At 35.2% G+C, this 72,089-nt stretch overlaps 4 protein-coding genes across 4 annotated transcripts; 3 read left to right on the top strand and 1 right to left on the bottom strand.

Annotated features, from left to right (window-relative positions):
- Positions 1-21,435: 21,435 nt before the first annotated feature.
- LOC131656210 (uncharacterized) lies at positions 21,436-22,422 on the top strand. Its single transcript, XM_058925970.1, has 2 exons — positions 21,436-21,724; positions 21,814-22,422. Exons 1-2 carry the CDS (start codon positions 21,527-21,529, stop codon positions 22,291-22,293), a joined length of 678 nt encoding a protein of 225 aa, XP_058781953.1. The 5' UTR covers positions 21,436-21,526; the 3' UTR covers positions 22,294-22,422.
- Positions 22,423-51,170: 28,748 nt separating this feature from the next.
- On the top strand, positions 51,171-58,468 carry LOC131662053 (probable mitochondrial adenine nucleotide transporter BTL3). The gene is made up of 4 exons (XM_058931730.1): positions 51,171-51,840; positions 52,080-52,383; positions 52,714-53,181; positions 57,844-58,468. Exons 1-4 carry the CDS (start codon positions 51,407-51,409, stop codon positions 57,910-57,912), a joined length of 1,275 nt encoding a protein of 424 aa, XP_058787713.1. The 5' UTR covers positions 51,171-51,406; the 3' UTR covers positions 57,913-58,468.
- A 685-nt stretch (positions 58,469-59,153) lies between these two features.
- On the bottom strand, positions 59,154-60,003 carry LOC131662054 (signal peptidase complex-like protein DTM1). Its single transcript, XM_058931731.1, has 2 exons — positions 59,585-60,003; positions 59,154-59,452 (listed from the first exon to the last, which is right to left on the bottom strand). Exons 1-2 carry the CDS (start codon positions 59,827-59,829, stop codon positions 59,365-59,367), a joined length of 333 nt encoding a protein of 110 aa, XP_058787714.1. The 5' UTR covers positions 59,830-60,003; the 3' UTR covers positions 59,154-59,364.
- A 6,312-nt stretch (positions 60,004-66,315) lies between these two features.
- LOC131658412 (uncharacterized) lies at positions 66,316-68,218 on the top strand. The gene is made up of 3 exons (XM_058927707.1): positions 66,316-66,732; positions 66,811-67,295; positions 67,390-68,218. Exons 1-3 carry the CDS (start codon positions 66,316-66,318, stop codon positions 68,216-68,218), a joined length of 1,731 nt encoding a protein of 576 aa, XP_058783690.1.
- The last annotated feature ends 3,871 nt before the right edge of the window (positions 68,219-72,089 follow it).

A 72,089-nucleotide genomic window follows, 5' to 3' on the forward strand; every position in this document is an offset into this window, starting at 1 on the left:
TTTTAAAATATTAATAAAGGAAAAAGTCTAAAAAAGATGTATTCTTAATATTTGAACTATGGTTACTATCCTTTGCTATAGAGATTTGGACTTCCATCTGAGACCTAAGATTCATCTGGACCATCCATCTGAGCCTGAGACCTTTAGATGAGACCTTAGGATTTCATCTGATAACTTGGGTTATGTCTGTTTTTTTTTAACATATGCGGGGGTTGTTAGTTGAACTTGGAGCTTTCATCTGATACAATGAGCACTTCACTTAATTCTTAAGCTTTATCTGATACTATAATTCATCTGAGACACTTGGGATTTCATTTGATACATATAGCTCAACTTGATACTTTGAACTTATCAGATGCTCAAAAGATTCATCAAATGCTTTTATTGATGCCTAATCCAAAGGAAATAGAATGTTCATTTTGACTTATTGTCAAATGATTGATTCTTGTTTGGTTAGATCTTTCTGGTCCTTAGAGTTTATTTTATGCTTTAAGATAGTCCCTTCATCTCTTGCCCATGTTCTTAAATTTCATAATCTTATTCCTCTTTTTAAAAACCTTCTTGTTTTCAAACTTGAAATCTTTCATAATAAACCTTGACTTTGTCAGGTGACCGTCAAATCTTTTCTTAAATAAATGTTAAGACATCTTAAGCATATCAAACCATTTCAAAAATATCAAAAAGAATCAAACTCATTCTAACTTTTTATGTCTTTTGTCCACTTTTTTCTTTTGAAAACCTTTTCTTGAAATATTAGATATTAGTTTTGTTTTAGAAGGGATTAAAAACCATCCTACTTCTACAAACATGGCAAAGTGAATAACATTTTCCACTTTTATGCAAAGATATGCTTGTTGATGTTATGCAAGCTATAAATTCTCCATACTTAAGATGATGCGAATTCTCATTTTCTCATAGTTGTAGAGAGTATGTTGTGCTTTCCACTTAAATAAGATAACATGTCTCTTCATTATAAATCAATCAAAACAAACCATCGCGTTTCCTTTGTGAGCAAAACTACAAAAGCTCTGACTTCCCTATTTTGATTTTCAAGTTGTTGGATCTTCTTCATCTCAACTTTTTGTTTCTGCTACTGCAATTTTGGTGCTCCTTTGTTGTATGTGTTCTTGTATTCTTGTTTTATGGTACTTGTTCCATTTTTTGAGGTCCTTTGGCTGGAGATATGTGTTGGCCTGATTGGTTTTTGTTCTTGTCAAGCTTGTTGTTTTTCTTTAAGTTGTTACCTTGGTTTGTGGTTCTTTCCATAACTTTTCCAAATTGTGGCAAAAATGAGGAGTAATGATCATGTGGGGAAAATTTTTCAAGCATGAATAACAACCACCTTTGATCTATGATAAATATTTCACTTTTATTGTAAGTTCTGATGTGTGTTATATGGTGTCTGCACATCTTGTAGAAATTATAAAAGTTGTTTAAGCCAAAATTTTCCAAAGGGGAACATTGTGTAGCATCCTGCCTAAAAATTTATGTTTTAGAGTCGCCACCTATTCTACCAAGGCGAATAGGAAACCTTACGTAGTTGAGAGATCAGGGTAAGATACTATATTCAGGTCGAGGGAAGGTGTTAGGCACCCTCAACCCTTTCCTATTGGCTTTGAATCTAAGGTAAAGGTTTATGGCTAAAATATTGAGGTTTTATAGCTAAGGAAATGAATAGGGGAAAAATTGAGATTTTAGGGTGGGGGACTCGCCTTGTTGCCAAGTGCCTACGTATCTCCTTATGGAGAATCAGAGTCAACGTAGTTCGGGGGACGGGTTGTACGCCCTTAAGGTTTGAAATTTGATTTGAAGGTTTGAAGGCTTTGAATAGCCTATCGTAGATAAACATCTGTATTTTTGAATTTGAAGCTTGAATGGATTTTAGAATTATTTTAGGGTTTGGGCGTACAACCCTGATTTGGCACAATTAACCGCAATGATCAATGGGTTTGATCACCATAGTCAAAAGATTAGGGGTTTTGTACCATTACCAATTCAAATCGATTGATTCGATTATCACTAATAACGGATTATTGTATTTTATTATTTTTATGAATTTTTATTTTGTATTGTTACCCCTCATAATCGACTAACACGATTACAAATAATAACAAATTAAATTTAAAACAAGGCAAGATTAATCATCACAATCAATAAGATGATTGCAACCATTTAATCGAATATAATTTATTTGTAATTTATTTAAATAATATTTTAATTAAAATTATCATTGCCCATAGCGATTAATCGATTTAATCGGCGCGAACAACAAATTAGATCTTTTAATATAAATATCATATAATAATTTATTTATGAAAAATAATTATTATACAATTAATACATATTAAAAGATATTTTAATTAAAACAAAATAAATAATAAAAATTATTTAAGTATATTAGGATTTAGATCCTGTATGGCAGCTTTGAGGGTGTATGGCATGGGTGTTCATCCTAAGGCGTATGATCTAGCTGAGTGGAGAACCAAGGGTGAGATATTGAGGGTACATAGTTACCTTAGGAGTTATGGGCGCACAGGATCACAATTGATAATTCAGAAAAAATATATGTGTGGGCGTGGGGATCGAACCCACGACCCCAGACTCGTACGAACGATTCCGTCACCATCCCAACTAGACAACACACGCGTTTGAAAACGTTCTTTAATAAAATATATAAAAAAGTCAGTGACGCAATGGAAAGCGCGCGCGCAGATTTAAATAAACCAATACGATGGCGCCACGCCATCATCTTCCCCACAGGCCTGCAAAAAACCTGCAATTTTACCTACGATTTTGCTACGGATTTGCTAGAGTCCCTTTTCGTAGCAAACTTGATTGAAAATAGCGAATAGCTCCCCTGTACAAATAAATATTTCGCGAACCCCTCATTGTTTTCGTCCCATCCCCACGAACTCGACCAAGCCACTAATTGACCTCAATTTTGCCCTTACAGAAAACCCCTAATTGGCAAACCCTAGACCTTAACTCGGCAACAATGGTGAGTCACCCCAAACGCGCCCAGAAATCAAATTAGCTTTTAGGAAACGTTCACAGCATTCATTCAAATCATAACACGCAATCAAAACATCATAAGGATGAGTATATCATGCCAATCGGATTAAGTTTTACAACGACTTACCTCGGCTTGTGGGAGGGTATTCTGGGGTTGTTGGAGTCGTGCGATGGTCCAGGAAGCTTCAACAAACACCAGGGAACATATATCAATGCTTAGAATCCTTTGAAATGCCTCCAATCTCCAAAACCGACCTTGAGTTTTTTTTGAGTTTTTCTTTGTGAAGTTGTTAGAATGTTCTTGGCTGCAAACCCTTGTCCGAATCCTCTAGTCCTATGCCCTCTATTCACTACTTATAGAAGAGTGAATTAGGTTAAGAATTATAGCCCAAAAGCTTCTTGAATCCAATCTTGATATTTTTGAGAAAATTGATTTTAAATCTTTTATCCAAACCTTCTATTTTGGTCCAAAATTGTATCAATTTCTTCCTCCACCAATAATCCACGAAAATATATGATTTTCAGCCATAAATGTTGATTGAAAGTAATTTATGTGAATATTTTTGACACAATATTTGATTTTCTTTTAATTAAATTACTTTAAATCATTAAAAAATGAAATAAAATTATATTAATTAAAAATAGAAGGCAAAATTTGTGGCATGTGGTTTGGGTAGCTTGTGGACCAAGTTTGAGTCATAGAATATAGACCCATTTGCAAGAAATCCAACTTAGACCTCCTTTATTTCACATTTGGTCCTCACAAATCGCCCAACTTTGATCAATCATATCTCACTCAATTTTTAAGCTATGAGGGAGTTCTAAGACTTTTTGGAAACCTCAAGAGGTCCTCTATAAGCCACTTTGGAATATATTTTTCATTTGGAGCTTTTATCTTGGCCATATCCTCTTTGGGAAAAAACTGCTTTTGGAGGATGCCTGAAAATGACCTGTAATCTTTTGCATTGTATCTCTCAAATGATTCATTTCTAGCCCTGGCTTCTGAGAGACAAAGTTGTAGGGAATCCAATTTCCTTCAAAATAGGCTTTGAGTGGGGAATTTTTGATGTTCCATGTGAAAGTTATGCCCAGTCAAAGTTGGGTTGACTTTCTCCTAAGAAACCCTAATTTGAACCTTTTTGCATTTGTTCATCTCTGAGTTTCTATTAATGGAATCATGATCAATCTTTGATCAAATGATGGTTATGCACCTCCATGCTTGATGTTTGACCAATGATCAATGTTTGAATCATGCTTTGATTGCAGTTGACCTTCAAGTTTGACTCAGTTGACTGTGGATCTTGGGGATTGTTTGAGCAAAGCTTTGGCACTGAATCTTGAACCTTGAATCATCGTGAATGGAACATGGAGGGCAAATTTTGGGGTATGACAGCTGCCCCTGTTCAATCTTCTTGAACCTGAAGAGGTAGAAGATGATTGGACACTGAAATGCCCTGAAATTTGCTTGCATCGGAAAGGAGATCTGTGGGAGATGGGCTTATAGATGCCAATCACTCGCCTGGTAAGGTACTTGTCTAAAGCATATGCTTTTCAGCCCTGGATTATTTGATTGTATCTTGAGGAGAGAGAGTAATGTCTTACATAAGATTACCTGAAGAGATTCCTGAATAGGGTGTATTGAAGGTTGACACGGAGAAGCTTAGGCTTTGAACAATGCTTAGGAAGAATGCCTTGGAGAAGACTAACTGAGGAGTTCTATAAAAGAACTAGGTGTATCTTAGAAAAGATTGGATAAATATTTTAAGAAAGCTACCTAGAAAGGCATGGTGTGTCTTTAACAAGACTGTCCTAGATAGGCTGAGATGTGTCTTAAACAAGATTCACTTGGAGAGGTTTTTAGACGGAGATGGGATGTCTTAAACAAGATTATCCTAAAGAGGTTCCTGGAAAGGGAATGAAAATGTCTTAAACAGTATTACCTAGAAAGGTATGATATGTCCTACACAAGACTAACCTAGAAAAGTTTTTTTTTTGAAAGGATGTAATACGTCTTACACAAGACTCACTTGGGACGGCTCCTAGACAGGATACGAGATATCTTAAACAAGATTACCTAGAGAGGTTCCTATAAAGAGAACGATACGTTTTAAACAAAACTACCTAGATAGGTTCCTATAAAGGGAACGACATGTTTTAAACAAAACTATCTAGAAAGATTCCTATAAAGGGAACGATATGTTTTAAACCAAAACTATCTAGAAAGATTCCTATAAAGGGCATGATACGTTTTAAACAAAACTATCTAGAAAGATTCCTATAAAGGGCATGATACGTTTTAAACAAAACTATCTAGAAAGATTCCTATAAAGGGCATGATACGTTTTAAACAAAACTACCTATAAAGGTTCCTATAAAAGGTATGGCATGTTTTAAACAAAACTACCTATAAAGGTTCCTATAAAAGACACGATATGTTTTAAACAAAACTAACTCGAAAGGTTCCTATAAAGGTCGTGAGACGTTTTAAACAAAACTACCTAGAAAGGTTCATATAAAGGCTATGAAATATTTTAAACAAAACTACCTAGAAAGGTTCCTATAAAGGTCGTGGAACGTTTTAAACAAAACTGCCTAGAAAGGTTCCTATAAAGGCTATGAAATATTTTAAACAAAACTACCTAGAAAGGTTCCTATAAAGGTCGTGGAACGTTTTAAACAAAACTGCCTAGAAAGGTTCCTATAAAGGCTATGAAATATTTTAAACAAAACTACCTAGAAAGGTTAGGATATGTCTTAAACAAGACTGCTTGGAAAGATTAGGATAATTGTCTTGGACAAGACTACCTAGAGAGGTAAGAAATTCTTTGATTGTTTCTGGATTGTCTTTGAAGAAAGACTTGGAATGAGGTATTGGAATTGTATCTGTTAAGATTGAATTGTTGATACGATCGTATTTGCACTGTAATTGGATGATAACATCCTTTTGAATATGAAGTGACCTGAAAAGGCAGCGTTAGTTTTATGCAATGTCATGATGCATGTGTCATGTAATGAGATTCTCAAAATAAATGAGAATTGTGCATGTATGCCGATCCCACACTGCGGGATGTAAATAGTGTGCGCGTGGGAAGATCAATTACGCAACAATGCTCCTTGGGTGATACTAGTGTGACTTCCCGAATATCAGAAATCGTGAGACATGCCCCTTTATCTGAAGGAGGGACCTTTAGAGAGAACTCGAGTTTCACCATGTCTCGCCTGATATGCATTGCCCCAGTGTTTGAATTCTTGAAAGATATGCCCCTAGTTAATAGGATCCTTGATTGTAAGCCCCTGTTCTAGGAAAACCCTCTGAACGTGGTTTCCCCATCTAAGGGTTTTTATCAGGAATGATCGTCTTTTATTAGACCCATTTAGAGGTCTCCTTGATGCTAAGTGTTGGTTTGAATATGAAGCAGATGCTGAGTCATGCGTTTCGGTCGCGCCTGACGGATAGTGATTTGCTGGGTACTCAGAATGAGATGATGTCTTTTATAAGATTACCTGAAGAGGTCCTTGGAAAGAAACGTGAACTTGTCTTAAATAAGACTGAGCTTTAAACAAGGCTCGAAGGGATGTGTTGTGTAAAGGGTCAGAAATATTCCTATAGAGGATAAAGACTGTTTTTAGGAACGCGAGGTTTTGAACAAAACTCAGGGAAAACATCTTGAAGAAGACTACTCTAGAAAGAATGGTGAACTGTCTTAGAAAAGACTCCGTACGTTAAATAAAGTTTGACAAGGTTTTTGGAAGCGTAAGAGAAGTTTGAATATGTCTTAAAAGACTAACTGAAAAAGTTAAGAGATGTCTTACAGAAGACTACCTAGAAAAGGTTCTTAGTGAGGAATATGTCTTAGAGAAGACTGTTTGAAAGGGTTTGAAAAATAGAAAGGATAAGAAGGTGAGTCTTTAAAAGACTGTCTGAAAAAGGCTCCTAGAAAGGGTAAAGAGTGTTTGAACATGCCTTAAAGAAGACTATATGGAGAGATTGAAAAGTACCCTATAAATGCTCCTGAAAAGGATGTGAGAGTGGCATTGACATCATCTGATACTGAGCGACCTTTGCAACGTGCCCCCAGGTAATGGACTTGCCCCATGGGCTACTCAGCGTCCTTGAGAGATTCCAATGGATCTTGATGAGATTGCCCCATGTAAATGGGAAAATGACGGGTTATGCCCTGTGTGCACCTCAGCTATCTCAGTCATGTGTGAGAGATGCTTCTTCTTTCGACAAGCTTTTAAAAGCTACTTCGTCAGTCGGTAGGATTTTTGGACATTAACCATGCCCCATGCAACTTCTCCCTGATGTTAACATTTAAATCTATATAGACAAGTGTACTTTATAATGAAATGCAAATGCATACGTCTGTCTTGAAAGTTTGAAAACATTTTTTTTGAGTAAAACAAAGTTTTTTTATTTTAAGAAAGTGATATCAACTCAAGAGTTATAGTAGACCTTAAGGAGTCAGGATACCTTTAGTAACGCTATGCTTTCGAACTAACCATGCTTCAGTTAGGACTTTTAAAGGTTGTAACGTGGCCTGGTTCACGGTTTAAAGAAACAAAAGATAAAGGCTCAAAGTTTATTTGTACCCATCCCAATCTTCGTGATGTTCTCCAGTCCTATGCTCAGTTAGCTATGCATTTAGTCTCCAAAAGAATTTGGGAATTGTGACATTGACATTTATGATGGTTCAAAAACCAAAGGTTTATCTGCAAAGGCAGTCATTCTCCTTTTTTGTAGTATTTTCCTTTTGTCGAAGGTACATAGTAACCTTTTTTCGACTTTGTTATCCCTAACTTTTTTCTGGACTGTTTGTTTTAAAATTACAGTCAGCGGGATGCCCCAATTTTGCCTAAGTCTCCTTAATAGGTTTTGACTTAGCAGGCTCTTGTATTGCTTTCTTTTTCTTTGAGGACATTGACTGCCAGACTTAATGATGATGGGGAACCATCGGTGATTATGTTCAAAGGAACAACTTGGAATAATTAAGTTAACTGAGCAGCTACCCTACCCCAGGTTATATATTAAGGGTTTTATTTTGTATGAAGGAAAACTCCTACTTCTTTGGGCTCAAAGGGGTTGACGAGGGATTAACATCCTTATATCTCCATTTTTAGGGATTTGAACAAATGCCTGTACATCGTCAACACGGTCTGTTCGAAAGCATAGTGTATGAAATTGTGGTATCGTTTTCGTCATTCTCCCTCAAAAGGTGTACGACTTTAATCGAGAGTTGAATATCACAAAGAAGAAAACCGAGTAAAAACACAGTTTTAAATATAGTGAGAACACTAGGGATGAATCAAGACAAACGCAAGCAATGCATTAATGATTTTTGAAAAGTACATAGCATATGTCATAAGACTAATGTTTAAACAAACGGAAAGAAATTGCGAATGGAAACAAAACTAATGATCTAAGAAATCCTCCTTCTAGCCACCTATGGTGTTAGACTTGTGAGGATCTTCGAACTCAACGAGCCCTTCTTCAATCAAATCTTGGATCTTGTGCTTCAATGGACCACAATCCTCTGTATCATGACCAGGACTATCTGAATGATAAGCGCACCTGGCATGATGCTTGTACCCGGGAGCGGGGTTAGCCGGAGCTGAGTATGGAGGTAGCAGAGTTATCAGGTTCTAACTGAGCAGACGTTGCAAAGCTTGAGCCAATGGCATGTACAACGGAGTGAATGATCGTTTCGGCTTGGACCTCCAAGTGCGCTGGCCAACCTGTTGCTTTTGCTGATCCCTTTGTTGTGATACTGGAGTCTGATAACCCATGACTGCCCCCACAATGTTGGATTCCTTCTTTGCGTCATATTACTTCTTTGGAGGGTAGGAACCTGAGGGTGCCCCTTGTATCTTCCCATTCTTGATTCCGTTTTCAATTCTCTCACCAATGACTACCAGGTCCGAGAACCCTGAAGATATGCTTCCGACCATCTTGTCGTAGTATGGTCCTTGCAAGGTGCTCATAAATATGTCCACCAGTTCTTTTTCCATTAGGGGAGGTTGGACTCGAGAAGCCATTTCCCTCCACCTTTGGGCATACTCCTTGAATGATTCGTCCTTCTTCTGTGACATGTTTTGTAATTGCATCCGATTGGGTGCCATGTCCAGGTTGTACTTGTAATGTTTTAAGAAGGTGTTGGCCAGATCATTCCAGCTTCGGACAGAAGACTTCTCTAATTACATGTACCAATCAATAGACGCTCCGCTTAAGCTTTCTTGAGAGAAATGTATCATTAGCTTTTGGTCATGGGCGTAGGCAGCCATTTTCCGCACATACATGCGCAAGTGATTCCTCGGACATGTGAGTCCTTTGTATTTCTCGAAATCGGGAATCTTGAACTTGCGAGGGATAGTCAAGTCTGAGACCAAACTCATTTCGAAGGCATCCACATCGAAGGCATCATATCCTTCTACCACTTTTAGTCTCTCCTCCAGCGCCTTGATTTGTTCACTGTCCTTGGAGTCTTCCCCAGAGTTAGGGATAGACTGTTGTGTTTGAGGTGCTTGTTCTGTGTTGTCCACCTCTTGTACTCCGTATTGTAGATCCAGGTAATCATCGTCCTTAGGGACATTGCTAGCAGGAATGCGAACTGTGCGGGTTGTCCCTTTCGTTTGTGGAGTGGGGACAAATCCTTCTTGGGAGGTCTCTCCTTTCTCTTGGAATTGGATAGCCCTTCTGACAGATCGGGCCTGAGATTTGTCCTTATCCGGGCCAAAGCCTGAAACAAATCCTAGCAGCGGGTTTTTATCGTTAGGGATCTCATCCTGAACCAGGGTATCCCCAGACTGAACCTCTTTTGCCTTGTCTTGTTTGTCTAAGAGGGCCTTCATGAATTCTAGCATCTGAGCCATACCTCCTTTAACCTCTTCCACGCTGACCTTCAGTTGATCTACTTCCTCATGAAGGGCGGCTTGATTCTGTTCCAACTGATCCATTGATTTCCTCTGCTGAAATCTTGTTTGATAGTATGGTCGGGATGTTAGGTTATCCTTCCCAATGGTCCCTTACTCTGGAGATAGAAGAGGAATCTTCTCTTAATGTCATGAAAATGATGTGTATGCCATGCATGATATGTATGATATCCTTTTTTCTTTTTTTTTTGAATAAAATATGATGCAAGAATGCACATGATGTATGATGAATGAAAAAAGAAATAATAAAAATAATGATCAACACAATATATACATATAGCACAAATCACATAAGTTCATAGGTTCGACGTAGCGGCTCTTGGGAGCCAACCTTTTAATAGGGGGTGTTCTAGAAGGTCTCATGGGGTCGTTCGTAGCCTCCGAGACTTTTTGTCTCTTCGAATTTTAGAACAACTCATTTTATCCATGAGGTTCGAATTTTTGGGGTAGGTTCCCGGAGAGATCAGCTAAGTATCCGGTCCAACCCTCCACAAAGTCAAGCTTCGTTTCGGACCTTTCCAAATACCTAACCCACTCCGAGTGGAGTTATCAGTGAGACTCGTAAGGCGATTCATGTCCCCTTTTGGTCTCAAAGTTAACTCCCACACTTAGGGTTTTAACACTACGTAATATATCCAGCAGTATATAAAAATGTAATAGTTAATAAGAATATAAATATATTCACATAGACAGTTAAATATAAACATATTATAAATAATTAAATATTTTTAGACAAAAATAAATAAATAAACAATTTTTAAAAAATAAGAAATAATAAAAAAAATAATTATAAACCCTGAAAAAGGCGCGTTAGCCAAACCCTAAAAAGTTGCCAAACCTAAACCCTGCCAAAACCTAAAACCTATAGGAGCATAGTATTCACCATATTAGATATCCCCAGCAGAGTCGCCAGCTGTAGCAACCTGCCTAAAAATTTATGTTTTAGAGTCGCCACCTATTCTACCAAGGCGAATAGGAAACCTTACGTAGTTGAGAGATCAGGGTAAGATACTATATTCAGGTCGAGGGAAGGTGTTAGGCACCCTCAACCCTTTCCTATTGGCTTTGAATCTAAGGTAAAGGTTTATGGCTAAAATATTGAGGTTTTATAGCTAAGGAAATGAATAGGGGAAAAATTGAGATTTTAGGGTGGGGGACTCGCCTTGTTGCCAAGTGCCTACGTATCTCCTTATGGAGAATCAGAGTCAACGTAGTTCGGGGGACGGGTTGTACGCCCTTAAGGTTTGAAATTTGATTTGAAGGTTTGAAGGCTTTGAATAGCCTATCGTAGATAAACATCTGTATTTTTGAATTTGAAGCTTGAATGGATTTTAGAATTATTTTAGGGTTTGGGCGTACAACCCTGATTTGGCACAATTAACCGCAATGATCAATGGGTTTGATCATCATAGTCAAAAGATTAGGGGTTTTGTACCATTACCAATTCAAATCGATTGATTCGATTATCACTAATAACGGATTATTGTATTTTATTATTTTTATGAATTTTTATTTTGTATTGTTACCCCTCATAATCGACTAACACGATTACAAATAATAACAAATTAAATTTAAAACAAGGCAAGATTAATCATCACAATCAATAAGATGATTGCAACCATTTAATCGAATATAATTTATTTGTAATTTATTTAAATAATATTTTAATTAAAATTATCATTGCCCATAGCGATTAATCGATTTAATCGGCGCGAACAACAAATTAGATCTTTTAATATAAATATCATATAATAATTTATTTATGAAAAATAATTATTATACAATTAATACATATTAAAAGATATTTTAATTAAAACAAAATAAATAATAAAAATTATTTAAGTATATTAGGATTTAGATCCTGTATGGCAGCTTTGAGGGTGTATGGCATGGGTGTTCATCCTAAGGCGTATGATCTAGCTGAGTGGAGAACCAAGGGTGAGATATTGAGGGTACATAGTTACCTTAGGAGTTATGGGCGCACAGGATCACAATTGATAATTCAGAAAAAATATATGTGTGGGCGTGGGGATCGAACCCACGACCCCAGACTCGTACGAACGATTCCGTCACCATCCCAACTAGACAACACACGCGTTTGAAAACGTTCTTTAATAAAATATATAAAAAATTCAGTGACACAATGGAAAGCGCGCGCGCAGATTTAAATAAACCAATACGATGGCGCCACGCCATCATCTTCCCCACAGGCCTGCAAAAAACCTACAATTTTACCTACGATTTTGCTACGGATTTGCTAGAGTCCCTTTTCGTAGCAAACTTGATTGAAAATAGCGAATAGCTCCCCTGTACAAATAAATATTTCGCGAACCCCTCATTGTTTTCGTCCCATCCCCACGAACTCGACCAAGCCACTAATTGACCTCAATTTTGCCCTTACAGAAAACCCCTAATTGGCAAACCCTAGACCTTAACTCGGCAACAATGGTGAGTCACCCCAAACGCGCCCAGAAATCAAATTAGCTTTTAGGAAACGTTCACAGCATTCATTCAAATCATAACACGCAATCAAAACATCATAAGGATGAGTATATCATGCCAATCGGATTAAGTTTTACAACGACTTACCTCGGCTTGTGGGAGGGTATTCTGGGGTTGTTGGAGTCGTGCGATGGTCCAAGAAGCTTCAACAAACACCAGTGAACATATATCAATGCTTAGAATCCTTTGAAATGCCTCCAATCTCCAAAACCGACCTTGAGTTTTTTTTGAGTTTTTCTTTGTGAAGTTGTTAGAATGTTCTTGGCTGCAAACCCTTGTCCGAATCCTCTAGTCCTATGCCCTCTATTCACTACTTATAGAAGAGTGAATTAGGTTAAGAATTATAGCCCAAAAGCTTCTTGAATCCAATCTTGATATTTTTGAGAAAATTGATTTTAAATCTTTTATCCAAACCTTCTATTTTGGTCCAAAATTGTATCAATTTCTTCCTCCACCAATAATCCACGAAAATATATGATTTTCAGCCATAAATGTTGATTGAAAGTAATTTATGTGAATATTTTTGACACAATATTTGATTTTCTTTTAATTAAATTACTTTAAATCATTAAAAAATGAAATAAAATTATATTAATTAAAATAGAAGGCAAAATTTGTGGCATGTGGTTTGGGTAGCTTGTGGACCAAGTTTGAGTCATAGAATATAGACCCATTTGCAAGAAATCCAACTTAGACCTCCTTTATTTCACATTTGGTCCTCACAAATCGCCCAACTTTGATCAATCATATCTCACTCAATTTTTAAGCTATGAGGGAGTTCTAAGACTTTTTGGAAACCTCAAGAGGTCCTCTATAAGCCACTTTGGAATATATTTTTCATTTGGAGCTTTTATCTTGGCCATATCCTCTTTGGGAAAAAACTGCTTTTGGAGGATGCCTGAAAATGACCTGTAATCTTTTGCATTGTATCTCTCAAATGATTCATTTCTAGCCCTGGCTTCTGAGAGACAAAGTTGTAGGGAATCCAATTTCCTTCAAAATAGGCTTTGAGTGGGGAATTTTTGATGTTCCATGTGAAAGTTATGCCCAGTCAAAGTTGGGTTGACTTTCTCCTAAGAAACCCTAATTTGAACCTTTTTGCATTTGTTCATCTCTGAGTTTCTATTAATGGAATCATGATCAATCTTTGATCAAATGATGGTTATGCACCTCCATGCTTGATGTTTGACCAATGATCAATGTTTGAATCATGCTTTGATTGCAGTTGACCTTCAAGTTTGACTCAGTTGACTGTGGATCTTGGGGATTGTTTGAGCAAAGCTTTGGCACTGAATCTTGAACCTTGAATCATCGTGAATGGAACATGGAGGGCAAATTTTGGGGTATGACACATTGTTGTTACTTTGATTGGCTACATTTGGTAAAACAAAATGACCAACACAAGGTGTGAAATATGAAGAGGCATCATGTGGGACAAGATGTTCCAGCATGAAGTGTAACATCTGGCCTCAGTCAGTTAGCTAAATTTCGTGAGTAAATTAAAGCGTGATTATGGTTGTTTACATGAAGTTTGTTTATCCAAATCAGTTTGGAAAAATGTTTTATTAAATCATAATCCATAGAGGTTGAAGAACATTATTTGGATATGGTTTAATTAAAAGGATTTGCATTGAAAAAAAGATGAAGACTTGATTTGATTGGATTTGCTGTGAAGAAAAGATTTATTTGAACTTTCCATAAAGGAAGATTTGTTACAAATTTAGTTTATTGACTATGCAAAGATATTGATTGAAGATTCATTCTATGAAGATATTTAATTGTATATGTTTTTAATTAAAAATATTTGGATTTGCATTAAATGAAAAAAATCTCTAATCTTTATTAAAGATGTTTTAAAGTGTGGTTCAGTTTTGACAAGAGGTTTACTCTGAATCCCTTACTAGAGAAGTTGGAACTATGTTTAATATCAAGTAAATATTTTATTTAAATTGTTCAAAGATTCATAATTTTGTTAGATGGATAGATGTCATGCCAATTGTTCCAACGATTTGTACGACAACTGTCTCGGACTGTTATTTGATGAGCAAGACAAATTGAAGTATATCTTATCCTTTTAAGATTTGGTTCCTTTTATGTTATTTAGGAGATATATGTGTGCTAGCTTGAGTTTGATTTTGAAAATATCTTATTTCAGCAAGATTTCATGTGGAGTGCTTAATTTGTATAAATCAAGGATCTCAATCTTTCTAATAAAGATTTGATTGATTATGTGAGTTTTTGGAGGATGTAATCTGAATCTAATAAAACAAAAATAAATCAAGGTGATCAATCAAGATTGGAAAGCTGTTGGAAAAAAATTGGTTTGTGCCATATCTCTAAGGTTTTTATGATAACAAAGTATTTTTAGAACAATTGAGTATACTAATATATGTTCAAGTGTGCAGGATCATAGACTAAAATTTGTGATATAAACCTAATAATGGTACTAAAAAAGAATATTTAAAGAGATGCTAAAAGATCCAGAATCTGAAGGATCAGAACCTGAGAGTCAGACTCTAAAGACTCAAACTCTAAACTAGACCAACTTCTGAAGACCAGAGTCTGAAGAAAGTCAACCTATGAAGATCCAAATTCTGAAGGATCAAAAGCTAGGATCCAGACTCTGAAGACTCCGACTTTGAAGCAGATCAACATAAGATTGAAGAAGACTCTGATACTCAAAGGTCATTTTGTCTTCTTCTGATCATGTGAAGAATCAAATAAAAATCTAAAAAGACAATAGTGATGTAACAACTAATTCCTTTTGAAGAAAAGGAAATTCAAATGTCTTTTTCAACGGAATTATCAATATCAAGAAGCATTCGAAAGTCTATGATTAAGCTTCTCCAATACTCTCATGTGCAAGCTCTTTTCTTCAACAACTCTTTTTTGTCTCACTATATAAGGAGCAGAAGACTTGAAGAAAAACAACCAGTCCTTGATAATTAAAAGAGATGTTACTATATCAAATAAAAAGTACGAGTTTAACTTATAATTTCTTATCATTTGTATATCCTAGAAATTCTTAAGTCGCAAGGGTCTTATTGAGTTGTATCTTGTTTGTACCTCTAATTGTATATCAAGTGTAATATTCAAACAATCTTGTATATGATTAGGATAGATTGTTAGAAGACTCTTGATTGTATGCTTGAGCATCTGAAGTCTCTTGCTTGTGTGCTTGAGCATTAGATGTCTTTTACTTGTGTGTTTGAGCATTGGAAGCCTTTTGCTTGTGTGCTTGAGCAATTGTGATCCAAAGTGATTATAGTGACATCTCTTGAAGGTACAAGGGGACTGAAATACTCTTGTTTTGTGGGATGGATTGGGATAAAATTGATTGCGTCTCTCTTCTGTTTACTCTCTACCTCATAACTTATTTTATCCACTGCAAATAATCAGATTCTAGACCTTGTGTTCAGAATCTGATAAAAGTGTCTTAAAAAAAAAGCTAACACAATCCACCTTCAAAATCCTCATTATTGAATATTGATCTCATATACTTTTTAGAAGTCCAATCGAATTCATGATGGGCTTTTGGAGCTAGATCTTTTTTGCTATATAAGGGGTTCATCTCCTTTGTGAAGACTTAGAGCTTGAGAGAAATATCTTATCTATAGGAGAGTTTTAGTTGAGTCTTTTCTTTGAATTGTTTGGTTGCAATACTTTGTTCCTATATACTAATTCTTTAAGCTTTAGAATAAAGTATTTGTGAGTGTTTCATTTTTCCATCTTTTAAATCATATTACACTTGGGAGAGTGCTTGAGAGAGTGAAAGGGGTCTCTTATTAAGGGAAGCCTGAACAAAGCTTCACGGGTAATATTAGAAAAATGGCGTTGAACTGAGAGAGTTCAAAGTAAGATCATATGTCCTTCTCACTATTGAAAGTGGAAAAGTTATATAGGGAGTCCTAAATAGCAATGCACGAGTAGTATTAGGAAGAAGGGAATCGAACAAGGGTTATTCATCTAAGACATTTTATAGTAATACTATTGTGAATTGATTTCTTTTCTTGGGTTGCAAGCCCCTCGGACGTAGGTGATGTTGCAACGAACTGGGTTAACAATACTTTACAGTTCTTTATTGTCATATGATTTATTTTCAATTAATTGTCAAATCTGGTATAAAATGTTGAACACATTGTCTTAGACATCGTGTCCAACATCTGTCCTACGAAGATCAGAATTTCAAAGCATAAAGTGGCTCCAATCAGATACGTTAGAAATCATCTCAAGGAGCATAAAAGCTTGAAATTCTTAAGGGTGAAGAAGTCCCCAAAACTTGGATTATTATAAAAATGAGACATTACCATAGTTAAAACGAAGTATGGCCAGTAAAATATGTAACGTCGAAGTATGGCCAATTTAATATTAGCACATCGAGATAACACTCTCTTCCCCTGAATGGGAGTGGAGTTTTAATGAGACACCTTAAGTATTTTAAATAAATTGTATGTCTCTGGTCAAGTACCAAGCTCGGCTAGGAAAAACGGACTTCTACGGGAACTCAAGCAGGAACCCACTAGACTCTCCTTGCGCTTATCTAACACTCCTTTTGGAGCAATTTAAAGGAACCCATCGGGATCTCCTTGTGCTTATCTAAGACTCCTCTTGGAGCACCAAACAGGAATTCTTCTCGCTCTCCTTGAGCTTATATAAGACTCATATTAAAGTAGCAAGCAGAAACCCACTAGGATCTCCTTGCGCTTATCTAAGATTCCTATAGAAGAACCAAGTAAGACCTCATAAAGATCTCCTTGCGCTTATTTAAGACTCCTATCAGAGCACAAAGCAAGAATCCTATGGGCTTTCTTTGCGCTTTTATAAGACTCCTATTAGAGCACCGACCCGGAACCCACTAGGCTCCCCTTGCACTTATCTAAGATTCATATGGGTGCACCAAGTAGGAACCCACTAGGCTTTCCTTGCCCTTATAAGACTATGATTGGAGTACTGAGTATGAACCCATCGGGATCTATTTGCTCGGATTTAAGACTCTTATTGAAGCATCGAGCAAGAGCCCATTTGGCTCTCCTCGCACCAATACAATGGTTAAACACTCACACAACAATTAAAATATAACATAGAGAAATCATAATGAAAAACATACCAAAGAGAAACATAATACATATCGATGAAAAAAGGAGAATTACAATGAAAAAATTATCCCTTACTAGGGACATGAAATTATTCAGGTAGTTACAATAAAACACAAACAACAAACAGACTAGATGTTAGGGTTAGCCTCAGATAGATTCTCCACAAAGGGACTTCCTTCCTTTTTTAATGGTCGCTCTGGTAGACTTTCTTGTCTTCAAAGAATTGTTGCCTCAAGGACACCTTCCATATTTTTTCGGCCTCACGATCAGTTTCCTACACAAGACAACCATTCACCACTATCTTGAAGTAATCCAGCTCACTGAGATCAAGCTTAGGTTACAAAAAAAGTGTCCAAGTTTTTGCTTTCTTAAACCCTTGATCCTCCGAGAGGAGGCCATCCATTTGAGCCTATTCAAGATCCATTTTGAGACTATCCACCTCAGCCTCAACTTCAGCAAGCTTGTTATGTTTTTTCTAGAAAGACATCTTTAAAGATTTTTTTCCTTCATAAAGGGATCTCTTTCTTGTTCCACCTTCAAGAGAGCGTCTTGGGAGTCTTTCGAATATTTCTCGAGATTGGTCATCCTTTCTTTGGCAAAGGTCAGTAGGTTTTGGCTAACCTCTTTAATTTTCTTCGTCTTCTTCAGCTTGATTCTTAGGCCATTTTCTTTCTAGGCTGATAAGTCTAAATCTTTGAACAATGTCCGCCTTAGCATGACACTCATCATCAAGTAAGTTCCAAGAAACTGAAGCAATTTTTAGCTCTCAACTAACTCACCCTCTTTATCTCACTAAGTTTGGCGGGGGTCATAACATGTGATGGCAAGGGGCTCGCTCACCTAATATAGAGGAAACCTATACGACTCATTTTCCTTGTGGATAACCTCGTGGAACTGGGTGTTGCCTTTAACTCTAACGAGCTTATTCTTCTTATTATTGTAGTTAGAAGTGTCGGGAGAAAGGATAGTCCTCCCTAAGATAGCGCACACAGAATTGTCCTAGTCACGGATCTCAAATCCTCTAATAATTGTCCAACTATTCAGATGTAGTTGAGAGGGAGCAACGTTGAGTATCTGAAGAATGTCAGATTCAAAGAGGGTTAAGAGTGTTGAGAATCAAGTGTGAGAAAGAAGTCCCATAATAATTATAAAAGGGAAGATTGAACACTTTATAAGTGAGAGAACCCACACATATATCACCTTAATGTTTTGGGTGAATAAGTGATGTGTCTCTCACAAAGGTGTGTTGCTCAAAGGAAAGTCTCACAAGGTAGAAATTCTCCTCACTAGACCCCCCCCCCCCCGAATTGTGCTAACAGTGGTATCACGAGCCTTTGGTTTCGAGTGAAGGGACTGACTTACTTGTATCGAAAGTACTCCCCACAGGTGGTTGATAGGAGGTGTCTCGTTAAAAGAGTGTTAACGGCGGTAAAAGTGTATGTGTGGAAGAAAGAGCTTCCATTTGAGAGGAATGATTGTGTACAGACTCACACTTGAGGGAGGGTGTTGAGAATCAAGTGTTGAGGAAGAAGTCCCACATTGATTAGAAAAGGGAAGATTGAACACTTTATAAGTGAGAGGACCCACACACCTATCACCTTAAGGTTTTTGGTGAATATGTGGTGTGTCTCTCACAAAGCTGTGTTGCTCAAAGGAAAGTCCCACAAAGTAGAATGCTTCTCGCTCGACTCCCAATTGTTGCGCCAACAAAAGGATACCAACCAGAATGTCTTCAAAACCTCTGACGTAAAAGTAGAAGTACACATTCTCTACCCCCGGGAGGTCGTCGTATATAAACCTTCTCACATCGAACACAAGGCTCCAAGATTATGTCGGCCTCATTATCAGTGTTAGACAACTTCAAGTCCACTCGGAAAGCCTCCACCCAATCATCATCAAGACAAAGGGAATTACTTCAAGTCCACTCGGAAAGCCTCCACCCAATCATCATCAAGACAAAGGGAATTCAGACTTGAGATTTCTTCACATAAGAAAATTGAGTGAGAAGTGGAGAGCTCCATGATAAATTCGACCGAACCTAAGGAATAAGACACCAAATCATTGTCACTATCGCTAAACGAACTATAATAAAATCAAAACTGTGAGTTGGTGACACATGATTTAAGGGTGAAAATTTTGTTAATTATGAGCCCGAGGTAGAGCAATTTCCCATGGATGGATGCTCTTGGTCAAATTCAAAAATATTTCTAATATGAGTTCTTAATACTATTAGAGAATTATGATGGTAAATTGTATTAGGTATGTGTACTCACCAATATAACCTCCAATTCAATTTAGATTGGTTTGCATCCATTGAGGCTTGGATTGATGTCTTAGGTCATTAAGTTCGGGCCATGCTTTGCATTCCACCAAAAAGCACATTGACATACTTGTAACTTGGTTCAGTTGCATAAAAGCACATTTTATGATGTTACAATTAGAAAATTCGTATTAAAGGTAAGTTGTCTTAGTTCTTGAGAAACGGTCGGCATATAACTATGGGCATGATGGAGCTGATGTCGAGGGGATAGAAAGAAGTGTAGTACTAGTAAATTGGGAGAGAGAAGAGAAGGGACAATAAATTTGTGTTCAATATTTTAGGTAACTCTCATAGGACATGGTTGGTTTAATGTGGGAGGGTGTTGAAAGCATTAAAAGTTTTATGGGGTGTTTAATAGCATAGGTCATCCAAGGTCGTGGTTTGTTTTAATGGCTGAAGAGGGTGTTGAGAGCTTTAAAGATATGAATATTATGAGCGATCCAATTGTGGAAGTTGGAGTTATTGTAAGCATTAAAGAAGAACCATTGGCATTTAAAATTTCTTCTTCATCTGTTTACACACCCACAACATTAATGACTATGTCATCCCTACTTCATTTCTCACCGCCTTTCATAACTCCTAAATTCAGCACATACTCTCTCCTAACTAGTATCTTAACCATGTAACACTTACATTGAACTTTAAGAAATTAGATACATAAGTCATTTCATTTTCGTATTGAACTTTAAGATACACAAAAGTTTTTACTATACTCTGATATCGAAGATTTTGTCTCCATCCAAATAGGAATGATGAAGTGGGATTGTGGTGATCAGGATTCGAATTTGAGATTTAACTCTAAATTGCCTTAGAGTTAAATCATAATGTTGTAACAATAAAGACGTTTAAAATATACTATAAACTAATTTTAACTAATAAAAATATTTAATCTATTCTTAAAATACCATCCAATTGATTCAAATTGTACTAACTTAAAAACAATTTAATTCGTCTTTTTATTACACAACAAAATTAAATGTGATTATATTTCTTTTACCTTATGGTTGAGTCTTGAGAGAGTACATCTTCTTGACATAAATATAAACCAAAATATGACTGTTTATTTGACTCAAATACAATCAAATTTAAAGTGCCTCTACCATACTTATTGTTATCATTCCAAAAATATCAATCAATTAATGTTCTCATCAAACAAATTTTCCTAGAAATATACACAAAGAAAACTTTTGTTTGAGACATACAATTATATACTTTTATCACATAAAAAAGTTAAATAAAATTGTATTATTAATTAGTCTGCATTTGGTTATCAGCTATGTTATTATTTCTTCACAAAATTAAATACTATGATGTAATGGATAAATAAATTTTAGTACTATAATGTAATGTCATATTCATATCATTTCAGAAATATGGATGAATTTATCACCTTTTGATTTTTACTCATAATTTTTTTCTTTATTAAAAAAAATGTACTGGCTCATAGGTCAGTAATTAATTTAATCCAGAACCAACATGGAAAAGCAGTTATACGTAAGCAAAAGCCTTCTATTAAGACTTTCAACTTTTGCTCACATTAAATTCTCCTTTGCAGTTAGTTACACAAGTCTAAGAGATAGATAGACACATTAAATCCTATATAAACACCCAAGTCTTGTGCTACATTTGATCACAACAGATAGATACAAATCACCATTTGAAAACTATGGTATCTTTATTCAAAGCACTGTCCATGACTCCGAGAACCGATGTTAACGACGAGTTCGAAGCGTCGACGAAGAAAAGAAAGTGGGAGGAACCATTTACTGAAGAGTTTTTTGATAAGAAATCGACTTTCGATATAAAGCCTCGCCTTAAGACGATGTTTCCGTCTGATAAATGGCGTCAATACTTAAGTATTCAGGTATATATGTGTTGTATATGTTACATATATTGTAGAAGAAATAGAAATTTCATGTGATAGCATATCTTATACTTTTTTTTTATGTGCAGTCAGGGCAGATACAGTTGTGTAACACGAAACTGGACGAGACTGCGACTGAAGACTCGAATTTACGAAGCGTTCGAGTGCTTCCTTCTGATCAGATGAGCTTAGACCTTGAGCTAAACCTGACATGTGAATCACAGAGGAGAAAAGAAAGCAAGACTAGTTGTGATGAGATTACTGAGAAGCGTAATTCTGGTAATTCGCCGAAGAATTTGACAAAACATGATGATGACCTTTGTGGTGATCAATCGAACAAGTGTAAGAAAGATGCGTCGGGCGGTTTAAACGGTTCGCCGTCGTGGCTGTCGACGAGCGAGGGAGATTACAAAGAGATGGTTGCAACAGTTTGTATGCAGTGCCATATGTTGGTAATGCTATGCAAGTCATCACCTGCTTGTCCTAACTGCAAATTCATGCACTCGCCAGATCAGAACCCTTCGAAATTCTTGAAGAGTAGGTGCAGCAGCTTCTTCTGTTCTAGTTAGGAACTTGCAGATACTACTCTTCTAGAAATTTTCAGCTTTATATACAGCATGGCATGGACCAATCCTATGTTATCTATGTTGTTCATTTCACTTTTCTATATATATCTAGCCTAGTATATATTCATATCATCATATTATATTATGTACATATCTTGGACTCCACTCCACTCGATCATCTATATTTATCCGCGTCAACAAAGAAAAACCAAGCCTTGTCCCATTAAGCAGGTCGACTACATGGATCGAATTCCGCTATAATGTTCGATCTCATTATGTCCTTCAAAAGCAAAATAATTCAAGACGTAATAGTAACTGATTACACGATCGAAAGGCCCTACAGAGTCTAAAGGACACGAAGTTTTTACAATAAAATAAGGCAAATGGTAGGTTTGTTCGGTTGGAAGTTAGTACTATTATTAACTTCTAGAGATATTAGTGGTTACTAGTGCTTTGATTCATGAAACATTCACATTAATATTTTGAAAAATTCTATATAAAAAAAAAAAAATTGTCAAAATTTTTGAATGGTGTGACATTGTTAGTTACTTCCAACTACCCAACCCTTGACAACTTTCCTAACTCTAATAATGGCTTTGCTTAAATCTATAAATCTCTAGTACATTTAAGTACATTTACATCCAACATTAAATGCATATTGGATTTGGATGTGTAGCCTCACTGTCATTTAATTTCTTTGCACCATAAATGCTAAGGAAAGAGAGATACACAAATACACAATCCATAATCCTTACTTTATCCACTTGAAAAAACCATATTTATAAGACATATATTGCTGGAACTACCATGTCAGCTGCATTTATGAAATGTTTCGTCTCGCAAGTCTATTGTTGAAGAGAAGAGTTGAGATTTTGCTATAACTAGACTTTCCTTCGCCTTCGGCCTAAGGTAAAATTGACGCAAATTTGGCTGGGAAGCTTGCAGATAAAGTAATCATTACATGTACTTGGAAACTCTAGTGTAAATTATGTCACATCTCATGTTTGGTGATGCTGTTTATGTTAATGTGTTTAGTTTGTTTGATTTGGTTTCTGATTTCAAAGAATCGTGTCGGTGGTAACAGAAAGCAACTATCATCTGGTTTGCAGGGTTCATTCTTGGTGAGATTTGCATAGTCTTGTATAATTGAATCTATCAAGATAGAGTAAACATTGGACCCGCGATTATTAAATATCATAACTCTATGTACCTATAAATCATTGAAGATACTCAAGATAGTAGGTAAACACAGTTAAGAGATGATGATTTCATTGATTTAGAAAATCATCAAGTTTTTAAGTAGTGTACTATCAAGGATTGCACAAAAGGGACGAAACGATGATCGATCAGTGTACTGTAAGAAACTTCTTGTGTTAATTGATAGGTCCCAAAATTAACTCCGTTTTCTGATAGTTGAAATGAAAATGTGATACACACGTATAGATAGATGTATGCAATCAAGGACAATGAGGAAATACATATGCAAATTTGATGAATAAGGCTCTAAGTTTCTTTTGAAATAAAGAAAGTTTTAATTGGTCTATGCATTAGCATTACTAAATTCATCAAAAATGTAAAAGGGGATAATCAAGAGCATGGAGATGAATTATGATACTGAAAATGAAAGTTTGGCATAAGAAGCCTTAGATTGAGTTCAAATTAAGATTTCAACTATGGCAAATAATAAATTGATGTATCTATGTTATTTTCAGGAATTACAAAATCATTGTTGGTGATTTTAGTATCATCAATGCATTTTGGTAGTAATGTGATTTACTATAGGCCAATGCAATTATGCGTTAAGTTTGAAACGAGTTAGGGTAGTGCGGAGTGCACGCTCGTCAAGCCAAACGCGTAATTGAATATGAATAATAGAAACGGGCATAACGTTTCGTTTGAATAGTTGCACCCGTTCCCAACGGACATAACGATTCGTTTGAATAGTTGCACCCGTTCCAACAGACATAACTGTTTTCCGAAAAGGTGTGTCTATTCGTTTCTATTATTGGTCTCCTATATAAGGAGTCTTTTGGTCTCGATTTAAAATACGAAATTACATACTTCCTCTCTACATTCTGATCTGTTCTCCATTGTCAGAAACAGATTGTTCTTCAAGAATTATCCCCGCAAAGATTTCGTGAACCCAGACAAGAATAGGGTCGAAATACTTTGTTCGGAAAGTGAACGAACACGATTCTTGAAGATATCCAGGATTATCATACCAAATTCTCTAACAAACGAACAAAGTATTCTTTCTGATAATCATGGCTAGAGGAGGAAGCACCGTCAAGGAGATGACTAAAAGTTTCGGAAAATTGGACAAGTTTCAAGGACAATTTACATATGGTGAACACAGGAAAAATTTACATCAAGAATCCGGGTACGTGTTTATTTAAAAAAAAAAAAAAAAATTAAATCATTATGAAATTTATAATATTAAGTTTCAAATATGAAATTTTACTAATCATAGGTATCAAAGTTTTGTTGTGGATATTATAATTTTTTAGTAATTATTAATCCATGCGTATAATTCTGTAATGCATGTTCTCCAATACATCATTTTTATTTGATTAAGTTATACTGCCGTAATTGTTCAATGTTATATAAATATTTCATGGGTGAATAATATATATAATTAAATAATGAAATTTTTTCAAAAGTAATGCATAAATCCTGGTTGAAGTGGATTCCTGTAACTATGTTTAAACCGGTTTAAATTGTTGTAATTGAAAGTTCGCATATCAAAGTTTTCAATTCAGAGCTGGATGCATTACTAATATAATTTGAATTGTGTATGCATAACAGTTTTTGGTATATAATTTTATGTTTCTGGAAATTATATAAAAGTCTTTTGTATCAATTCAAAGTGTTTTATATCAATTCAATATACGATGCCGTAATTAAATTTGTATGACATGTATATATAATTGAAAACAAAATACAACCATGTTACTGTAACATGGCCTATTGGTAAGGCGTGCTCCTTTTACCAAAGAATATCACGTTTGACTTCAAGGGGTGTCAATTTTGAATTAAAATAACTTTTTACAAATAGTAATAAAAAGAGTTCAAAATTGATAAAATACAATGGTTTAAACAAGCAACCCTTGAGACAAAGGGTAGATACTTTACCATCTGAACCAGCGAAATTATTGATGTTATATTTGAATATGAAGAGATATAAACTTTCATTATCTAGTGCAGAATTTAATATAAAAGAGTAAAAAATTAAATTCATATAATTTCAAATTATGATTGTTTGTGATTAATTGGTGGCTACAATTTTGATAGAGAAATATATTAATGTTTCCTTATGAGGTTTATTATTATAAGACATATAAAGAGCATCTAAGGATGAATCGTGACTTATATAGACCTCTGAATTTGGAATCTAATTTAATTATTAAATTCAGAGATGTGAAATTTTGAGAACCTTATCTTGGAGGATAAGGAATTCAAGTTTTTGGCAAATGAAGAACCTTGTGAGGAAAGTTCTTCGCGGATTGTTGAAACACAAACCGAAAGTAAGTCAATGATTGTTGAAAAACAAATCGAACATAGAATAAAAGAAAGCCTAAAAGGCTAAGGATCTAGGACCGAACAAAATCAATTTCCGACATATTTCTTGTATTTAGTAGAAGAAAATAGTGAAAAATTTGTTCTTAAGATTCTAATTATTCTTCAAGTCGAAGATGGTCCTAAGATTTAAAATGAAGAGGTAACTTCAAGGGACTTCTTTTAGAAGGATGTTATCCAAGAAAAAATGGATTCAACAATCTCAAACCATACTTGGTTGGAAACAAGTGAGTGTTTAGAAGGAAGTATCATAAAGATGGTATACTAAACACCTACAAGTCTAGATTAATAGCCAAGTGTTTAGACAAGGAATGTGTTAATTATTTAAACACATATGCACTAGTAGCAAGGACGACAACAATTAGAATATTGTTTGCATTAGTTTTTGCATGAACTTATAGTTCATCAAAAGGATGTCAAAATGACATTCCTAAAATGGAGATCTCGATGAGGAGATTTACATGGAGAAATCAGAAGGTTATATACTTTCTACTGATGAACAAAAAGGTGTACAAGCTTGTTAAAACCTTGTATGGATTAAAACAAGCACCAAAATAATGGCATTAAAAGTTTGACTTTGTCATTGTAAGATTCTCCGATTAAGGAGGAAACTTACAAATTAAAAAGGAGACATACAAGTTAGGGGGAGAATTCTCAATCTTATCAAAACAAGAATTCAAAGAGTATGTCATCATCAAAAAAGGGGAGATTGTGAAGAATATATCTTATATCTAATTTTGATGAAGACAAAGGTTATCAAAGAGGAAAAAGGATCAAAAGTTTCATGCACATCAATGATGAAGTTGATCAAGAAGGTTGAACATAGAAATTCAAGTGAAGATTTGAGAGAAGTGAACATAACCAAGGTATTCATTGCAATTTATATTATACTATTTTAAATTGCTCTTAATTTCATCTCTCACTTCATCTGAAAACCTTCTTGCATCATCATGCATGATTATCTAAATATATTTCTTCATATAATTCTTGTGACAAGTGTTTGTGCATAAAGTTGATGACATGTTGATCTTTGGCACCGACCAAAATCAAGTTGATAAAACAAAGAATTTCTTGTCGTCAAAGTTCTCCATGAAAGATATGGGAGAAGCGGACGTTATTCTTGGTATTAAGATTAAACGGAAGAATAAGGGGATTGTAATTATGCAATCTCATTACATTGAGAAAATACTTAAGAAGTTCAATTATGGAAATTGTTCTCCAGTAAGTACTCCCATGGATCCAGGAGAAAAGCTTATGCCAAATACAGGTAAACCTATGGATCAACTCGAATACTCAAGAGCTATAGGCTCTTTGATGTATGCTATAATTAGCACTAGACCGGATATTGCTTATGCGGTTGGAAAGTTGAGCAGATTTACTAGTAATCCTAGTAGACATCATTGGCATGCGATAACTAGGGTATTCAAGTACTTGAAGGGTACTATGAATTATGGATTGTCATATATGGGATTTCCTTCGGTGTTAGAGGGTTATTTGGATGCTAGTTGGATAAATAATGTTGAAGATTCATCCTCTACAAGTGGATGGATGATCTTGCTTGGGGGAGGTGCCATCTCATAGGCTTCCAAGAAGCAAACATGTATAACTAGTTCCACAATGGAATCTGAGTTTGTAGCATTAGGTGCTGCTGGTAAAGAAGCAGAATGGCTATGGAACTTGGTATATGAGATTCCGATATGACCTAAACCGATATCATCAATTTCTATCCGTTGTGATAGTAGTGCCACACTGGCTAAATCATATAGTCAAATATACAATGGAAAGTCTAGACATTTGGGTATTAGACATAGTATGATTAGGGAATTGATCATGAATGGGGTGATATCTATTGAGTTTGTTCGGTCGCAACAAAACTTAGCTGACCACTTGACGAAGAGGTTAGCTAGAGACTTAGTGGAAAAGTCGGTAATTGGGATGGGATTAAAGTCCATTTAAATCTATTAGTTATGGTATACCCAATTCCCTTCTAATACAACGTTAGAAGTAGAATTCAATGTGGAAAGATCATAGTTAAAGATTGGAGCAATTGTGTTTATTTTCCCAAGGTATGTGCTCAGACCTGCAAGTGATGGCTAGGTTGAAGTATATCTTCTTAATGGTTCTTTTGAAAAATTGCTAATGCAGGTGCAAGATTAAAAGGATCACCTATGTGAGCATGAAGTTTTGCCGCTTCAAGAAGCTTGGACTTGGCTTCCTATATGCTTATTAATGGATAAGGACACATGGCTTGTAAAGTGTCAAGTATGAATAGTAGAGTATTGTAAGAAACATATGTGTACTATATCTTTAGATATTCAAATGGATTGACGGGTTCAATCATTATGACACCCCGATTTTCGAATATTTGGAATGTGTATTTGTACTAAGATGAAAATTCAATCGTAAGACATTTTCTTCTATGCATTTGTTTGATCATTATACATGTAAAGTAAATCAAGGATTATACTAAAATGGGGGGAGTTTGTTGGTGATTTTAGTATCATCAATGCATTTTGGTAGTAATGTGATTTACTATAGGCCAATGCAATTATGCGTTAAGTTTGAAACGAGTTAGGGTAGTGCGGAGTGCACGCTCGTCAAGCCAAACGCGTAATTGAATATGAATAATAGAAACGGGCATAACGTTTCGTTTGAATAGTTGCACCCGTTCCCAACGGACATAACGATTCGTTTGAATAGTTGCACCCGTTCCAACAGACATAACTGTTTTCCGAAAAGGTGTGTCTATTCGTTTCTATTATTGGTCTCCTATATAAGGAGTCTTTTGGTCTCGATTTAAAATACGAAATTACATACTTCCTCTCTACATTCTGATCTGTTCTCCATTGTCAGAAACAGATTGTTCTTCAAGAATTATCCCCGCAAAGATTTCGTGAACCCAGACAAGAATAGGGTCGAAATACTTTGTTCGGAAAGTGAACGAACACGATTCTTGAAGATATCCAGGATTATCATACCAAATTCTCTAACAATCATGATCATAGAAATTGTCTTGTCATGGAGTGGTTAAGAAAATGAATGAAGTGGTGGATTGTGTTCCAGTCTCTAACCTGGGACAACGACATTAGAATGAGGAAGGAAAAAATGTAAGATATTAGAGATATTAAGATCACCCGTTTGTGGGTGAGAATAACACTACTGATTTTGACTTTGATTTAGTTGTTTTATATATATATATATATATATATATATATATATATATATATATATATATATATATATATATATATATATATATATATATATATATATATATATATATATAGGGAGCATATCCGGTGAGAACTGATAACTATTGTGAGAAACGAGAACTAACGATATCAATCGTCTGATTTAATTAAAGCTCAGGATTTATTTATTCTATATATAAATCACCTTATTGAATTCTTTTCTACTATGCTTAAGATTTACAAATTCTATAATAATATAATCTTACCATAAATAATTTTCTATTTGTTATTCTAATATTTAGAATAAATTAAAGACTATTATTTTTCTTTTTTTTTGTTGTTGACAAAATTAAATCAATAACAGGATTTGAATTTCTAATTTTCCAACATCCAATATGCACCTCAACTATTATAATATTGTTAAAATGGTAGAATTTATTTAAAATTTTCTGAATTATAGAAATTTATAAAAATAAATAATATCCTAACTTTCAAATAAAAAAATAAATCAAACTAATATATATATAATAATAATTTCACATTATTGAATGTTTTAATCAAATTAAAATACAAGATTTAGAAATTTCATATCAAGAACAATATATTGTATTATTTTCTATTAAGCTTAACATTTCAATATTCTATAATAAGAAATTCTTGTCATAAATATTTTTATTTTTTGATTAAATCATTATTAAAATATTTTTCATAAACATACTTAATATATAGTTAGAATATTATATATACAAAATATAACTCAAACGTAGTATTTTTATTTAAATTTAAAATTTTTCTAAACTTTAAATATTTTTCAATACTAAAAGAAGAATTAAAAAAATAAAAAATCAGAAAAATAGTATTATTATTTTTTATTTTTTTAAAAGGCCAATATTATATTAAATTAAAATAGTTAGAAGCATAAATTATTTAGCACTCTTTCTAATAGAAATATATTTTTTTTCAAATTATATCATTTGATTTTATTTTAAAATTTTAACTCAGAAAATTAATTTAATTAAAAAAACTATTTTCTCATTGTATTTTGATTTTTATATATCAAAGTATATATTTCCATAATTTATTTTGTTGAATAAATTTCTCTAAAATTACTTTTGATATCAAACAAGACTCTCAATATTTTAATAACAATTTAGTCATCAATTAAGGTTTCTAATAAATTTTTTACACTAATTAAATATCTCATTCCTTGAATTAACAGTAACTTAAATAAATAATTTTTTTTCTTTTTAAACAATTGATATTTGGTGAAGTTATCGTTTTTATATATCAATGTGAGTTAGTTTGGCCCTTTGTTAATTACAAACATATCATTTATTTTCTTTAGAAAATCAAATGATTTTATTATTTATAATTTTTGATAATTTAAGGAATGAACTATGTAATTAGTATTAAATTTTTTACTTAGTAATCTTTAGTATATTGTTAATAAAATATTGTATGTCATGTTTTGCTTTAAAATTAAGTCTTGAACAATTCATTTACCCAAAATAAATTGTGAAAAAATATAGCTATATAAAATGCGAGATATAATGTTAAAATATGTTTTTTTTTTAAATTAATTATATAAGAGTTAATATTTATAAAAATTTAAATGACATAATTTTAACAATAGAAGCATAAACTATTTACTTATCTTCCTAATATTAAAAATAAAAACAAAACAAAAAGATTAATACTATTTTCCTGATTTTTTATTTCTAAATTCTTCTTTAGTAAGAAAAATATTTAAAGTTTAGAAAATTTTAAATTTAAATAAAAATACTTTTGATTTATATTTTGTATATATAATATTCTAACTAAATATAAATATGTTTAAAAAAAATATTTTAATAATAATTTATTCAAAAAATAAAAATATTTATGGTAAGAATTTCTTTTTATAGAATATTTAAATGTTAAGCATAATAGAAATTATTCAGTATGTTGTTTTTAATATGGAAGTTTTATATCTTAAGCGTTAATTAAATCTAACGATTGATATTAATAGTTCTCGTTTCTCACGATAGATATCAGTTCTCACCGGACATGCTCTCTCTCTCTCTATATATATATATATATATATATATATATATATATATATATATATATATATATATATATATATATATATATATAGAGAGAGAGAGAGAGAGAGCGTATCATATGAGAATGTGAGAATGAATCTGAACCATTGAATTTTAAAATAAATGGTGGAGATTATGGGTGAATCTTTTTTTTTCTCTCTCCTACATTTTGAAATAAATGATGTAGGAAAGAGAAAAAAAAGATCCACCCACAATTTTCACCATTTATTTTAAAATTCAATGGTTCAGATTCATTCTCACATTCTCATATAAATATGTCATTCTCATATGATATGTCATATATATATATATATATAGTCGATGTGAGACTTATATATAAATATAAATACATATTCTATCATATCTTCGAAGTCAAAACGGAAGGTTGACGGATGTTTAGACTGGTTTGAAAATCATTAAAGAAAATTTTAAGGAAACCTTTGGTAAAGATATCAATAATCTGGTGGGAAGGAAAATAAAAAATGCGGGTTTGACCCTAAGCGACCTTTTCCCGAAGAAAATGAATTTACATTTTAACGTGTTTTGTGTGCTGATGTTTGATAGGATTGTCGAGTTCTTTTAAATTTAATGGTCTTAGAACTTTTATTAATGTGAAATACAGGGTTTATAAGCTTTAGCCTGGTGCATTCATAAGCTTAGTGCATTCAAACCGCTGAGCTTGTCAAAAGTGCTGCAAATGAGTCATGTTTTAGTGATGCAGTAAGTGATATTTGACTTAATCAAGTAAAAGGCATGGTCTTCTTTAATTATGATGCATAATTGGTTTTTTATGATAGGTGAAAAGTATAATATAAAAAAAAATTCTCAGACCGCACCTCATGGATCACTCTCCCATCATGCGAGTTGCCTAATTGTCTCTATGCTTATGTAGATGTATCTTCAGAAGCACTTTTTTAAAAAAAATGGTTTTTTCCGTAGGTGCATCTACGTAAGCGTTAAAACATAGTGAAACTTGGGGAAATTCTAAATTAATTGGAAAAATCTCAAATTAAGTAAGTCCATGAAATCTTCCGTAGCTACATCTACGAAAGGTTTTGAAAATAGAGTGTTCCGTAGATGTACCTACAGAACATTCTGATATATTTTTAAATCAACTACATTATTTCACTCCCAAACTCCAAATTTTTTAACAAAAATGGAACATCAAATTATAGTAAATCAAAGTAATTGGAAAACCTCAATTGCACTACTTTGATTTTCCATAATTTGATGTTCTATTTGTGTTATAAAAATTGAGATTTTGAGCGAAATGTAATTGGTTTAAAATATAACAGAATATTTCGTAGATATATCTACTGAACTCTATTTTCAAAATCTTCCGTAAATGTAACTACTGAATATTTTATTTAATTTGGAATTTTTCCATTAATTTAGGATCTTATCAAGTTTTACTATGTTTTAACGCTTCTGCAGATGCACCTACGGAAAAAAATCAAATTTTTTAAAAGAAAAGTACTTTTAGAAATACATCTACGGAAGCAGAGGGAATAAATGAAATTTCATCAGATGGCTAAGAGATCCAAGAAATAAATTGAGATTTTCTCATCAAAAATTAAACAAACAAAAAAATTCGAGTTAATTGAAAAAAAAAGAGTGAAACACTTATGTCATTCAAAACATGCAAAATTGTTGTGTTAGAACAAGATTTGTTCTTATCAATTATCTTAGTTTTGATGATAACAATAATATGAATTTTGCTTAAGATAATATGGTACTCTAATCCAATGCAATTTCCCTTTCAGGAAATATATATAAAGAGTACGCATAATTCAGCGCTCAGAAGTTGTGTCTCAAATGGTTCAGCATGCAACATCAGAACATGGTCTGGCAAGACATCAGAAGATGGTCGAAGCAGAATCAGAACATGGGTCTATGGAAGCATCAGAAGAACATGAGATCAGAAGCACTGAAGATCAGAAGATGGTATCACGCAACAGAAGCACTTCAAGATCAGAAGATCAGAAGATGCTATGCACCAAGCTGTTTTGACTCTGATGATATTCAAACGTCGTATTCACAAACATCAGATCAGAAGGAAGTACAGGTGGCAGACTACGCTGACTGACAAAAGGAACGTTAAAGCTACTAAAGGCAACGTCAGTAGACACAGCGTGAACAAGGCTCGAGGTAGTTGACAAAAGCGTATAACATTAAATGCAATGCTGTACGGAACACGCAAAGCATTAAATGCACTCAACGGTCATCTTCTCAACGCCTATAAATATGAAGTTCTGATGAGAAGCAAGGTTAACGATCCTGAACAAAGACAATTCAAATTAACTTGCTGAAACGCTGTTCAAATCAAAACTCAGAATCTTCATCTTCATCAACTCACTACATTGCTGTTGTAATATTTTAGTGAGATTAAGCTTAAACGATAAGAGAAATATCACAGTTGTGATTATCGCTTTTAAGAAGCATTTGTAAACTCTTGAATAGATTACATTAAGTTGTAAAGAACTAGAGTGATCGTGTTGATCAGAATACTCTAGGAAAGTCTTAGGAGTGAACTAAGCAGATTGTAACTAGAGTGATCGTGTTGATCAGTAGACTCTAGAAAAGTCTTAGAGGGTATCTAAGCAGTTGTTCCTAGAGTGATCAAGTTGTGATCAGAAGACTCTGGAAGACTTAGTTGCTGACTAAGTGGAGAACCATTGTAATCCGTACGATTAGTGGATTAAATCCTCAGGTTGAGGTAAATCATCTCTGCGGGGGTGGACTGGAGTAGCTTCGTTAACAGCGAACCAGGATAAAAATAATTGTGCAATTTATTTTTATCGTCCAAGATTTAAAGTCACACTTATTCAATCCCCCCCTTTCTAAGTGTTTTTCTATCCTTCAATTGGTATCAGAGCGCCGGTTCTAAGGTGCAAGCACTTAACCGTGTTTAGAAAAGATTCAGGAAGAGAAAAACGCTTCGGTAAAAGATGGTTGATGAAAGTGAAAAGACTACACCTACACCTGCATCTACATCTGGCTCTGCTGAGCAATACAACGGTAACAATGGTTATGCTAGACCGCCGGTATTTGATGGTGAAAACTTTGAATACTGGAAAGATAAACTAGAATGTTACTTTCTGGGTCTAGATGGTGATCTATGGGATCTTCTGATGGATGGTTACAAACATCCAGTAAATGCCAGTGGCGCAAAGCTGTCAAGGCAAGAAATGAATGATGATCAAAAGAAGCTTTTCAGGAATCATCATAAATGCAGAACTGTTTTGCTAAATGCTATCTCTCATGCTGAGTATGAGAAGATATCTAACAGGGAAACGGCCTATGACATATATGAGTCCTTGAAAATGACTCATGAGGGAAATGCTCAAGTCAAGGAGACTAAAGCTCTAGCTTTAATCCAGAAGTATGAAGCCTTCAAGATGGAGGATGATGAAGACATTGAAAAGATGTTTTCAAGATTTCAAACTCTTACTGCTGGATTGAGAGTTCTTGACAAGGGATACACCAAGGCTGATCACGTAAAGAAGATCATCAGAAGCTTACCCAGAAGATGGGGTCCTATGGTGACTGCATTCAAGATTGCAAAGAATCTGAATGAAGTCTCTCTGGAAGAGCTTATCAGCGCCTTGAGAAGTCATGAAATAGAGCTGGACGCAAATGAGCCTCAAAAGAAAGGTAAGTCTATTGCATTAAAATCTAATATCAAGAAATGCACTAACGCTTTTCAGGCTAGAGAAGAAGATCCTGAAGAATCAGAATCTGAAGAAGAAGATGAACTGTCCCTGATCTCCAGAAGGCTAAATCAACTCTGGAAGACCAAGCAAAGGAAGTTCAGAGGCTTCAGAAGTTCAAGGAAATTTGAACGTGGAGAATCTTCTGATGAAAGAAGATTTGACAAGAAGAAGGTCATGTGCTATGAATGCAATGAGCCTGGACACTACAAGAATGAATGTCCAAATCTTCAGAAGGAAAGTCCCAAGAAAAAGTTTCATAAGAAGAAAGGTCTTATGGCAACCTGGGATGAGTCAGAAGATGATTCAGAAGATGAGCAGGCCAACTGTGCGCTGATGGCGACAGAAGATGACGGATCAGAATCTACATCAGAATCAGATTCTGAAGAGGTATTTTCTGAACTTACTAGAGATGAGTTAGTTTCCGGTCTAACTGAACTTCTGGAACTCAAGTCTCAGATTAGTCTCAAATACAAAAAGCTGAAAAAGCAATTTGAATTTGAAACAAAGAGGCTTGAATTGGAAAATTCTGAATTGAAAGATAAACTTTTAAAATTATCCAATAATGTTGGATCTCCTTCTGATTCAGAAAAATCCACTCCTAGTCTAAACCATATTCTGAAAGAATATGATTTAAGTTTCAGGAAGTTCTTATCTAGAAGTATTGGCAGAAGTCAGCTAGCTTCTATGATATATGCCGTATCTGGAAACAAAAGAGTTGGCATTGGTTATGAGGGTGAAACCCCATACAAACTTGAACCTGTTGATGAGATGAAAATCACATACAAGCCATTGTATGATCAGTTCAAGTATGGCCACTCACATGATATTAGGCACACTTCACATGCTCAAAGTTTTCACATTATACACACCAAGAAGCATGTGACACAACCTAGGAAATATCATGAAACTCATATTAAAAATTATCATGCTGTTCCTCCTATTGCTTATAATGTCAAACCCAAGTTCAATCAGAACTTGAGAAAATCTAACAAGAAAGGACCCAAGAAGATGTGGGTACCAAAGAAAAAGATTATTTCTTTTGCAGATTCTCTTGATAACAAAGAAGACAACATTCAACATGACATGACACCTGGACTCAAGTTGCTCTCATCACTTGAAGGGAAGAAAGATTGTCTTCCAAGTTCTGGTTCTTAAATCTGTTGAAGAAACTATGTTTGTAGGAATTCAGTAAAGAAGCATATTAGTCTTGGAACCATCTATGATGTTTGCCTCTAAGGCTTTGATGTTTCTTTCTTGATTATTCCGATTGCTCTAAATGCTACAGAATATACAACATTGAAACATTGATTGTGGACAAATCAATAAACATCTGTTTTGATGATAAACTTGTTTCTGATGAAACAAAGAGCTTAAGAATTTCTGCAGATACAGTTTTGTCTTATCAGAAGCTGCAGAACAAAGAAGTAAACCTCCAGAAACTGTGTACATCAGAAGTAATGGATCAGAAGATCATTCAGACTTATATCAGCACACTTCAGAAGGAGTATTTCCAGAAGAGAAATTAGATCTATTCAGAAGCAGTAATCAGAATTTGAAGGCGTAAAATCTCTCTGATATTTACAGCTGTCATCTATTATCTGATGATGAACACGTATCTGTACGGTTAGTACAAAGCGTGCAGTTGAAGAGACGCCGACCTAGGTAACTGTTTAAATCATTTCATTTACCACGTTCTCTCTCCTCACGTCACTCATCATTTAATAAAATTGATTTCCTTTGATTCTGGAACTGTTCAATTTATATTTCTTATTTTTTTCTTTTCAAATCCGTCTCTATATATGCTTTTCAAATCATATCATACATCTTTTTCGCTCCTTTGTCTCTCTCTCTCTCCTTGTATTATCTCGTTTGAAAAGTTCTTAGCCGTTTTCTAAAAACCCTAATCGAAAACCCAATTCGCTTCTCTTGCTCGTTTTCGTTCATTCTGCATCAATGGCTGCCTTCTCATCCCAAAATGCTGAGTCATCTGTTTCTCATCATCTCCAAGAAGAAACGTTGCAACTTACTCCTGTTGTTGCATGCTCTATTCCCAAGAACAAATTAGAAGTTCTATGTGAACTTATTGTTGACTTTGACAACCTTGAAGAACATGGATTTAATCTTAAAGAAGACATCATCTTTCAAGGATGGACCTCGTTGTTTGCTGAGTTCGTTGGCCCAGTTTATCCAGATCTTGTCAAGGAGTTCTGGGCACATGCTGTGGTTGCTCCAAAATCAATACTTTCCTTCGTCCATGGAAAGTTTGTTGTTATTACTGAAAACATCCTAAGAGTGATGTTTGATTTGAAGAACGCGGAAGGAGCTTTTGAAATCGATAAAAGGGAAGATTGGGAAGATGTTCTATCCACTCTCTATTCAAATATCAAGAAAACAAAACACGTCAAGGAGTTGAGAGATATCTACAAAATCTGGACAAAGATCATTCTTGGGTGCTTCTACCATAGGAAAGCGACACATGCCGCTGACTTCATAAACAATGAGCAAAAATATATTCTTTATTGCATTGCCACTCAGAAGAAGGTTGATGTGGTTTACATTATCTTCAACCATATGTGGAAAGCAGTAAAGGATTCCAGAAACGCTTTCAGAAAAGAAAATGGTGGAACAATCATTCCTTTTGGTAGAATTATTACAAACCTTCTGGTGCATTCCAAGATTGTTGAGAGTCTGGAATCTGAAGGTATTGTGAAAGACCTTGCTGTCACATCTGGGGCTTGTCTGAACGCGTTCACTTTAAAGAGGATGAACGTGATTAAGGCTATCATTACGACTCCTCAACCTCTTGCTGGAACAACAATCAGAAGAGAGCCAGTTCTAGCTGAATTCAAAACCTTCTTCAATAGTGAGGTACCACAAGTCAGAACTAAGTATCTGAAATCACAAAAAGAGGATAAGAGTCTTAAAGATCAAGACAAAGGTGCTCCTATTAAAGTGAATCGTAAGAAGGAGGAAAGGACCAAAAGAAAGTTTGATCATCCTGCTGCTACCACCAAGAAAGAAGTGGTCCCAGAAGAAGTGATTGCAAAGGCTGTTAAGGCTGTCTCTGCTGATTTTGAGAAGAAAAAGAAAGAAGCTGAGAAAAAGAAGAAGAAGTCAAATAACAATGCTGAAGTTGTTGAAGTTGTTGAGAAGAAGAAAATCAGAAAAAGGAAGATGATTATTCAAAGCTCAGATGAAGAAAATGCTGCTCAAGAGGCTGAGAATCAACCAGAAGTTCTGGCTTATGTAAGAAGGAAAGAAATCGCTAGCGGCAAAGCAAAGGTTATAGAAGAGCCGAAGAGTAAGAAGCAGAAAAAGACTGAGGATGTGGCCAAAGCTTTTCTGAGGGGTTCCAAAGGTATATGCATTTCTGAACCAAATTCTGTTCCTGCTGGTTGTTCAGAAGCTGCACCAATAGAGATTGTCCCTACACCTGAACCAGAAAAAGCCACATCAGAATCACCTGTTCATGTCCATGTTCTTACACCTCCATCTTCTCCTTTAACCATTCCTCCCTCTCCATCTACCATAAATCCTGTTCTGGATATACCACCCCTTCAAACTCTCTTTCCATCTCAACCTTCTCTCAATACCACTCTTGAACATACTCCCTCCACCTCTCAAAACAATCCTTGTGATTCTCCTTTTCCAACCTCTGCATCACATGAGCAGCTGCTCCGTGATTGCAACTACACTCCCAAGCCTCGTCCTGATGCTGAAGTGGTAGTGTTAGATTCTGATACTGAAGCAGAATCTTCTTATAGGTTGGATAGAGAACCTCTTCCATACTTCACCTCCAACCCTGCCTTTTCAAAAACCCAAATAAAATCCCGCCCTGTATATCCTATTGGTGTAGTTTTTGAAAACATAAAGAAGAATCTCAGAAGTACCTTTGATACTCTCAGAATTGCTGAAAGTTCTGGATTGAATGATGTTGCTATGCGGAACTTCTGGAGGATCTTTCGCAGAAAATCAGATGCTCTGTTCTTAGAACTTCAGGAAGCCTGTGTAGCTGCTGCCCCACGGCCTCGTGGAATTCTGAGGAATTATGAAGACTTCTGGTTTGCTCGCCTCAAAGGAAGATATCTTTTGGAAGAGAAGCCCTTTGTGGATGAATTGGAACAGTTGAGACTGGCTGCTGCAATGGAAGCAAACCCATGCAGGGACATGGTTATCTGGATTCCTGAGTATCCTGTTCTGCTAGGAGACTTCAAGACTCTCTTTGACTATCTGAGGGAAAACCCGTCTGAGAAAGATCCAAACTTGGTCATTCCAGAAGTTGTTGACCCACCAGAAGTTGAAGGTCCTTCTGCTCCCAGGAATCTTGCTGCCATTCTTCAGGCACTAGAGAATGGAGACTCTGAAATTCCTGCTGCAGAATATGGAGATGCTTCTATGCAAGAAGCAGATGCTGAAGATCATGTTGCTAAATCAGACCCTGTTGAGGATATCCCAGCAAATGATACTTCTATGGAAGCTGCAGATCAAGTTGTCATTCCTGTGGATCAAAGCTGTGAAGCTTCTTCTGATGAACCTTCTCGTCTTGCAAAAACGCTGGAAGAAATTCAGAGGAGACAGGATGAGCAAAGCTCACGCAATGACAAGTATGATGCTTTCATTGAGAGGCAAGAAGGACACAACAACGTGATGAAAGAGATGTTGGCCAAGATCTTGTCAAGACTAGGGCCATCTTAGATTGAGTCTATGCTGTTTTTTTCCTTTCTTTGCATCTGTTTTGTCTCTGTGCATCTGATCTTTTCATTTTGTACTTCTGTACCCAATGGTTGAACATTAATGAAATCATCTTCTCCCTCCATGTGTTCTGTTTTATTCATCTGAATCTTTTCTATTTTTTGATGATATGACAAAAAAGGGGGAGAAATACTGTGATAAATGATTTGATTTAATCAGTTGCATTCACTAACAAGAACTGCAAGTTCTATATGGTTTAAGTGTTTTGCAGGTACAGAGAAGCGAAGTGAATCTTCAGAAGCAAACACTAGAAGCAAAACCATAAGAAGCGTTATTCTGTAAAAGGAATAAGCTCTTGGAAACTGAAGCAAGCTGAGTGCTGTCAAGCTTCAGAGATCAGAAGCAAGAAAGAAGAATGAATCAGAAGCACTGATAATAGAATTTGAATATCATTGTCTATCCTGTTCTGACAAAATTCTATTTGCTCTGATACATATAATGTTATGGCTCTGATACATTATTTGCTCTGATACATTATTTCAGCCTATATGGCTCTGATACATATAATCTGTTCAAACATACAGTTTATGTTCTAACTCGTTCATGCTGACTTTTGTCGTTTAGTTTTTGTTCTGTAACATTTCAGGATGTAGAGATGCTCTGATGATGCTCTGGTACATTCAACAATGTTCTGATACAAATCTAGCATGAAGTGATGTTGGTAGACATTCAAAGTTCTGAAGCTATCCGAGGGAAGCAGAAATCAGAAGATGTGAATGTTCTAAAAGATCCAGAAAACTCAAGTTCTGAAGCTGTCCTGAATGGAAGCAGAAATCAGAAGCTGTGAATGTTCTGAAGATCAAAGAAATTCAAGTTCTGAAGCTGTCCTGAATGGAAGCAGAAGTCAGAAGCTGTGAATGTTCTGAAGATCAAAGAAATTCAAGTTCTGAAGCTGTCCACGATGGAAGCAGGAATCAGAAGCTGTGAGTGTTCTAAGGATCTAAAGAAATTCAAGTTCTGAAGCTGTCCAATGGAAGCAGAAGTCAGAAGCTATGAATTCTCTGAAGGCAGAAGCTTATATGATCGTCTCTACCGAAATAATCAGGGAAGTCTTTTATCAAAGTTCTTCGAGTATTTATTTCAGGGGGAGATTATTTATCTCAGGGGGAGATTGTTAATCTCAGGGGGAGACATATTCATATGCTTATGCTATAGCTGTGTAATTTGTCTTTTGCCGTCTACTCTTTCTGATCGCAAATTCATATCATTTATATATGTTTTTGTCATCATCAAAAAGGGGGAGATTGTTAGAACAAGATTTGTTCTTATCAATTATCTTAGTTTTGATGATAACAATAATATGAATTTTGCTTAAGATAATATGGTACTCTAATCCAATGCAATTTCCCTTTCAGGAAATATATATAAAGAGTACGCATAATTCAGCGCTCAGAAGTTATGTCTCAAATGGTTCAGCATGCAACATCAGAACATGGTCTGGCAAGACATCAGAAGATGGTCGAAGCAGAATCAGAACATGGGTCTATGGAAGCATCAGAAGAACATGAGATCAGAAGCACTGAAGATCAGAAGATGGTATCACGCAACAGAAGCACTTCAAGATCAGAAGATCAGAAGATGCTATGCACCAAGCTGTTTTGACTCTGATGATATTCAAACGTCGTATTCACAAACATCAGATCAGAAGGAAGTACAGGTGGCAGACTACGCTGACTGACAAAAGGAACGTTAAAGCTACTAAAGGCAACGTCAGTAGACACAGCGTGAACAAGGCTCGAGGTAGTTGACAAAAGCGTATAACATTAAATGCAATGCTGTACGGAACACGCAAAGCATTAAATGCACTCAACGGTCATCTTCTCAACGCCTATAAATATGAAGTTCTGATGAGAAGCAAGGTTAACGATCCTGAACAAAGACAATTCAAATTAACTTGCTGAAACGCTGTTCAAATCAAAACTCAGAATCTTCATCTTCATCAACTCACTACATTGCTGTTGTAATATTTTAGTGAGATTAAGCTTAAACGATAAGAGAAATATCACAGTTGTGATTATCGCTTTTAAGAAGCATTTGTAAACTCTTGAATAGATTACATTAAGTTGTAAAGAACTAGAGTGATCGTGTTGATCAGAATACTCTAGGAAAGTCTTAGGAGTGAACTAAGCAGATTGTAACTAGAGTGATCGTGTTGATCAGTAGACTCTAGAAAAGTCTTAGAGGGTATCTAAGCAGTTGTTCCTAGAGTGATCAAGTTGTGATCAGAAGACTCTGGAAGACTTAGTTGCTGACTAAGTGGAAAACCATTGTAATCCGTGCGATTAGTGGATTAAATCCTCAGGTTGAGGTAAATCATCTCTGCGGGGGTGGACTGGAGTAGCTTCGTTAACAGCGAACCAGGATAAAAATAATTGTGCAATTTATTTTTATCGTCCAAGATTTAAAGTCACACTTATTCAATCCCCCCCTTTCTAAGTGTTTTTCTATCCTTCATGTTGGTCATGGGAAAAAATGTTGTTGATCATGTTTTAATTAATTTTTTTTTGTGTAAGCAAGAAATATATTAATGGGAGAACTAAGGGTTCTCCAACCTTGATACACAAGAGCGGAATAAATCCGACAAAAAAGAGAATATTACAAACCAATTACATTACGATACAAAAGATAGCGGATCTTTGCAAAAATCGTAAAAGTTACAATTGGAGTGAGTAATATTACCAAAAGAAGACCACCTCCACATCAAAAATTTGATCTTCCACACTATATCATTTATATTCCAATTCTCATTCTTAAAGCAAAAGCCATTCCTTGTCAACCAAATAATCCAACAAGTGGCCAACCAAAACACCCCCAATTTACCTTCTTTAATTTTTTTCAAGCGACTCATGGCATACCATTCCATAAAAAACGGAATGCACTCATTCTCCTTCCAACCCGAATAATCCACCCACTCACCAATATCTTTCCAAACAAGTTTAATTACATAACAATTGAAGAAAATATGGTCTCTATCTTCCAAATGCACCCCACAAAAGACACAATTTAAATTAGAAGTAGGAAAAGCAATACCTCTAACTTTAAGGAGATCTTTGGTTGGAAGCCTATTAACAAAAAGTCTCCATGCAAATGCTTTAATTTTAAAAGGGATCTCCATCTTCCAAATATTTACCAACGCCTCGTCGAATCTATTTATGGGACCAAAAGGAAATCGCCGAAAAGCATACCGACGATAACATGATGCTACCGAAAAAGTCTTATCCGCCTCAATATTCCAACACACGGCATCCTTTTCCGAATTGCAACCCATAAAATTTTCCAACAAGTTCCTTATAGACAAAAGCTTAGGTAATAACCCCGCCTCAACCACTTCAACCAAAGAAATACCCAAATCCCCCCATTTCCAAACACCGTCACTCCACCCTCCCATCGCCGCTACGGAAACATTTTTCAATAAAGAAATCTCAAAAAGTTCCGGGAAAAGCTCCGACAAACAAACATTATTTAACCAACAAACATCCCAAAACGGAGTGTTAAAACCATTTCCCACAATAAAGCTACTATTCTCAATAAAGGGGTCTTTATGGAAAGAAGAAGAATTACCAACCTTTAACAAGTCGCGCCACCATATTGAAGAAGAAGAGGTTGTTTTAAGACTCCCACCACCAAAAAGATGCAAATTTAAATCTCCATATCGCGCCTTCAAAACATCCAACCACAAACTCCTCCCCCCATTAGCAATTCTCCATCTCCACTTGGTTAGAAGGGATAAATTAAAATCATTTAAATCCTTTATATTTAAGCCACCCTTCGAATAAGGCAAAGTAACTCCCTTCCAACTAACCCAATGAATACACCGACTATCATTCACTCCTCCCCATAAGAAATTGCTTTGCAACTTAGAAAAATCACTTACCACTTTAGCCGGCATCTTATAAAAAGACAAGGTGAAAATAGCCAAAGAACTCAAGATAGACTTTAAAAGAGTTATTCTCCCACCAAGGTTCAAAAAACGATTTTTCCAACTCATCAAGCGATTCTTCATTTTATCCAAAAGCGGAGTCCAAGTGCTCTCCTTCCTCGGGTTGAAACCAATGGGAATGCCCAGGAAATGGAAATTGTGATCTTCTATTTTGCAAGAAAGATACAAAGAAGCCGCTTCCACAAAGATTCTAGACACATTAATTCCTATCAACTTACTTTTGTGAAAGTTGATGCCAAGACCCGAAACTAACTCAAAAGCTCTCAACACAATCTTTACCGCCTTCACGTGTTTCCAAGAAGCTTCTCCCACTAATAAAGTGTCATCCGCAAACTGAAGAATATCCACCCTACACACCCGGTTAATCGAGAAGTTCTCATATTCATGAATTTCTATAGATTTTCGAACCAACCTCGTGAGAGCCTCCGCCACAATAACAAAAAGAAAAGGCGAAAGAGGATCACCTTGTCTTAATCCCCTCTTCACCACAAACTCTCTAGTAGGACTCCCATTCACCACCACCGACATGTCACTCCTAAAAACCAACAATTCCATCCATCTCCTCCATTTACTACCGAAGCCCATTTTTTCTAATAAAAACCTCAAAAAGTTCCAAGAAACTTTGTCATAAGCCTTCTCAAAATCAACTTTAAAAAGAAGACAAGATTTACCTTCTTTTTTAGCAAAATCCACCACTTCATTAGCCACCAAAACACCGTCGAGCAATTGTCTTCCCGGTACAAAAGCACTTTGACAAGGGGAAATAATATCCTTCAAAACCGATTTCAATCTTCCCGCTAACATTTTTGCCAAGAATTTATACATACAACCCACTAAACAAATTGGTCTATAATCATCTAAAGAGAGAGGATTCGCGGATTTCGGAATCAAAGCCAAAAAAGAAGAAGTGACCGCCTTTGATAATTCTCTTCCTTCAAAAAAGTGATCAAAATATCTCAAAAAGTCTTGTTTAATAAATGACCAACATCTCTTAATAAAAAGAAAAGAGAACCCGTCCGGACCCGGACTTTTAGAACCACCGCAACTCTTTAACGCATCGAAAATTTCATCTTCTTGAAAAGGTCTTTCAAGCCAACTCCTCTCTTCCTCCCTAATGCTATCAAAAGATATTCCCTCCAAAGACGACACCATCTCTTCCTCCTCTTCAAATTTTTTCGAGAAATGATTAACAACATGATCTTTAATATCCTTTACCGTCTCCAACCTCCCCTCCAAAGTGTTAATGGGCCCCAAATGATTAATTCTTCTTTTCTCCTTCATGACTTTATGAAAATATCCGCTATTAGAGTCTCCTTCTTTTAACCACTTCAAATTAGCCTTTTGAACTAACATATTTTCTTTAATTCTCAATTTCATCCAAAACCGACTAGTAGCTTCCTTCCTTCTAAACAAAGTATCCGATGAAAAATCCTCTCCCTCTAATTCCAACAAATCATCCCCACCATTTATAGCACTAACCTCCTCTTGAATTTCCAAGTCAATTCTTCCAAAAACCTCCTTATTCCACCATTTGAGACGGCCTTTAAGAAGGAATAATTTTTCTTTCAAAACAAAATCCCCTCTACCATTCACATTAAAACTATTCCACTCTTTTTCTACAAAAGAGAGAAAGGAATCATGAGAAAACCACTCGTTATTGAACTTGAATGGTTTAGGTCCCCAATCCTCTTTGTCAATTTCTAACCAAATGGGACAATGGTCGGAAATATCTCTCTCCCCCACCAATTGCCCGATCACCCCCCAATCATACATCACTTTCTCCGACACAAGAATTCTATCAATCCTACTCATCGATTTTCCATCACCGCAATACCAAGAATATTTTTTTCCCTTACAAGGAACATCCACCAATAAACTTTTTTCAATAAACTCCGCAAACTCAACGGCTTCATTAGCATTAGCTAAAACCCCTCTACCTTTCCTCTCCTCCCGAACCTTGATAGCATTAAAATCGCCTCCTATAATCCATTCGCCATCCTTGAAAATTTGTTTCAACTCCAAAAGCTTACTCCACAATCTTCTCTTTTTTACGATCTCACAAGAAGAATACACATTAATCAAATAAAAGAAATTATTATCCTTGCATACTTTCACACCAAGATATCCCTCCCCTTTAAAACTCAATAAAACATCTAACTCATCCTCCTTCCACAATGTTAAAAGGCCTCCCGATCTACCCAAAGAATTAGAGTACGAGAAACCTATGTCTTTGCGATTCCAAAAACTCTTCGCCACAAAGTCATGCATGTTAGACAATTTTGTCTCTTGAATGAAAAAAATATCTGCCTTACTCTTAATCACCAAGGAACTAATTCTTTTCCTCTTAAGAGCATTTCCACCCCCTCTAATATTGAAAGAACCAATAATCATGGTAAAGTCTTGAAGAACTCCTTCGATCCGGTTTTTCGCAAAGCCGCTTCCTTCTCCAAAGCTTCTAATCTCTCAATGACTTTCACATCTCCTCCCTTAGAAATTTAATGAAAAAGATGAGGAAGCTGATGCAAATAATTTTTTTCAAGAACTTGAGTCCAAAATTAGAAATTGTGTTAAAAAATAAGAGTCAATGATATATACTAGAACTTTTCAAAATGAAGTTTTTGATCAAGTTTCATCTATTTTTTGTTATAGTTTTTTTTACCTTAAATGCACTCTTAGTCTCTTTAATTTGGACATTTTAAATTATTGGTCACCTATTATAAAACCCAGCATTTTGGTTTTTTAATTTCACTTTTATTATGATTTTTATGGTCCCTTCGAGTTTTGTTTATGTGTTCTCTTCATTTATAAGATGGCAGTTTGACTATGATGTCAGGTTAATAAGTTTGAATTTTTTAAAAATAAAATGAATATTATAATTAAAAAAACATTTAATACATTTTTTATTAAACATAACAATCTATATAATGTTCTGAGTTTAATGCTATTATTATTTCTATCCAAAGATTGTTAAGTTCTGTTACAAACTTTGAGGTTAAGTTTATTAAACGTCAATCGAATATGGTCGCTGATTCGTTAGTTAAGGCGGCCAATTCTTGGTCTAGACGTAGTATCGTTAATGTTGTTCCTCCTTGTATTGATTGTCATTTGTTTAATGAAATGAGTTAAGTTTCTTCTTGTCAAAAACAATCTATATAATGTTATAAAATTTAGAAAAAAAAACTTTTAGTATTCATGTTTCCACCCAGTTCATGCTTCCTCAAGAATCCTAACCCCCATTCACTATCTTCATTTCTAAATTGAATCAACCTTCAACAAAAGTTGTAAAGCTCAATCATCGTCTTATAATGTCACATCTCAATATCCATTTTTCGGAGCTCATTCAACCTGTAAGAGTTCGTTTCTGGGTTTTAAAGTTGGTGCTTGCGAAGATGACGAATGCACGGTCTCAAAGGGAGAGCAACGAAGAAGTCAAATATTGTGTAAGGTGTGTTTATTTTTCCCTTTTGCAAGTGTCAGTGGCCCACATGCTTCCTTCTCTTCATTTGTATTCAGTGGTCCTTAAGCCTTTGTTTATGTATTCATGTGGTCCTGCTTATAAAGTCTGATTTTATCTCATTATGGGTTTGTTGCTGTTAATTTAAAGCATTTTTGTTTCAATTAGTTTCCAGGCCATCTAAGAATCATAAGATTAAGTTAAGATTACTCAATAGGGGAAGATTAGTAGAGAAACCTTATAAATGATATGTTGATGAGGTTGTTTCTAAGATGAATTAGAGGTGAGATGTGGATTACATGTCATTCATGGAATTATAGGGTTTGATTAAAAGTGAGAGTTACAAGAATATAAAGTGTTTGTGGTATTTGAATTCTGCATATAACTTTTTTCATGGTCTTAGACCCTTGAACAATGATGAGGATGTACTGCAATTTTCCGAAGGTGTAATAAGGTATGATGTAATAGATGTATATGCAGGGCACAATATAGAAATTATTTATATTGTGGATGCTATTGAAATAGATGCTAACACTGAAAGTGATGGTGATGATGATGTACAACACACTGGTTTTAAAAGTGCCAATGGTGTTGATGAAGATGTTAGTAATGAACATGTTAATGATGTAAGTGAATATGCGCAATAGGGGAGTGAGTTGGGTACTAACAATGACGGTGTTGGAGAATTGAATTGTCTTAATGTTGATGTTAATAATGAACTTGGGCAAGAAGGTATTAGTGAGGATGTTAGTAATGAACATGTTGATGATGCAAGTGAATATGGGCAAAAGGGGAGTGAGTTAGGTACTAATAATGATGATGTTAGTGATAGGGTATGATGTAATAGATGTATATGACGGGCACAATATGGAGATTCTTGATATTAGTGTTAGGTACTAACATTGATGATGATGATGATGTACACCACATTGGTTTTAAAAGTGTCAATGGTGTTGATGAAGATGTTAGTAATGAACATGTTGATGATGCAAGTGAATATGGGCATGAGGTGAGTAAGGTACTAACAATGATGGTGTTCAAGAAGTGAATAGTCTTAATGTTGATGTTAATAATGAACCTGGGCAAGAAGGTATTGATGAAGATTATGTTGCAAGTGGGGGTAGTTTTGAGGATTGTGAATTTCAGTTTAGTGAATAATCTGAGGAGATGGACTGGACTAAGGTACTACCCCCGAGAGAATTTAGGTGAGGTTTCTAGTTGCCAATTATTCATGAGGAAAGTGAATATTCTGACCATTTGTATACACCTTTTGGGAGTGATGATGATGATGATGGTGAGGGAGTGAAGTATCCTACTTAGAAGTTTGTTGAGGGTGTGAAGTTTCAATTTGGGGTAATGTTTACTAATAAAGAGGTGATAAGGGATATTATTAAGGATTATGCCATGGATAACCAAAAAAAATCATTAAGAAGAATAATTCCAAAAGGATGATGATTAAAATGCATGGCTGGTTGTGAGTTCTATATGAGATTTAGTAAAAGAATTGGTCACCAGTTTTGGCAAGTAGTGAGTTTAATTGAAGATCATTCATGCCACAGAATTTCAGACAATAGGAGTGCAAAGATAAAATGGCTTACTAAAAAAGTTTGGAAACATCCTTAGACATAGTCCTCATATGAAACCATTAGGCCTCATAGCTGAATCTATTGAGAGATATTGAGTGAAACTATCACATGATAAGGCATATAGGGCAAAAAGGAAAGAAATGGAGTTGGTTCAAGAGGCTGGTATTGAGCAATTCACTCATTTAAGAAGTTATGCACAAGAATTATTGAAAATCCTAATAGTATTATTGTAATACAATGTGCTGATAACAATGGAAGCCATGTGTTTGAAAGGATCTATGTTTATTTAGAGGCTTGGAAGACAGTTTTTGCTAAGACATGTAGGCCTCTTATTGGTATGGATGCTTGTTTCTTGAAAATGGACTGTGGTGGATAGTTAATGGAAGCAGTACAGATGTATGGTAATAATCAAAATTTTCCAACGACATATGTTGTTGTTGAAGCTCAAACAAAAGACTCATGGCAGTGGTTTTTAGACCTTCTTCTTCAATATTTAGAAGGATTCAATCATAGACCATATGCATTTATATCAGATTAACAAAAGGTAAAATTTTATACATCTTGTATATTCTTATGATTTATTTTGATTACATCTTATTAGAGTTTGCATACATGTGACAAGGACTAATTCTAGTTGTTCAATGTATTGGTGGCAATATAGAGTAGAGATTGTGTGTAAAGCATTTATATGGAATTTGGAAGAAGAATTATAATGGGTTGGAGTTAAAAGAGTTAATGTGGGCAACTGCTAGGCCAACTACAATTCCAAAATGGGAGAGGGCAATGCAAAGAATGAAGGCATCGAATGAATATGCATGGAAATATATATTGGAGGTCCCTGCATGCCATAGGAAAATATTGAAGCATAAGGACAAGCCTATTGTCACTTTATTTAAAGACATCAAACATTACATCACCAAGAGGATATTGAGAAGAATAAGAAAAAAAACAAAGGTGGAATCCTACATGGCATGGTGATGATGATTTTGCCATATTTGTTGTTATCAATGACATTCAGACTTATTGTGTGAACCTAAAAAAGGAAACTTGTTCATGTAGAAAGTGGGATTTATCTAGTGTTCCTTGCTGTCATGTAATAACATGTATATATGATAAGTGCCAAAATATCGTTATTTTAAATATATATTTGTGGCACTTATCGATTATATTCTTTCCGTTTTTATAATAAAACCCAACTTTTGTGTAAATATTTGTATACTTAAGTTTTGGTTCATTTTATATACCGTTTGATAGTTTTTCTTTTGTTTTATAGGTATTGATGCATATCGGAGCCTCGAGCAATAAAGTGTTGAAGGCACGGCTTCGAATACGCAGTTTTAAAGCAATAAGGAGAAAATTCCGCAGAAGCTCGTTAAGCCAAGCTCTAGCGCGCTTAGAGATTCAATAATAGAGGCAGAGTATTCTTCATAAGCTCGGTTAGTGTGGTTAGCTCGTTAAACGAGATCTTTTTTTACTGTACTAGATATTTAAGAATAAAGTGTAATCTCGCTTAGTCATCTTAGCTCACTTAGAGAGCATGCGCAGATTTTGTTTATATGTTCTTCATTTGTAACATTTTAGGGTTATGGTTTTTAGGGGATTTTTGACCCAAAATCCATCAACTTCATTCTTTGGTAGATTAGGTTAGAAAACAACTATGGAGCATGCATTTGGATGATTGGAGGTGGATTGATCGTCGATCGGAGCTGACAAATTGTGAGATTTTTGGTTCATTTCCCTTCTTCTTTGTGTAATCTCTTGTAGTTGAGTTTTGTTTATGTATTTACTATGGTGTAATATTTAATCTGCTTTACAAATTTGTGTTGATTGTTGTTTTAGATTTTTGGTTCATTTCCCTTCTTTGGTTCTTTCTTACAAATTGTCTTTTATGGTGTTATATTTAATCTGCTTTACAAATTTGTGTTGATTGTTGTTTTAGATTATTGTATTTTTTTATGATTTTGGGTTTTTATAGACATATACTGCTCGAATCCTTATTTAGAATGATTATTTGTTAGTTTCTGAACTCTAGAAATAGATTTATAGCTAACAATCTTTATGGGTGTCGAAGCTTAATGCTTCCGTGTAAGTTGTATCGGTTGAGTGATCGTTGATATAATTGATAAAATAATGTATTAATTTTATAACTATAAATTATTTTTTAATAACTATAAAATATGTTTTAATAATAATGAAATAATTGTGTTTTCCTTTCAATATCCAATATTATCATGTGGTTCTCTTCATTCCATTATAAAAAGTTCAATTTAAAAAGTAATTTTGTTGTAGTTGATTTAGAAAATGAATAATTGATTCATTAGATAATTATTAAAGAGTCGTTAAAGAAGAGTAAATAGTATTAATATCATTAGATAATTTTTTTAATATATATATATATATATATATATATATATATATATATATATATATATATATATATATATATATATATATATATAGAATTATGAAATTTTAATTAAAACATTTTTTCTTTAAAATTTGTTTTTAATAAAGATAAATAACACGTTATATATACTTTTTTATTTGAAAAAAAATTTAGAGACAACAGAATAGCGGATAATACAAAAAAAATCGTTCGCTTAGCATGCTCAAAAGTATTCCCGGTAACAAACAAAAATTAAAGTTTTTAGTTTAGTTATCGATGGAGTTTGACACTTTTCCGGCGATGAGAATTGAGAACACACACCTTGCTATTCAATCCTCATTTCCGATAAACCATCAGTAAGAACCAAAGTTGAAGCTATCTCAGAACTATAAGCAACACCTCTTAACCAGTAAACAACATTCCACTCACAAAAAATGGCACTGCTAGAAACCCAAATTTCCAACCCCCAACACCATTCCCACTCTCTTCCCATTTTCTTCAACCCCAGTTCCGAATTTGTTACCGGCGGTTTGTTTCTCGAACCCTCAATTCCCGATTCCTTCGCTCGTTTCATTTCGTTACGGCTCCCCGCAGTTGCTTCCTCTGAACCAATTCTTCACCGGCGGCATCGGAAAAGGGTTCCGGCGGTTAGATGCTTTTTGTCGGTTAGCTTGCCGAGTAGTAGTACTGCTCTTCCTGTCGATCCCAAACCGTATGTATTGCAAAATGGTGAACACGTCTCTGATAAAGAGACAACCACCGCCGACGGTGACGTTTTGCCTAAAAAGGTTAGGGCAAGAGAACGCGGTGCTATCAATAATACAACTAAGCATCTTTGGTCTGGTGCTATATCTGCCATGGTTTCTAGGTATATTTAATTTTACTGCACCTCCTTGAATATTGCAATTGAAGTTACTATTGTTAGATTGCACTCATTTTATCCCATAATTAGTTATCACAAGTGTCAGTGTCCGACACTGGACACTGACACTGGACACGTCTTTTTTCAGAGGTGTCGGTGATACAGAGCTTGGTGGTGATGCAAATGCAAGTTATATTAATTTAGAAACAAAATCTCAACTGCTGCTATATGTTTTTTTTTATCAGAACTTGTGTTGCTCCACTTGAAAGACTTAAGCTGGAATATATGGTTCGTGGTGAGACGAGAAATATCTTTGAGGTTATTAAGTCAATTGCTACTTCTCAAGGGTTGAGAGGTTTTTGGAAGGGGAACCTTCTAAATATTCTGCGAACGGCTCCGTTCAAAGCTGTTAATTTTAGTGCATATGATACTTATCGAAAGCAACTACTTAGATTCTCTGGGAATGAAGAAACTACCAATTTTGAGAGGTTTATTGCTGGTGCTGCTGCTGGGGTCACTGCTACTATTATTTGCCTGCCACTTGACACTGTATGTGGTGGTAATTTGAATATTGATTTATTAGTTTATTTTATCTTTTACTGCCCAATTGAATATACTTGCATCGTTTAGCATAAATTTGCATTTCAATAGAAAAGCAGTTGCACACTGGCATACAAACATGACAATTTGTGAAACTGTGAAAAAAATGAAAAACCAACTGAACATATTTAGTTCTTAAGTCTGATTTGTAAGAAAATTGCTGTAACAAGCAGTTATTTGGATATAAAAAGTTAGTTTTTGTTGCTAATTAAAGCAAGTGCACACATTCAGCTATTTGAAGTACAATCATTTTAAAAATTAACTTTGTGTGCCTTACAGATTCGGACCAAGATAGTGGCACCTGGCGGAGAAACTTTGGGTGGTGTAATTGGTGCTTTCCAACACATGATTCGAACTGAAGGCATCTTTTCTCTATACAAGGGTTTAGTACCATCACTTATAAGCATGGCTCCATCTAGTGCTGTATTTTATGGTGTGTATGATATGCTAAAATCATCCTATCTGCATTCACCCGAAGGAATGCAAAGAATCCAGAATTTGCACAAACAGGGTCAGGAATTGAGTGCCTTTGATCAGCTTGAGTTGGGGCCAGTAAGGACATTGCTGTATGGGGCTATTGCTGGTGCATGTGCAGAAGCTGCTACATACCCATTCGAGGTTGTGAGAAGGCAGCTTCAATTGCAAGTCCAGTCTACTAAATTAAGTTCTTTAGCAACTTTTGTCAAAATAGTGGAACAAGGAGGCGTTTCTGCCCTCTATGCTGGACTTGTTCCCAGCTTATTACAGGTATTAAATTCTTAATTTCTTGCCATGCTCTAGTTACTTGTATTTTAATGGACTTATATTTATCAGTTTTGAATACCTATGTAGTAGTCCCCAATCTGTTCATATTGATTATTCCTCCTTAATATTATCACTACTGAGAGTTTATAATGTAGATATTATAGATTAAGGTTCATGCAAGGTGTTGTTTTGTTTTTACAATCTGAGTTCCATTTACATTTTACTGTGTGATCACAGGCTGCTGGCTCTATATAGTCCTCTAATCTCCTCAATACAATAATGCCCTGTTTATGAAATGTTTTGATTATTGCTATAAGATTATTTTCCCCTTAAGATTTCATTATGTCAATTATTTATGCCAAAGAAAAAACCCTTTTTATCAAGGAAATGTATATACTATATTTATAATAGGGACCATGAAAACAATTCTATGCGTCTTTATGGTTGTCTTCCTCTGGTCTAAATTTATATCCTAAATAGAAGTATGTTTCCATTTAGGCAAAATTGCTCTCACGGTCAAGATAGACAGAGTCGAGATCATATGCAAGATTAGGAAGGGGTCACAAGATCGTAAATCACATAATTGTATCATATGGATTGTAAGATCCTACCAATTTCACAAACCCACATATATATGTATATATTATATAAAATAACAATCAAGTAAAACAATCAATCGTGTATATGTATATAAAACAACATCCAAGTAAAAAAACTTAAAATCACATCCAAAATATTTAATGAAACTCAAATTAGGATCATAAGATTCATCACATAATGTCATACAAAATTCATAAATGCCACTAACAACTAACACCATGGCATGGATATAAAATGTCAAAGGGAAAGAATATAAATCAGAGAAGTTCAGAAAATAGAGGGAAAGGGTCAAGCGTCAAAAAGATTGCTGCTTAAGGGTAGCATGCCTCGGCACACTTCGACAACATAACAACTACGCAAATGAAAGGTTGCTGCCTCTGCACGTTGGTCCCAGTCACTCCCACCAATTAACGATTCTTCGCATAAACAAACACGGCGAGATATAGCAATATTGCAGAATAGCAGGATTCTACGCGCTGATTCGCAATTTAAGTTACATGCTCATGGTCCTTGAAGTTGTTTAATTGTACCACTTTAGTCCTTTATATTGTTTTCCTAACCAGGTCCTTTAATTAACTATCAACATGTACATCGTTGACATTTTTTGAGTTTGTGTCCAACTCCGTAAAAAAATGCCTGCGTAGTTGTTATGTTGTCTAAGTGCTTATGTGGTTACTAAGTTACAATTTTGACTTTTGTTTTTACTAAAATAGAAAATATGCTTGGCTGTTCACCTGCAAAGAAGCCCAGTTTTGTAATAGAAAAACCCTCCATCATCTGCATCCATTCTCACCGTCACACTCACCTCTAACCTAACCAATCAAAACCCTACCTTGAAATCAAAACCACTTCATTATTTGCCTGTACACCCTCAAGCAAACAGAACACAGCATGACCAACCAACCGGCAACCCATAGTCATTTCAGCCCCAAACATTTCTGGGAAGATGAATGAAAATGAGTGTGATTTTACAATGATTTTCACAGTGGAAATTGGAGAGGGTTGGTGTGGCTTATAAAAAATTTCAGAGACTGGTGAGATGGAATGTTTCACGACTGGGAAGGTTGGTGATAGAGAGTAGAATTTAGTATTTAAGTTTATTAAGAATTTTTATAAGTAGTAGTTTTATTTGTATTGTTATTTATTTGGGCCTTTATTAATATTTGGGCTTTTTAGTATGTTATCCACTACTAACATTATATATTGTAGTCTCATTGAGACATTAGGGGATCAAAAAGAAATGAAATGAATTTTATCTTTTTAATTAGTTTTTATTTGTCTTCTCTAGTCTTTTAGTGTTTTCCTTTCCTATTCTATAAACCCTAGTTTTGATAGGAACAACTTCCTATCAATTGGTGCTTTCATTTTCGATCTCTTGCCTCAAATGTTCTAAATCTATAGTTGTGAATCATGAATATTCCAATTTTTGATGCAAGTGAAGATGCCTATTGGTGGATTCTATGTTTGGAGAAATTTTTCAAAGAGCATGAAACACCCAAATCATTGAAGATTTTAAAAGCTGTTGGAGCATTGAGAGGCTCTGCTTTCACATGGTGGATATGGTGGTGTCGTATTCATCCGAGATATAATTGGGACACATTTACAACAGCATTATTATGGCGTTTCAAGCCGGAGTGGAGACCCATTTTACCGTTGGATGATGAAGAAGAGGAACCAATACATGAATCAGTGGAGCCTATAGATCAGATCTCGGAATCTGTTGAGGAGGATGCAGAAGAAGAATCGTATCTGTATACAAAACAACTGCCACAACCAAATCTGATGACACATCATGATGAAGAAACAAAGTCAGTGAACGAGAACTCACTATCGGAGCCACCACCGGCGTCAATCTTTGATCCACCTCCGGTACCGCTGCCACCTTTGAAACCATTTTGTTATGAAGAAAATGTGTCAAAGAATACATCTCCGGTGACGATGCCACTTCCGACGACGGAGCCACTCGCTACCATCGTTTCATCTCAACTACCACCTCTGAAATCAACATATATGTGTTTGACAACGATACTTCCGCTGCCCTACAAAGTTTCAGATCTATTGTCGTTATTTCGTGTAAATGATTTTCAACCAACAACCACTGAGCACGTGTTTTCCATCTTCGTCTTTGATCCCGGCAGAAATTTGTTCGTTATCTCTTGCAACCCTTTCCAAATCTTTAAATCCACCTATGCAGCCCTCTCCAAATGGGAAATTTACAGACACCTTATTATTTTTACTAAAAAAAAAAAAATTTCTACTCAATCCGCCATCTCACCTTGTTTATCAGCTCCATTTTCATTTCTATGGAATACAGAGGAAAATAGAGAAAGATTAAAGCTCTACTTCATTGTTGAATTCATTAAGAAATGGAGTACTTAGTCAAAGAAGATAAAGTTCTTTTTTTTTAAAAAAAAAACATTGGAAAAGGGAATATTGGAGGTTCTTTCTTGTTGTGTTTCTTCAAGAGCAATAGAGAAACTCTTACCAACCATTGGATCATGTCATGTGAAATCTCAACTGTGCATAAAAAAGCACAATCCATGTGAAGTTGCACCTTCGAATCACACGCCAACACTTGGCGTCATAATGCTTGATGCATATTTCTTCTCACCTCCTATCTATTTTCATCCGTCATTTAATTTTAATTATTGTGCTAAAGGACAAAAAGCACAATGTTGTCATCCATGATTTGATACCACGTCCATGATTCCATGTTATTTTAGGATTTTCTCTTTAATGAGGCACCACTAAGAGTTATTTTAGAACCTTGAGGACAAGGTTCAAGTGGACCCGGCGGTAATGATAGAGAGTAGAATTTAGTATTTAAGTTTATTAAGAATTTTTATAAGTAGTAGTTTTATTTGTATTGTTATTTATTTGGGCCTTTATTAATATTTGGGCTTTTTAGTATGTTATCCACTACTAACATTATATATTGTAGTCTCATTGAGACATTAGGGGATCAAAAAGAAATGAAATGAATTTTATCTTTTTAATTAGTTTTTATTTGTCTTCTCTAGTCTTTTAGTGTTTTCCTTTCCTATTCTATAAACCCTAGTTTTGATAGGAACAACTTCCTATCAGTTGGACTCACGGGGCGCGGTGCTCGCGGAGACAGATCTCCCCTTCTTTTCCATATTCTATGCTTCTCTCTAAAGCTATTGTTGTTGCCTTCACTTGCTGTTCTGTGATGATTCTTTCTGTGTAAAGGAGGATGATAGTTAGTGATGGAAGTTAATGGTGAATAGATGATGGGCTATGGGTGAAGATGAAACTCCCCTCTCATACTCTTCTTTACCCTCTAGATTATGTGTTTTCTCTTTTTTTTTCTTCCCTCTTCTCTTTCTCTCTCAATCTCATCTTTTTTGTTTCTCAGGTTTCTGTTTTTAGTAGGGGTATTGTGATGAGGAGTCAGGACTCAGGAATGGGTAAAATTGAGAGAAAAAAAATGATAAGCTATATTAGCTTTAAACTATTTCAAGTAACTTATTAGCAAATGCTACAAATTTGTAAAATAAGTTATAACCTTGTGAGAAAAGGACAGTTACCAGACGAGTCTTTTTTAGTTGTATGAGCTTATAAGCTAGCTAGCTTATTGTGCTTGCCAAACAGGCCATAATTTGATTTTTTATCTAATAAAAACGCAGGACTAGGATATGGTGTAGGAATAAATACGTAGTCAAATTATCAGTCACATCAGCATCATAACAGCCTCATAGACATGTTTTTACTGGATTTAGACAGAAACTCAAAAAGGTCAACTGTGTGCTTGTTATGAGAGTTAAGGGCCTTCTTGATAAAAAAACATAAAAGACTCATGTGGCACACTGAAACAATTTAAAGGACCACATGTTCAATTTTGCCTTTCATTCATTTTATGAGAGTTAAGGACCTTCTTGATAAAAATCATAAAAGGCTCGTGTGGTACACTTAAACAACTTAAAGGACCACATGATCAGTTTTGCCTTTCATTCATTTTATTTGTTTCTGATTTCATGCTGCTTATGATTGCTTTCTTCTTAAACATTAAAGTTTAATAAATGTGTTTTGATTTCCCATTCTCAGGTACTTCCTTCTGCATCAATTAGTTACTTTGTGTATGAGTTCATGAAGATTGTTCTCAAAGTAGAGTGAGTAATCAATGAACAGAACAGATGAGATCTTCAGTTTTATACGGATAACAAGCAGTAATCTGATTTATAAGTGAGCATCTGATATTGTTGTGGAATGGTAATTTTCAACTTCAGTGGGCTATATTTGATGTTTGCCTCTCAGGGTTAAAGTAAAACCATAATGGTCTACCATTCCATACCAACGCCATCACGATATGGATATCACACATATTGGTGTTTTTGAACTGGCTTTACAGTTGATTAACGAAAGCATCAACTGTGCAAAAAAAAAAAAAATTAGTAGCAACTGCCGGATCCTGAATCTTATGCTTGTTCCGTCTACACATTTTTGTTAAAATTTTTTTCTTCTGGCAGTTGAGTTGATTATTAGCATGGTCGGTCCAAGCCAGCAAGTCCCTTTGCTTTAGATTGTAACTCTTAACGGAGCTTATCTATTATTCTTGGACATTTTTTTGCACTGAACAGGATATCCTACTTGTGAATGCACATGATCCACAATATATCACAAACAAAGGAAGTTCGAAAGAGCTTATGTAGTGGTTTGTTTTCACTTTTCAGTTTGCTGTTTGTCATCAAAATGACTAGTTATGTTTGGGAGAGGGAAGTGCTTTGGAGTTACATACAAATTTCATACTTTCTTGATTGTGATTGGTTTGTGTACCCCTCGATTCCATGTGACGTGAAACGGGTCATTTTTAAAATTGAATGTCATGTTGTTGAAATGCTTAGAAGCAAAAATTAACAAATGCCATTGTTTCTATTATGGAAAACGGGGGGCATTGATAGACTGATGTGTAATCATTCGTATGTGAGAGTTGCGTATAAGATCAAAAACATCTTTAACGGTCACGATGAAGAACATGATACCGTTTTTTGGTTTGTAATCTAAAACAACGGAACGTTAAAAGAAGTTCTACCAAAAGTTAAAAGAAGTCCTGGGGATAGATTGTGATGTATATGAATCAATTTGTCACAAAACATTCATAAAATGCTGCATCTTTCATTTCAAATCTTTTGAAGGGTTGTTTTTTTCCCACAAAAAAGGCATGCACCAAAAACATGAATGATTCTATAAAAGGAATCACTCTACATGCAAATTCAAATATGAAATTCCTCTAGTTTACACACTTAGATCCACTTGTTTTCCTTTATACACAGAATTAAGTAAACTATTGTTCTGTACTACCTACATTAGTACCAAAACAAAACTATATTAACCATTTGTAGGAGAAAAACATATAATTAAGAATGTGCAAATCAAAACTCATCAATCATTAGCTTGATACACATATGAAAAGTGGGATGATCTCATTTTCTCTATCCCTTTGATTTTTCTACTGAAAATTGAAGTACCTAGTCAACAAAACAATCACTCTAGCAGTTTATGGATCACTCCAAGTTAAACAAATTGAGATTAAAAAAAAAAGCTATTACTACCATAAAACTTGTACAATTAACCAGATACATACTCCCACCATTTGCAAATAGCATATCCATAAATTAAGCTATAAGTAATCACCCTCAAAGGAGACTTTGTAAACCTGTATCATCAGAGAGAACAAAGATTCATCATTCATCCAAGCAAAATCAGAAAAAACTATCGATCTCACCGTCAATTCAAACATGCATTTACATACGAACAGATTCATCAAAATCTAGTTAAAGAGAGGCACCTTGAAAATCCAGATCCATAAAGAAAAGCAGCTTCTGTTCTTTCCTCAACAGTAACAGGATAAGGCCAACGAGAAATATCACGGTTGAAATAATCCCAATCAGGTAAAAGAAGACAAGAAATTCCAACAAGACCCAACACATATGTAGTCAGCATCTTCTTGAATGAGTGTGTGCATATACCAACTGCTAATATAACTACTGCCAGCCAAAGTAGACAGGCTCTTAGAGCTGCATCATTTGCCATGGTTGTGATGAGGTTGGTGAATGTCACAAGCCAATTTTGGAGACTTTGGGATTAGATTCAGTTAAATTTTTTGATATTGTTGTTTTTGTTTGTTATGCTGTGTTGTGATGTTGATGAAAAAAATGAATGAAGGGCCATACAAATGCAATTACGGCATTGGTGAGGAGTGAGGCAAAGTTAAGAAGATGTATGAGCTTTAAATGCTAACTCAACTGTCCCTTCTATAAACTTTAAATGTTTTAATTTAATGTCATACTACCTCATAGTTGTCGTCTTAGAATCGGGTTGGCGACCTCTCACCTCCTTTATGACAATGATAATGTGCATAAAAAGAAAGTTTTATTCATAGAAACTCAAACGATTGCTATATACTTCAATGTACATTAATGAAAGATGGTTATCAAAGTGCACTAGTGATAACGAGTTGGAAGACATAAAAGAGTTAGGTTTGTGGACTCCAATGCTCTTATCACACATGTCTAAAAAAATAGTACTTTGAGAATTTGGAGTTAAAAGAAGGTGAAGTTTTTCGATTTGGTAATAGTAATGCTTGTAAGGTTCATGATATTGATTCAGTTAGACTCAAAATATTTGATAATCATGAGCTACTTTAATGTAAAGTGAAATATGTTCATGAACTTAAGCGGAATTTATTTTCTACAAACATGTTTTACGATTTAGCCTATTACACTAGAATTGAACATGGCATATTAAAAATTTCACATGGTGTGTTGATTATTGCTAAAGGGTTTAAAATGTACAGGTTCTATATTTTAGGTAGTTCCACTTTTATTGGTCATACATCATTAGCTAGTCAAGACTTTCATGATAAAATCAACCTATATCAGGGTTGTGAGTAGGCTTGATCGAATCATGATCTTGGAAGGTTGGTGGGGTTGTTAGGGGCTTTATCCCCAACGGGCCCTCCCTAGAGATGTCTTTGATCATTGCCCTATTACCCTTTAAGTATGACAATCAATTGTGGGGCCCCTAACCTTTTAGGTTCAACCATCATTGGTTGTCTCATCCTGATTTCAATGAGTTGGTTCTCAATTCATGGTCAACTTCTTTGATCCAGGGTTGGAAGACTTTTGTTCTTTTGGGGAAGCTTAGATCTCTTAAAGCTTCCCTTAAAGGTTGGAGTAAACCGATTTTCGATGCTGAAACAAGTTAACTAATCGTAAATAGTTAAACACATAGTTGTTAACGAAAACAGACATCGATAGTGCTTGCACACATGTCGTACACCAGAGTACAAACAAGTTCACAACCTAGACCGAATGAACCGGCCTAGTTTGATACCAATTATGTAACACCCTAAACCCCAACATGCAATTTATAAAATAATCAAAGTAATTATTTTTTTAGAAAAGGATGTCACATTTTTCTTAAATAAAACATCTTCCTTAAATTATAAATAATAGCAGCGGAAAATTACACAATTAAAAAACACAACCTTGAATAGTCTCATAAAATGGAAATCACTTTAACTCAAAAGAACATTAGTTTAAATAAACTCTACAAGTCACAAAATAAAATAAGAAAACATTTCCAAACCAAGTGTTACACTATCAGAGCGACACAAAGACACTAAACGGCGCATAAAACAATAAAGATGACCACTAGCCATCCTCCACACAAGCAACATCTGAGGCTCATCAGTCTCTACCTGAGTATCTACGACTACACTATAGGCATAAAGCCAACACAAGAAGCGAACAGGGGGTGAGAATCCATTCATAAATGTTAATGGGGCATAAAACAACGGGGATAACTTAATAATATTATTCTTCAATCACATAGATTAATTATGAACAATTATCAATCACAAATATAGTCATGCATTGCAATGCAATTCTTCCATTCTTCTCAATTGCATGTCGTACCAAGGTTTGGAAGTTAGAGTTATGTTACTGAATAATCCATTGTCTCTGGTTCCTCTCTAAATCTGATTCCTCTAAACCTAAGGCACGCCACTGGTTCCTCCCTGAACCATGATCCTCACTGTGTAAGAACTAGATTTTGTTATGGCCTTTAGTTTTTATGATACCAATACATTGTTTCTTAAAGAACAATTTTGAACCCTAATGGTTTTTTTTCTAGTGTGTAGCTTTTTCTTACAAGTTCTGACTTTGATAGAATGGCGTGTGACGTCATCAGTTTCAGGAATTAATACACTCTGACTTTGAAGAGATAACAGTGCGATTTACAAAGAAAATTCAAGATCTGGAATGCTCTTTGACAATGCTTCTAAATTAATGCTCATCAAATGGCTTTTGACTCTAACTCAGATAAAGGGCTTCTAAAGAATTTCAAAACTCTGACTTTTGGCACAAGTTTTGAAGATCAAGTTCTGAATACTCTAAAAACAAGGTTTTGGACTTGGTTGGAAAAAAAATTCTTGAAACCCAATTCAAAGAGTTTTATACTTTATTGAAACCAAACATGAAAGAAACACTTTCCTAATTAAGATACTTATCAGCTTCTCAGAGTCTGATAAAAATTTCCTGGTTCGTCATCTCAGAGCCTGGCTATATTATCTTAGAGCTTGATTGGGCATAATGCCTGGTTCTTGTATCTCACTTTATCTCAGAGCCTGGCTTGCAATCACAGCAAATGAGGTATCAAAGTCTAGTTGATATCAAAGTCTAGTTGTATTTCTTTTAAACAAAGGTTTGGTTCATAACTTAGATCATCCTGGTTAGAAATGTAACTCAGAGCACGAGTTATCTTCAGAAATGCCTGTATAGACAAATTTAGTGAACTTTTTTAAAGTTCCTGATCAATCAAACATTGTTAAAGCATAAGCAATAAATCAGAACATATGTATGATATAAGCAAATGGAAAATAGATATATGAAAATCATCTATACTTCTCCCCTTTTGTCATCAATCAAAAAAGAGTGCAAAAGAATAAGAGTGAAATGAAGCAAACTTTCATTTATCTTAAAATGATAATGATACAAAAATTAATGTTGTTGTTATTGATGAAATTGTTGTAATGAATGTTGTTGGATTGTTGTGTGACGTTTATGAATGAATAGTAGGCACTGATATGATTTTCATGTTTCCGGAAATTGATGTTTTGGGGTAACTGTCTCATAGCAGAAAAACTGAACATTTTTGGCTTCTGCTACAGGGGTAACTGGTTACTAGAATTGGGGTAACGGGTTACCCTGCATTAAAATTGGGATTTTGGGCTACTTTTGAATGAAGTTACCGGTTACCAGGATTGAGGTAACCGGTTACCACTGAAGGATTTGGCGTGGTTTCGCTACTGTAAGTAGTGTAACCGGTTACTAGGATTGAGGTAACCGGTTACCACTGTACTGAAAGGAAAAATTTGAAAACTTTAAAAATTCATATCTTGAGACTCGGGTGTCCGTTTGACGCACCGTTTTGAGCGTTGTAAAGGTAAAAATATTCTCTTTTATTTGATCATGAAATTGGGTTTTTAAATAAACATATTTCTGATGATAAAACATTTCTGGCGTGTCAGTGTTGTGTACAATGCAATGAATTTAGGGATGCTTGACGATGAAATTTTGGGATGATGATCCTATAAATTGTAGACTATATTACGATTACGTTGTTGTTGTTATTGGCCTGAAATGATAGGACTTATTGTTGAGAGCTTATGCTATAGAATTTTACATATTCGTGGTTACATCTTTAATGTCACATGCATTCATTGTTGAAGGCTTATGCCTTGTTGTTGGTTGAGGGCTTATGCCCTGTTGTTGAGGGCTTATGCCTGTTGTTGAAGGCTTATGCCTTGTTATTGGCCATTATCTGGAATTTTGGAATGGTCTTATACCCTGTTAGTACCACATGCATGACATTGAGTCAGTTCCATAATTTGAAAGTGTGATTGCATGATGAATTGAACGTGCTTATGTATGTTACTGTATGTGTAAACTAACGAAGATGACAATAATTGGTGAAGTATGATTCAAATAACCTATATGAGATGTCTGTTGTATAGTCATTATTATAAGATTTATTATATTGTTGTGATATCTCACCCCTTCTGTTTGAATGTTACCTCTACGTGGGTAACGCGCAAGTGACAAAGATTAGAGTAGCTGAGGTATGGAGCGACACCTATTATTGCGTAGATCAAATCGGGTTTTGCTCTAATACGAACCACCGAGGAATGAACACTTGTTTGTGCAATTTCTTTATTTATGATATATTTTGGAAGTTTTTAGAGGTTATGAACTCTCTTGGTTTATGTTGCAATTTTTGGCACTTTGAGTTGTTTTAAAGATGATAGTTATTTTGCATTGATTATTTTCGTTGTGTTAATAAAAGGAAGTTTGAATAATTGATTGATTGCAAAGTCGGTTCATCAGAGTTAATGTGTTATGTATCTTGGTTTAATTATTTGAGCATATTGTGATGAGTTGATGATGTAGCATCCTATTACTTGTTTGATTGAATTTAGGCTTAATACTCAATTTGGTCCTCTACCTATACACTAGGGTCCAATTTGGTCCTTTACCTTTTAAAAGTTTCAAGTTGGTCCCATACGTTTCCAAAACGTATTCACGTTGGTCTTATCCGTTTGAAACGTTAAATATATTCCAACGTGGCTGCTAGGTGTCATGGGTAGGGTAATAATAATGATGACCTGTCATTTTCACTAGCAAATAGTGTACCCTCACTATCCATGTGCCATTTTCGTTCAGCAATGTTAGAAGGATTCTGAAGACAAGTGTGCGAAGACGAAGAGTTCTGCGAAGACAAAGAGGACAGAGTGTGCGAAGACGAAGAAGGCGACTTATCATCACGAAGAAGACGAAGAGGAAGGAGTATACGAAGGTCAGATTTCTTATTTCTTCAATCTTTTCTTGTTGTGTATATGTTAGGGTTTCTGAATCGTATGAAATTAGGGTTTTTTCCCCTTTTTCATTTTTTCTGTTTTACTGGATTATCTTGTTTACGTTTTGGTAGAAATATTGCTAAAAAATACGTATTTTCATCTATTAGGTTGAAATGGATGAAATAATGACCTTTAATGTGCACCATAGTGGTCAATTTCTGGACTCAGAAAAAACGATTTATGAGGGGGGTATATGTGATAAGTTAGTAGTAGATGCTGATAGGTGGTCTTACTTTGAATTGTTGGGTCTTTTGAAAGACTTTGGTTATAATGGAGTTTGTAGCATATACTACAATGACCCAACATTTGGGATGAACCTTCTCAGAGATGATAAGGGTGCCTTGGAAATAGCTGACCTCTTTAGGGTACATCTTAAAGTGGATATTTACATAGAACACCCTTTATCCCAACCAGAATTTGTTGATAGTCCTAATATTGTTGAAGAAGCCAGTATTGAAGAACCTTTGAATGAGGTTGATCCAGGAAACTATGATACAATTCAGGATATTGTTAATGAAGTACTTAATGAGGGTGAGGGAGATGTAGGAGGGAATGCAGACCAAGGTAACATGGGCAATGAGGGTGAGGGTGATGGAGGGGTGAGTGCAGGCCAAGGTAACATGGGCAATGAGGGTGAGGGTGATGGAGGGGTGAGTGAAGGCCAAGGAAACATGGGCAATGAGGGTGAGGGTGATGGAGGGGTGAGTGCAGGTCAAGGAAACAGTGGCAATGAGGGTGTTGAGGTCCTGAATGCAAATGAAGAAGACCTGAACAATCTGATTGATGAGGTTATGATTGCAAGTGAGGGTGTTGAGGTCCTGAATACAAATGAGGGTGTTGAGGTCCTGAATGCAAATGAAGAAGCAGAAAATGCAGGTGTGAATGCGTGTGTGGATGACTCTAATGATAGTGGTGATGAGACATATAATTGTGATAGTGCTATGGAGGTTGAATTTAGTGACTCTGATGCTAGTATGGATTATTCTGATGAGGATCTTGCTAATTTTATGGAAGGAGCAACAAGCAAAAATAAGAAGCCTATGGAAGGAGCCAGTGGTGGTGATGACAAAGAGTTGAACAATGATAATGAAGAATTAGATAGTGGGTGTGATAGTGATTCTAAGGATAGTGATTGTGAGGATACTGGTAACATAAGAAAGAAGAAGTATCCTATTTTCAAGTTATTAAAAGACATGTCTCAATATAAATGGGAATTGGGAAATTTTTTTAACTCCAAGAATGATTTTAAAGAAGCTATTAGAACCTATTCTGTTCAAACTGGTAGAGCTCTTAAGTTTGTAAAAAATGACAAGTTGAGAGTGAAGGTTGAATGTAAAGAAGGCTGCAAATGGGAGGCTTATTGTGGAAAGCTGCCTAATGAGGAGACTTGGCAAATTAGAAAACTTGTTGATACACACAATTGTTCTAGAGAGTTCAATGTACCATTGATGTCTACTAAGTGGCTCAGCACAAGGTTACAGAATTCATTGAAATCTAATCCTAAGTTGAAAGTTAAAGACATTAAAGAAAAGGCTATAAAGAAATGGAATGTGGGGGTGTGTAAGACAAAGGCAATTAGGGACTGAAGTTTAGCTAGGGACATGGTTGATGGTTCATTTATAGGGGATTACACAAGGTTATATGATTATTGTCATGAGATACTGAGGACAAATCCTGGTTCTACTGTTAAGTTAAGTGTCACACCAGCTCAAGAGGGTGCTGAAGATACAAGGCCTTTTTTCAAGAGGTTATATGTATGTTATGCTGCTTGTAAGCAAAGTTTCAAGCTGTGTAGGCCTATTATTGGTCTTGATGGTTGCTTTCTAAAAGGATTATGTGGAGGTCAGATCTTAGCAGCTATTGGGACTGATCCAAATGATCAGATGTTACCTATTGCAGTTGCTGTTGTAGAAGGGGAAACAAAGGATAGTTGGTTATGGTTCTTGCAACTTCTCATTGATGACCTAGGTGGCAGAGAAGAATGTAGAACCTACACATTCATTTCTGACCAGCAAAAGGTACCATTCCATAATTTACCTACTCTGTTAAATTGTATTTACATTGATTACTGATCTACTCTGTTTTTTATGTTACAGGGTCTACTTCCTGCAATGGATGAGTTGCTTCCAAATGTGGAACAAAGGTTCTGTGTTAGGCACTTATACAACAACTTTAGAAAAAAGTTCCCAGGAAAAATGTTGAAGGAGATAATCTGGAGAGCAGCTAGGGCAACTTACCCACAAGCATGGGAAAAGGAGATGAGAGGTATGAGGCAGATAAATGATGAGGCATACAAGCATATGATGCAGACTCCACCTAGATTTTGGAGTAAGTCTTATTTTAGGACAACTTCAAAGTCTGATACAGTGTTGAACAACATGTCTGAAGCCTTCAACAGTGTCATTGTGGAATCTAGAGGTAAGCCAATTGTGACAATGCTAGAAGAAATTAGGGGCTACATAATGGAGAAATGGGCAACAAATAGGGTTAAATTCCTTAACTTAAGTGATGAAGATGTATTGCCAAACATAAATAAAAAAGTGGAGAGAACAAGTTCTTGCACAAATTCATGGATTGTTAGGTAACTTAAGTTTCTAATTATGTATTTTTTGTTATTCATTTTCTGATTATGTATTTTTTTGCTATTCATTTTCTGTTGTATTTTTTGTACATAGGATGTCAGTTGAATTCATTTATGAGGTTAGGGACATTGAGAACCCAGGTGACATTTTTTCTGTCAACCTAAAGGAATGCAACTGCATATGTAGGAAGTGGCAACTAACAGGGCTTCCTTGTGTGCATGCTATTGCTGCATTGAAGAGTAGAGGTTTACATGTTGAAGACTTCATTCTTGACTTTTATAAAAAGGCTAGGTATATGTCTGTTTATGAGCCTATTATTTATCCAGTAAATGGAACAAATTTATGGGTCAGAACAGAGTTCCCAGATGTCCAGCCACCAAAGTACAAGAAAATGCCTGGTAGGCCTAAGAAGAGGAGGAATCGTGAGGCTGGTGAAATTGATGGGACAGATAGGAAAATGAGGAAGACAAGTATGATAATGAAGTGCACAAGGTGTAGGCAAACTGGGCACAACAAATCCACCTGCAAGAGGACTCAACCACCACAAGGATCTCAACCAAGACAAGCTTCAAGGACACAAGGATCTCAGCCAACACAAGCTTCAAGGACACAAGGATCTCAACCAACACAAGGATCTCAACCAAGACAAGCTTCAAGGACACAAGGATCTCAGCCAACACAAGCTTCAACGACACAAGGATCTCAGACACAACAAGCATCTCAACTTGTACAACCATTAAGGGCACCACCTACACTAGGGGCTCATAAAAAGATGTCAACAGCTAGGCCACACAAGATACCATTTAGGAAACCAGCACATGTGGGTCCAACAACAAGGCTTAGTGCATCTCAAAATGCAGTTGGTCCTACCACTAGGAGGACCACTCCTACAAAAAGAAACAATACTAAGAAGGGCATTTAGTCTGTTAGGGTCTGTTTACTATATTTTGGTTCATGTTTTGGGTTGTTTTATGTAATGTTTGACTAGTGTCTACTTTGAACATGTGCTGTTTCAATGTAATGGTTCATTTAGTCTGTTAGTATATTTTGAACATGGTATTTCTGTTTTAATGTAATGGTTCATTTCTGTTTTAATGTAATGGTTCATTTAGTCTGTTAGTATATTTTGAACATGGTATTTCTGTTTTAATGTAATGGTTCATTTCTGTTTTAATGTAATGGATCATTTAGTCTATTTTTCTTGGTATTTCTGTTTTGAGTACCTCATATACATCTTGCAAGTTAGGTGTAATAACATATTTCAAGTTAAGTGTCACACCAGTTCAAGAGGGTGTTGAAGACACAAGTTAAGTCTAATAACATATTGCAAAATACATGTCTCAAAATATTGTCTCAAAATTCATTTCAAAACATTAATAACATTACAATCATTTCTAGCAAGATACTATGCTTATAAGCAGCACATCTTGCAGAATACATGTCTTAAAACAAGAGCTAAAAACAGGACACAGACATATCTAGACCATCTTAATTACAAGAGCTAAAAACAGGACACAGACAAAACAATTCCAAATGCTCTTCCATTTCTTTGTCTTCTCAATTAGCTCCCCCAATTCCAATGTTTTCAACTTCAAACTTTCGGTCTCTTTCCTGACAGCTTCCATCTCTTGGCTCATCACTTGTATCTTCCATTCATGCTTCATCAAGGTTTCTTCCTTCTCATCTCTACATTCTTCATGGAACCATTCGAAATAACCACACCCAGAATTGGAATGCCCCTGTGACGATATTGGGAACGATGGTTATGGTTACAACAAAAAAAAAGGATACTTTAGAGCAATAATAGAACTCGTAGTACCTTAAAATGCTTGCATCCCCAGAATAGCTTTCCATAGTTGTTAACGGTTTTCGCCCTACGCAGTATTGCTTCGTCTCCACACACGCATAGAAGTTTCGCAAATCCTGTGTAAACTTGCGAATCAATCACATTTCTGCATGTTGAGGATGAAATGCGCCCAGAACTCATGCTTTGTTGTGCAATTTTGATGTCAATTTGTAACAAGATTGAGTTACAGGATTTTAGGTTTGAGGATTTGGGATTCTTCTAAAATTGCAATACGAACCCAAGTTATAATAGAGATAATGAACAGTGATTGATCCATCTCATGTGCCATGTCATCAAATGTTAACACCGTTTGAAGCATTTTAACGGATAAGACCAACGTGAATACGTTTTGGAAACGTATGGGACCAACTTGAAACTTTTAAAAGGTAAAGGACCAAATTGGACCCTAGTGTATAGGTAGAGGACCAAATTGAGTATTAAGCCTTGAATTTATAATTACTCTGATTTATTATTTATTTTACGTTGGGGAAATGGGGTGTTACAATAAGAACTCCTACACTTTTTATTTAAAAATTAAGGGTTACAAGGCGTACTCTATCCTTAACTCTTAATAACTCTAAACAAAATCAACTTATCTCTAAACATAACAAGGTTAACTCTAAAATCTCAATTTCAACTCATTTGGTTCTCAAACATAACTCTAGCATATTGAATAACTAAAACTTGACTCTAAAATATTCTCCATACCTTTTTTCAAGGTTTCCCAAAAATCCAGCCTTAACTCAAACAACCATAAAAGATTTTCAAAAGGAACAAGAAGCTTTAAAACATAACAAACTCAACACTCTTAATATCAAATACCTTCAAATTCAACTCTAAACATGTCAATATACTCTAAACTAATCGAAACAGCAGCAAACAGTCACAACAATAAAAAACTAAACTCGTTAAACAAGACAACGAAACCCACTACCGGCGCCGATCTTGCACACGCCGCTGCCGATCCCACACACGCTGCCGCCCTCCGCGCCGCTTCTCTCATATCGCAGCCCTGCCGTCGCATCGCACCCTGATTTACGCGCTGACCAACTCCCCTTTGCAGATCGCGAGTCTCATATCTGTAGTTAGAGACAATGGCTCGATTTGTATCACAAGTATTCTTGTATGAATTAACCAACCGATTGGAATAATTGGGGGTTTGATTTTCTATTATACTGAATAGAAGCAATGAATTGTTAACTCGGTTCAGTGCAAACAACACCTAATATGGGGGCTACCAAGACAGGAAGGAAGTCCATTATCACCGATATTAATTCAAAGCCTAAACATCCTTAGTTTATAACTTCTCGCCTAATCATTACCCAACGCTACTTCTGCCTAGAAATCGACATCTATACCTGGGAAGTCGACAACCCACCTCTAATCACCGCAGTGATAAAACAGTCACACACCCTGTGACCAAGGGAACTCAAATAGAAAGATTACACCTTCCAATAAAAATACTTAGTAAAACACCCTAACTAAGAACAATACTTGATCTTGCTTAAAAGTTTTGATCAAGAACAATACTCAACTTTCTTGCTTAAAATCTTCAAGAGTGAGAGCACACATCTACCTCAATGTATTAAAAGATACATGAGTGACACAAAAGAAAATAACATACGAAAACTTGAGAGACTCCCAAAACAACAATCCTTATTACACCCACGGTTTTCCTTGTGTGAATGCTTGACAAACTAGGTTTCCTAAGTTCCTTTTTATAGATACTTGCAAAATGAGTTTGGACTTTAAACTGAATCCAATCTTCTCCTTTCTAAAAACAATTGCAAAATATTTTCACAAATTAGGAACAAATCAAATCAAATTAAATATTAGTTTTCTAAAAGAAATCTCAAAGATTCTTTTTCTAAAAACAGAGAATAATATGCATTTGTCCTAATCATCCCTTGATTGTCTGCGCCTGTAATGATTACCTGAATATATCAGATTTTCATATTTTTCAATCAAATATTTCAAGGTTACAAAAACCAGTCTGAACTGTCAGGACGTTCTGGTGTGGGATGTCACAATATCTGGCAGAACATCTGTCAAAACACATAACAATAGAGTCTGTTATGACAATAGAATAAGATGTTTCAACATCTTGCCCGACATCAGATAAGAACCATGTTTTAGCAAAATTATATCAATTACAAAAACCATATAACTAACAAAATACATCTCCCCTTAAGGAGAGAAGACAAACCTTAAGTAATACACATTCTCTATACTCTAAAGAGCTCTACACTCACTACAACCTTAATACATGACTGCCGATAATTATATGTTTGCTACCAAGCATCATCGGTCATCAGTAGAGTCTCTCACCTCACGTGAGCATGTCTCCTAAACGACATAAAAACACCATATTATAGGGCTTCTCGTCATCGCGGAGAAACCCTAACCACCATATCGTGTTATAAATCTAATAAGGTCTTTGAGTCTCCTTGCCCTTGTAGTGGGACATACACACCTATATTTTTTTACCAGTACAAAAAGTAATATGATGAGGATTATTTGAAGCGGTTAAGCATAATGAGTATTGTTCAAATGGTGCTGTCATGAATGACCATAATTTATTAAAGAAATTAGTTTGAATCATAAAGAATAGAAAGTAGGCTAATTGAATATTCATGTAGAGAGTGCTTATTGACGATGTTATCGAGCTACTTGCTATTTTGATTTCAAAAGTTCTTTAATGGGGGAAGGAACTAAGTTTCGTTTGATCATAAAAGGTGTATCTAAAAGGTATATCTGAATAATATTATTCGAACGCCCCATCTAAAGAACACTATCCAGACATATTCGTTTGTACTTTTCGGGTGTAAAATTGATGTGTTGTATTGAGGTTCGTCTAAATTGTTCTATTCGAATGGAACGAGAGGGGCAATTTTGAAAATTTAGTGTTAGTGAACTATTAAAAATTTATGTAATGAGAAACCTCTAA

This window comes from Vicia villosa, linkage group LG3 (assembly GCF_029867415.1).
Source record: "Vicia villosa cultivar HV-30 ecotype Madison, WI linkage group LG3, Vvil1.0, whole genome shotgun sequence".
Lineage (NCBI taxonomy): Eukaryota > Viridiplantae > Streptophyta > Magnoliopsida > Fabales > Fabaceae > Vicia > Vicia villosa.

Excerpts from the sequence above, each read along its gene's own strand:
- LOC131662053 (XM_058931730.1), top strand. The coding sequence starts at position 51,407 with ATGGCACTGCTAGAAACCCAAATTTCCAACCCCCAACACCATTCCCAC. Across the intron at positions 51,841-52,079 it reads ATATCTGCCATGGTTTCTAG|AACTTGTGTTGCTCCACTTG; the intron begins GTATATTTAATT and ends TTTTTTTATCAG. Across the intron at positions 52,384-52,713 it reads TTTGCCTGCCACTTGACACT|ATTCGGACCAAGATAGTGGC; the intron begins GTATGTGGTGGT and ends TGTGCCTTACAG.
- LOC131658412 (XM_058927707.1), top strand. The coding sequence starts at position 66,316 with ATGGTTGATGGTTCATTTATAGGGGATTACACAAGGTTATATGATTAT. Across the intron at positions 66,733-66,810 it reads TCATTTCTGACCAGCAAAAG|GGTCTACTTCCTGCAATGGA; the intron begins GTACCATTCCAT and ends TTTATGTTACAG. Across the intron at positions 67,296-67,389 it reads ACAAATTCATGGATTGTTAG|GATGTCAGTTGAATTCATTT; the intron begins GTAACTTAAGTT and ends TTTTGTACATAG.
- LOC131656210 (XM_058925970.1), top strand. The coding sequence starts at position 21,527 with ATGGTATCTTTATTCAAAGCACTGTCCATGACTCCGAGAACCGATGTT. Across the intron at positions 21,725-21,813 it reads GTCAATACTTAAGTATTCAG|TCAGGGCAGATACAGTTGTG; the intron begins GTATATATGTGT and ends TTTTATGTGCAG.
- LOC131662054 (XM_058931731.1), bottom strand. The coding sequence starts at position 59,829 with ATGGCAAATGATGCAGCTCTAAGAGCCTGTCTACTTTGGCTGGCAGTA. Across the intron at positions 59,453-59,584 it reads TATGGATCTGGATTTTCAAG|GTTTACAAAGTCTCCTTTGA; the intron begins GTGCCTCTCTTT and ends CTGATGATACAG.